Raw genomic sequence first — 66,434 nt, forward strand, 5'->3', positions numbered from 1 at the left:
GTTTCCCAGTCGAACGTTTACCGAACTACGCCATTTTCTTTCGCAACGTACCATTAGTAAGTTTTCTAACATTATATATATATATATATATATATATATATATATATATATATATATATATATATATATATATATATATATATATATATATATATATATATATATATATATATATATATATATATATATATATATATATATATATATATATATATATATATATATATATATATATATATATATATATATATATATATATATATATATATATATATATATATATATATATATATATATATATATATATATATATATATATATATATATATATATATATATATATATATATATATATATATATATATATATATATATATATATATATATATATATATATATATATATATATATATATATATATATATATATATATATATATATATATATATATATATATATATATATATATATATATATACAGTAACAAAAAATACTGTAACTCAAAGATGACTTTATTATGAAATCGATGTACTTGTTATATTATTATAACATCGAGCGGCTTTGAGGCCAACAGGTTCTTCCTTAAGACTATTTAATAATTAATAGTTTCCTTCTCAAAACTAAGAATTAATTTAGTCTTAGCGAAGTAGCCGTTGGCTTCGAGACCGGTCGATGTTATAATAAATTACAGTTAACCTCCCGATAACGTTAAGATGGTACCGCGTTATCGGAGGGAACGTTTTAGAGGTTTTTAATAAATCGTTTGTTAAAATCACAAAGTAAGCGCATTAAATAGTAATTATTTATAAATATTGAACCACATATCATCTAATTATCGAAATAAATCAATTAAAATATATTGTTTAAAATGGTTTCCAACAAGCATTAAGCGTTACAGTTTTTCTAAATTGAATGATTTAATCTTATAATATGTAAGAATACAGCAATTAAAATTACATTTACGAAATTTTGTATTAACACAATAATATTTTTAAGGCCACACTTAAGCTTTTTATTATCATATTGTCAGTTTAAACATATATTTTAAGAATTACATCACCTTATACTACAAATAATAAAAAAAAACTTATCCATTATTTTCTTTTAGACTTTTATTTACAAGAAAAGAAAACTTAACAATTAATCTAAAGTAACGAAATAAGTATGTATAAGTTTGCTATTTAAAAAAATATATATATGTAGACATTGTTAACTTAAAATGTTGTATGTGTGTGTAGATATGTGTAACTTCATAAATACTGAATCTAAAGTGAGTAAAACTTTTTTTTTAATATATGGTAAAGTTGAAGATAACATTGATAAAATTACTTTTAAATGCGTAATACGTATTTCTTGTCCTTTTTTACTACTTACGTCCTATGTTTTATTAGTAAATATATTTAATATTATTATTTTAAGTTAAATAATAATAAAAAATACATATTAATAATTATTGTAATTTATTATATTTTCTCAACTCACATAAAGTGTGCATATTAATTTTAAATTTAAGAGTTCATTTTTCGTAAAAATATATTTTTCGTCAATATTTGTATAAGCACAGCATTTCATAATATTTATATATTAAATTTTATAGAAAAAATGGTGCACGTATAAAAAACAATTTGTTTTTCTATGATATATATTTGTATTTTTTGTATATTTTGGATGGTATGTGACGCAGTCAAGCCAGCTTTTTGGTCGGTTTTACAAATTGAATAAATATGTAAAGATTTTCTTTGGGATTTGCTAGTTATGAAATTAGTTTTGTTGTGTTTGATATTTTTAATTTTTCTACTTTAAAATGTTACAAAAGCTTAAACGTTATACGTAACTATGTACGTACGTAAATATATCACTAAAATATTACATTATCTATACTAGCATTTGAAGCAAACATTGGCCGAGTCATCGACGAACGCACCACTTTGTGTTATATGTATATTATGATACTGGTATTAATTAGTGTTATTTGAATCACCCGTCTGAAACACGCGCTGATTGCAAACCTGCGTTCCCAGTGACTTCAGCCTTACACAGCCAATAGAAATTTTCACTATCATACATTATATATTTTATAATTATACAATGGAAATATATTTTTATATATTAATTATAGGCACGGCCCTGGTGATTTTTAGGTGCGTTTGATTATATAGGAATATAACGTTTTGGGTTCAAATGAGCTGATGATAGGGTATTATTAGATAAACAAATACTTACACCAATTAAAGAGAACACTTGTTTTTTTACCACTTGAGTTTATTTTATGACGACTAGTTTTGGAAGCTTCCATCTTCAAATGTAAACATTTAAACTATTTTTATTTAGACCTGAAGATGGAAGCTTAGCTTCCGAAACTAGCCGTCATAAAATAAACTCAGGTGGTAAAAAAACAAGTGTTTTCATCAATAATGTCATCATGTCTTACCGCAAAGTAAATGCCGAAACAATAAATAAAATACTTTCATCAAAACATCATGAGATTAAAAAAGTTGAATATAATTTATAATAAGTGAAATTGAAATTATTTACAAATGAAAGTTTTAACATGAAATATAATATATTTGATCGAAATTTTAAACATTTGCATACTTATTAATGATAAAATTATCATTGGAAGAATAAGGACTGTTTTTTTTTTCAAAACAGTTTCGATAAACTATAATTTTTTTGTCAACAATCACACTTTTTTTATTATTTACCGAGTGCACATGCTTTTGTGTATATAAAAACGTATGTACCTGTCTATTTTTTTTTAAATTTAAGAACCTACTAGTAAAATATCCACCTAATCTCTTGCTACTAAAATTAGAAGCGATTTATAAAATAAACTCTTTTATATTTTATTTTTTTGATTTTAACTCAAAAAAGTTAATTTTATTATTTCTACGTTTCTAACACAACCTATCTTCATTTTTTAATAAAATAGCAGCAAGCCAAGCGTAACATTATCCAATGGAATCATTTTATTAATTATCTAAAAACTTCGCTGATTTATATTATACTATCGTTAACAACACGAGATTTGAGAAGACTTCGAGAGAATTTAAGGTATCGGTAAGAAACACAGGATTCTGCAATCAAAATCACAATCTTGATGTCAAATAAACCCTACATACAATAAAGAAGCGATCAGGGGTTTTTTTAAACAAAAAAAGACCCGTGACTCTTTTAATGTCAAACTTTATACAAAAAAATAGTTCGTTACAATACCATATTTTATCATTTTGACGAATTATAATTGAAGATTGTAATTATGTAAGCGCAAACATTGTTTCGTCTAATTGAAAAATATATATCCGTGAAAAAAGTGCGGAAACGCCGTTCTACCGCGTTACATGGAAAAAGCCGTGGAAGCGATATGAAGGTAACATTTTTTGAAAATATTTTCCACTAAATTACGTTAGCGACAATCAACCAGCCGTGGCCAGACTATGTTTACCCAGAATACCACTTCATCTCACTTAAGTATTCTTGTGTTACAGGTGATTTCTCACCGTAAACTAATTTCCATGTTATGGAGATTTTTGTAGAATATTAATTCTACCATAGAACAACTGTATTTATTACCAATACCCACAATTGCAAAAGTTTGATGGAAAATTTATCCATCAGCAGATTGATGACATTAGATTTTGGTGATGATAGTAAATTAATCACCAATGAGATGAAATTAATCGCTGTTCCAGATCTGTAATCCCGTTCGTCTAATGCATTAACTTTTCAATTTTCATTAAAAAATATTAAGGTTCTTTGCATTAAATAGTATAGATATTTTACATATTTAAGCGAAATTTAATAAACTTAAAGTTTATATGGTATAAATGTGGTTATTGAGGAAGAAACACAGCAACTGAGTCATTTTCAAAAGATTCAAAAGAAAGTATTTGTTAATTCGTAACGTAATTTTCTCTAAATCCAGGTTGTATTTAACGTAATTGATTTTTTTCTTAAAGCACCGTTTTTGCATTGAAAAAATAAATTTTTACTAGATATAATTAAATGGTTTTAAAAGAAAAGAGTTATTGAAAGGAAAGAAGTTTAATTTTTTTTACATAAACATTATTTAAAAAAATCGTGTGACGTATCCGGTGGTCAGCCGGTGAATGAATTCTGTGTTTTTGTTTTATCCCCTTAAGGATGGAATCTGTCACTATATGTTTTAAGACAATTTATTTTTTTAAGTAAGGTTTTCTATTTTCAAATAAATGTAACTAAAAAATACAATTTTAATTTTTTACTTTTGATCTTATTTCTCATTTTTAAGATATCGTTGACGTACAGGGCATCAGATCTGCAACGCTAGCTTAATATTATTCAAATTGGTTGATGATTTTTAAGGTGGAAGTTCTTTGTAATATAGTATATATTGAATCAATATTAAATTAATTAACAGGATGACACATCAGTTCAAGTAGACTAAAAACCGGTTTCGTTACTCTATCGATATTCGTATTATTATTCATCAAAAATACTATTTATGAGACTACTGATTTTATAACCTTAAGTACTTTCGCTTTAAGAAGACATTATCAAACCACGTCGAAAAAAACAGAAAGACTTATTTGATATAGTTTCTAAATAAAAAGCACTGATAACTTTGTTGTATGATAATAAAACACTCTCTTTATCATCCATTGTTTACTTTGTGTAATATCACTTTTAAAAAAGAGGTATTACACAAAGTAATCAAAGAAGAGTTTTTTTAGACTTCAATTTAATTTCAAATTTGTCTATCTGCTATTAATTACACCATATTTTTCGAGGCAATTTGAAAATGTCCTCGCAAGGAAAACACCATCACTAAAAAATCTTCAAAATGTTTAATTAATTATAAGAATAATAGAGTTATGGGATTTTACTTTTAATTTGTAAACGCCAATCACGTAAATGAGCTCCTGCAATATATTGAAGATTTTAATTACAGTACTGGAATTATTGCAAAAATATTACGCGTTAACTACGTAGCTTGGATAACATTAACCTTATTCTCATGGAGAAAAACACGCCCTTTACTGTAGTGGTAGGCAGAGAAAATAGAACGCTACACTACTGAGCCTTTGCAAAATTATTCGTCTCTTCCACATGAATGCATCTCTTCATACATACCCGTATATATGTATGTACGTTTTCTTTTTTTTTGGTTTTATTAACTACCTAAAAATACTGGTCTAAAACCAGTTTCAAAATGCATTATGTTTTGAATATTGAAAGCATTAACTTTGTGGATCATATTGATATATTATTTCAAGAAAAAAATGCTTTGTGTTTTGATACAAAGTATTTTTATTTCTCGAAATAATATATCAAAATGCATTAATTGTTGGATATAATAATCAAGAAGTAATGTTAATTTTTTTTTGTAATAACCCCTTGAACTTAAGCATCAACCTGTAATTGTTTTAACAATTTAATATTATTTCAATGTTGAAACGTGTATTGTTATCCATCCAGAATTGAGCAGCTATTTCGCACTACTCATGATGTGATGTTACGCGACCATCTTGGTCTTGAGCAGGAGCACCGGCCAGTAGAGGATGACGAACAGCAGGAACACCGCCGGGAACACGACCCTGGAGAGCTTGTCTATCTCCCGCCAGAGCACCTTCTCCTGGCCCGTGTCCTGGTCCAGCCAAGCCACCTGCAGGATGCTCTGTCTCCTCTCCACCCCTCTTCCCGTGCTGCTGCCAGAGGGAGACACCACTTCCACCTTTCTGCATCGCACCCCTGCGTTGTCCCAAGCTGCCACGGTGTTGCAACCTCCTTTCTCGGTGGAATTGATTCTCTGAAACAGCCACAATAACATTTTACCGATGCGTCGTGGAATTAATTATATTGATTGATTGATTATTATATACCATGCGAGTTTAAGAGGCTTGCACACTTTACCTCAAGGTTTAGAATAAAGGTGTATGGTGTAATAAAAATGTAATAACACTCTTCTTATCATTCATCTCTAACTTTGTGTAATATCACTTAAAAACACTGCTGCACGACTATCCATAGTCATTGTTTTTAAGTGGTTTAAGTGATCACTTTTCATACGTGCAACATTCACCATTCCACCCATGATTGACAACCAATATTTTTACATACATGCTTGACAATACGTATTTACATGTGTAATACCACTTAAAAATACTGCTACACGACCATCCATAGTCATTGTTTTTAAGTAGTATTACACATGTAAATATGTATTGTCAAGCATGTGTATAAAATATTGGTTATCAATCATGGGTGGAATAGTGAATGTTGCACGTGTGTAAAATGATCACTTAAACAGCCTATGCCAGGTCATAAGCTCTGTAAATACCTATTCTTTCATATTATATTCTTCAAGTAAGTTAAGTTGTCAAAAAAAAATGTAAATCGTAGTCGTACAGGAGAAAAAGACCAACTAACAAAATGAAAAATGTTCAGGAGGGCCACTTAAGTCACTTTTGTTTGGCAAAAAAACGATATGTACAATCGTTATTTTGTTTTAGTTTAAAATTTTTGAATTTCAAAATTGTTTTCTAAAGGGGGGGAGGTATTTCATGATTTTATTTCGTCATACCAGTATAGTGATGCGGCCCGCGTAACTTTAAAAATATATGTATGCGGCCCGAAGAAAAAATGGTTGAGTACCACTGGTCATAGGCTTGGCACATATAAAAATGTAAAATTTAAAACTTTTCTGCTTAATAAAAGCTTTTCTGATACAACCATAGAAGGCTATTGCGAACTCACGCAAAAAATATTACTACGTGTACAGGTATATGTATGTATATATTCAAAAAAAATCATACCACTGGTATAATCCTGGGCATTCCTTCTTGGGACTTTTTCTTGTTGATTTGATACTGAACATCCAACACTTTCACAACTACGAACTCTCCAAGAGCAGCAAATACGAAAACCATGCAGCCTGCCATCCATAAATCCAAAGCCTATGAAGAAAATAGCATTAATTTGTTTGATTATTAAATAAAATAAAATTAAAATATCAATAGAATATTATTTTTACAATAATGATACCTTAACATAAGCCACGGGTGGAATATCAGCTCTGAGTCCAGTAAACATGGTCACAAGAGTCAACATGCAAGTTACCAGCAATGTAACTCGACCGGGTATAGCATCCAAGTCCAACCAAAAACTGAACCAAGAGAGCATCACAACCAAAGACGATGGAGCAAAAGTTTGTATCAAATGATGACCAATCTGCCTCTCGAACCGAAAATACACAACAAGACGAGAATAGTTTCCTGTAAAATAAGACACAAATAATAATTTGATGAAATATTTCGGTATTTTATTAAAATTAAACACTTGAATATACCACTTTAACGAGTTTTATTTATATTTACGACTAGTTTCGAAAACTTACAGATGTTTTCATCTTCTGGTACAAATTAAAACTAACGAACAAATAATATATTTAGGGGTATATAAAGGTTAATAAAATTGAAATTCAGATAAAACGTTAGTTAATAATATACTGTTTCAAAATTCGTCACCATCAATATCAATGTTTCCTTTTACAAAAAATCTTATTCCTTAACCCCCCCTCCCTTCCTTTTATTTATTAACCTGTATATACACCTAAATATATTTTTTTTTCGTTAGTTTTAATTTGTACCAGAAGATGAAAACATTTGTTAGTTTTCGAAACTAGTCGTATATATAAATAAAACTCATTAAAGGGGTATTTTCAAGTGTTTAATTTTAATAAAATAATCATGTCATTCCATAAAGTTAATGCCAAACCAATAAAAAATATTTCAGTTATAATTGATTAATAATTCAGATCGGAAAAGTTCTTGCCATCTTTTTCCACCATAAAAGCGTCAGTTTCTTCTAGTCGCAATGGTTCTCCCATGTGGTATTGAAGCAATTTTAACTCGGGATTTATCGTGACTCCGGCCACATTCCAACGAAGTCGTACTTTTTGATTATTATATGAAACTGAAAAAAAATTGAAAATACGTTTTGGTATCACGCACTGACATTATGCTTAGAAATTGGTTTACCATCGATTTCTATTATGTTGGACAGATTTATATCAACATGGTTTATTGAGTCTTGTCATATTATTACGAACGCCTTGTATTAAACTTTATGTACAGTAAATTGACGGTATATTTGTAATGTGGTTATTTAAGGGTGATTTTTGTACGGAATACTTACAGCTTTCTATGTAGATCGGACAGGATTGTATATCCATAGGATATAGTTGAAACTCCATCTGGCACGCAATAATAGCGTGCATTCGGGCGGCGTATTTCACAGTTTTATTTTTGTACAAAGTGACTGAAGAAAATTTATGGGTGAGCGTCGCAATCTCTAAAATAAAACATTTTCCGTCAATTATGCCTCACGTTGTAAGAAACACCACTGACATCGATAATCATTCGCACGCTACCTTTTATGATAATAAAACTAATGCATTTTGTACGTTAGCATTTTTTATTAAAAGCACGTAAACGGCAAACTGGTGAGGCTAATAACATGGTGGGAATGAATTGCGAATTTTTAATTAGGTAGCTCTTATCGGTGTGAAATATAGCTTTATGTTAATATTTGAAAATGTTTTTAGTTTGAAAATGCCATTACAAGGCGAAACAATTGTAATAAATTTTATTTTATGTGTTTTTAACAACAAAATACATTGTAGTAGACAATTGTCACAAATATGATTTTTATTTGTTTTAACAATAAAATACAACTAGTAGTCTGAATATCAGTCTTAGTTTTTAACATTTAATACATACACAAATTCAAATGGAGTTCTACAAATTAAATGCAAAATGTAAATATAAATAATGAAAAATTAAGATATTTACCTGTTATTTTAGAATTGAGAAAATATGGATCGGGATGCCATAGGTTATCGAAAAATTCTGAAGGAAGTGTTACGTAGTCATCGCCTTCTTCAAAAATATCATTTGGTAATTGGAGTCTGGATTCCACCCACGTCTGACGAATGAACATATCGACTCTGGAAAATATATTTTTTTTAATAACATGATAAAAATTAAGTAAAGTTTTTTTTTAAATTAAGTAAATCAACTATTTTAAACTTGCAAATTAAAAATATACATTCTCTAATTGAAGTTTGAAACATTTTGTTATGCATAAATATCAAATTTTTTTAACCTTTTTTAAAAAATCATCAAAATTCATTAAATTCTGTTTAATTCCCTGAAAAACAATTCAACGGATAGTAGGTACTGCTACATTTTTTCCCTCAAGAGAATCGTACGCAATTAATTGACAGTGTCATACACAAGTCATATACGAGTACAGGTATGACACCCCGGTTGCTTTAATCATAAGTTTTATTCTAACTAACTAACTAACTAACCATCACGCCGCTTCCCCGCAGGGGTAGGCAGAGAGAATAGAGCGCCACACCACTCTGTCCTTGCAAACATTCTTCGCCTCTTCCACGTTCATGCATCTCCTCATACATACCCGCCGATTGTTACGACTCCTAACCTGACCACTTTCAAGTATTTGGCATACCTGATCGTGCCATGTTTTTCTCGGTCTTCCTCTGCTTCTTTTCCCGCTAACATTCGCCTCATAAATTTGTTTTACCGTTCTTTCCTCACTCATTCGTTCTACATGTCCAAACCATCTCAACACACCTTTCTTAATTTTATCGATAATGCTTATCTCAGCTTTGCATTCCTTCCTTATTTCACTATTCGCACATCTATCATACATCGTTTTGTTACACATTCTTCTGAGAGATCGCATTTCGACTGCATTCAGTTTTATTCTCATTTTCGTATATAAGTATATACTGTTTATTCACCTTTTCCTTTTAAATTTTATATGTTTCTTTCAAAAATCAATGTACATACAATATATATTTAAAAAATTGTGCACCAACAACACGTCTGGCTTCTCTGATTTTTTACTTTTGAGATCTCACCCTTAATAGTCGCAATTTCATTTTTAAAACAACTTTATTTTAAATTGTTACAAGCTCGTTAAAAAATAACGGATTTATTACAACAAAGTATAAAGTACTTATAACAGAAAGGACTCGATATAACAGCTTATATCGTGTTCATAATAATAATAAAGTTGTTACCGGAAATCCATGTCCTCCACGTTAATGGAATTAACGTCAACTACGTATATACTGAACTCCACAGTCACGGGTTGGCCTTTTCTTGATGGCGGACGAACTTCTGCAATTATTGAAAAGACACCAATCCATTAGGTACATACAAGTGATATAAGTTTTGTACTGACATTTCTTGGTGGAACTGCATTTTATTTAATAAAATAACGACTTTGTAGTTTTTTCCACATGAATTTTATTTTACTAGCAACCAAGTCTCGTCGTAATCGACATCATCAGACTGGTGCGAGGCTACACAAATTTCTTTGTTAAAAACATATCGCGCACTCCTTTCAAGAACGTCATAAATCAAAAAACTTGATTTTTCAGGAGAACTTTTTAAAGTTTAAAAATATAATACAATGTATTAAAAATAAATATCAAGCCACTTATTGAACTTTTTTCTGAGCAACAGATATTTTTAGGTAAAACCTGAAGGTTTTTTGTCCATTTGAAAAATATTTAGTTTATTTAAAAAAATAATTAAACAATACCTTTTCTACAAAATTAAAAAACAACACTTTCTACCCTCTAGCGGGTAAATATTAAGTTAAAAATATGATTCTTTTTCTGGGGTATAGTACATTTTCTAGGCATTCTGAAAACATGCATAACTCAAAATTGACAATTTTTGATTTATGACGTTCTTGAAAGGAGTGAGCGATATAAGGTAGGAGTTAAAAACCATGATTTTATATAAGTTTTGTAACAAAATGAATTTAAATAGAATGAGTTTAAGTATTGTATTATAATAATAATTACATGTAATGGTTAAGGTTTTAGACAGGATTTGATGTAATTATGTGTTATAAATGGATTTTATATGTGAATTTAAATAATATATGTACACAATAAAATAACAACTACGTATTTTTTTCCACATGAATTTTATTTGACCAGCAACCGGGTTTCGACAAAACCCGGTTGCTGGTCAAATGAAATTAATGTGGAAAAAATTACATAGTTGTTATTTTATTCTACATACAAGTGAGAAAAATAAAATGGCAGAAATATATTCACTCGTATGCGACTCCACATATGGAAAATAATGTAACATTAGCACTCGCTGCACTATGTACATATAACACATGCCATATTCATATTTTAATATTCGTATTTTAATTCCCGTGGTTAAAGTCGCGGACTCTTGTGTCAGACTTCTGGGCTCGAACCCATTCTAAAAAAAAATGATACCTATTTTTAACAATGAGCCTGTCAGGCTCACAGAAATAGTTTGAGATTGAAGTATGTTGGTAAATAATAAAAACACAAATATTTCTCTTTTAATAAATAAAGTGTTTATTTATTCATTAGAGTCAAAAAATAATAAAACACTCATTCGAATGTTGGGTTTTTTGAAGAATTTCGAAGCAGAAATAATTGACTATGCAAAATTCCAAATGGATTCAAAGAAGAGAAATGGGTCAATAAAGTGATAGTTTTTTATCGATTTTATCTACGTTTTAAGGAAAGTAAGGACATATGAATCACCGCGCCCATTCAACATATCACTCACTCCTTTCAAGAACGTCATAAATAAAAAAATCGACATTTTTCAGTTGTGCATGTTTTCGGAATGCCCAGAAAATGTACTATATCCCAGCAAAAGAGGCATATTTTTAACATAATATTTACCTGCTACAGGGCAGAAAATGTTGTTTTTGCATTTTGAATAAAAGGTATTGTTATTTTTTTTTTATAAAAATACAAAATATTTTTCAAGTGTACAAAAAAGCTTCAGGCCTTACTTAAAAAGATCTGTTTCACAATAAAAAGTCCAATAAGTGGCTTGATATTTATTTTTAATACATTGTGTTATATTTTTAAACTTTAAAAACGTTCTCCTGAAAAATCAAGTTTTTTTGATTTATGACGTTCTTGAAAGGAGTGAGCGATATGTGTATTAACATTACTTCTCGCAATCGATTGTTGTTACTGACAATTTTCGAAACGAAATGGAAACTAGCATGTTAGTAGTTACTTATCCACTGGTCAATTATTTTTTTCCATTAAGTAAATTAAATGTAAAACGCTTGCCAAATATTAATATTTTAGTGAAAATTACTTCGTCTAGTCAATATTTTCAGCATTTAGACCATAGTTTCCCAAAAGGGTCGTTATAGACCCTCAAGGGTCCATTTTTAACGAGTGTGAGAAAATGGCGGTTAAAAAACATTGAATGGACTTATTTGATTCATCAATAATCAGCGCTGTGACAACTGTCAAAACACATTTGTGGAGGTCCTCACCAAAAAGTTACATTTGCAATATTGCACGAAAAATCCTTTTAATGCAAATCTGTTCTGTTTACTGTATTTTATCGAAATCTTAATTTTAGTTATGACAAAACGTGACCAATCCTGTGTTAAACCAATATGAAATCATGAAATCGCACCCAAACAACAATTTCATAAGCTAGGATTCCTGATTATTTCAAACTAGCTAACTAACTAACAATCACGCCGCTTCCCCGCAGGGGTAGGCAGAGAGAATAGAACGCCACACCACTCTGTCTTTGCAAACATTCTTCGCATCTCCATACATACCCGCCGATTGTTACGACTCCTAACCTGACCACTTTCAAGTATTTGGCATACCTGATCGTGCCATGTTTTTCCAATTACATTCCTCTGCTCCTTTTTTTCAATTACATTCGCCTCATAAAATTAAACCAATATGAAATCATTTAATCGCACCAAAACGTAACAATTTTACAAGCTAGAATTCCTGATTACTTAAAATCATTTATAATGGAAATGTAACGTTTTGGTAAGGACCTTCACAAATGTAGTTAAAAAGTAATAGAAAATTCAATATGAGGCAGCTAGGGAATTCAATATAACGTTTGCGAATACACAGAAAAATAGAGGCGGCAAATGTGTTGACATCCGTTTAAACCGTTTATATAGCGGTGCCAAATAATTGTATAGATATTAGCTATTTGGCATTAGAAGATGAGCTTTCGGTGCGCACTAGACAATTTAGACATCCTCCCAATTTATTATAATGCGAGCGGAGATGGTTGGTTCCTAATGTTTTGATTAATGTTCTGGAGAAGTAATCATTTTCAAGTAGTGTAGCGAAAGTCGCACTAATCGCCTACACTTAATCTATTAACTTACGCGATACGCGGATATATTTCCATTCTTCTCTGATGACAGAAGTGGAGCCATTAATCAATATCAAACATCACGTGGATGACTAACAAATTGATTTACGAGCCGCTTAACGCAAAGAGACAGAACGCATTGAGAGTGCTTCGTTCGCAGTTAAACCTCCTTAATCCCGATTCTTCGTCCGAATATAATGTTATAATTATTTTAAGCACCAGACTGCGAACGATTTACTTTGATAACTCGTTTTGACGATCTTCAACCCTTCAGAGTTCTAAAAATAGGAAATTCAAGTCATTAAAAATAGTAACTTAATATAAATAAGCCATTTCTAAATGAATAATAGACGTAGGGTCGTATCTGATATAGATCACTTCATTCGGCCATGTCGTATTTGATTACATGTCATCTTCTATTTTCTTTCATTATAATTTTATAAATAAATAATATAATACTGAAACTACATATGAATAAGCTATATATAAATGGGTAATAGACGTGGGTTGATCTGATATACTGTCCGTTCATATTTATTTTACTTTGTACATATTTATATTATACATTTTTATACATATTTATTTTATTTATGTTCATATTATTTTACCTCTGATTTATATTTAGTTAGCCAACATAACAACTAGAGGTAAAATAAGTGTAGATCGTTTCATTGGGCCATGTCATTTTTCATTGCAATTTCGTACAATTTTCTTAAAAAAATTAAAATAAATATTGTAAAATGTGCCCTCGGCACGGGAAAACTCAGTGAGCACATTATTGTTATTTGTGAATTGCAATTACGTATATGATGAAATATAAATATTAAAAAATATAAACACTAAAGAAGTCGTTATTTAATTCTATCGCCCATGTCTAGTTCACTCGACCCTCGAAATTAAATTCAAAATTGAATATAATTTAATGATTAATTTTTTGAACATCCAAGATATTCATTTAAAACTAAATCACCCAGAATTTAGTAATTTCATGAAATAATGTGTCTCATTTTTATAAACTTTGTAAAATTAAATAATACTCAAACTTCGTTTTTAAACACTTTTGTTGTGGTGCTATTTTTCCAATCGGTTTAGAGAAATGCCTTGTCTTCTTACTAACCTAACTACGTAAATTTATTTGTATTAACATTAGCGTCTTTCTACCCCCTAAAGAAGACAAGGTAATTGTCGAGGTCGGTTAACAAAGTAGTACTAAAATGAAAGTGGTTAAAAACAATAAATTATAATTGATTTTTTTAATAAATGTTAAATTAATTATATTGTTCTTGCGCCATTAACATTTATAGGAAGTAATACCAATACATTTGAATTTCATAAACTCCTTTTTTTATGAATCATGTACGTTATTTAATTTGATTATCATATATAATGAATGATCAGTTTGTAAAACAGCTTCCACACTCGACTTGGTAAAATCAGATAACAAAATATATACAGCTTGGGAAAAGGCATTAAACAATCAGTCTAGGTTTCGTGATAGATTTTTTTAAATAACCTTACAACCCCAATCCCTATACAGTATTATCTAATTGCAAAGATATAATTAAATTTGATGATTCCTTTTCCTTGAAAGGTTTGTTATTTTTAATAAGAATATACGAATTATTGATAGAAACCACTTTTGGCGATCGCCATAAAAAAAAACATTGTAGCATTATTTTTATTTTAAAAATTAATTTGAAAAACGTACATCGTTTGCCAAACGATTTTTTTACATTACTCTTATTTGAAATAAAAAATTATTTAAAGTACACAAAAATTGCGTTTAGCGAAAAACTGACGCGAATGAATTTTGTATAGTATTTTGTACTTTAACATACAAACATCCCTTTTAAAAATTTGTATAAAATAACATATTATAAATTATTGGGATTTTTTAAATTCATTGAACTAACAAAAATTAATGACTGCCATTTGTTAAAGATAATATGAGAATTTCTTTTTTCAAAAGCTCTTCCACAAAAAAATTACCTTACCTTATAAGAATAAAATAAAGCGTTCTCTAATTAGTGAATACTAGTATCTAAATCAGTCAGAAAACGCAGTGAACAATATTTACATTATAAAAATGACTCTGAATGACAAGATAAATCAAAATACCCTTTTTTAAAGTTATTTGAAGATTTTATTCACAAACGCTTTCAACGTTTTTAATTCAATTTCATTTTTAATAAACAATATTTATAGAATTGAAAAGGTTTTTTTTTGTCATTTTATTTAAAGCGGCATTTTAAATTGGATGTATGTTCTTCTTTTTCCTATATAAAATTTGAAGATCTGTTTTTTTTTTCAAGAAAGCGACTCCTCCTATGATCTTGTCGCCCAGCTATCCTTCCATCTCTTTGATGGTCTTCCGAGAAGGCGGTGACCCGGTGGTATCACAATTTGCAATTAAATATAAAAATAAAGTCAAAATTATTTTTTTTGTATTATCTTCTTCTTACCTTGTTTCCGAAAACTAGACGTTTCACTATTTGGCCCTATATTTTTATAATTATATTTTAATTAGTTTTTGACTGTCTGGCTGACTATCATCTTGATTCCTGGAGAAAAATCAGATTTTTTTGTATAATTATATTATGGGATGAACGATGCAAAACCCGTCAATGTGAGATGAGTGTAAGTCGAAAAAATGCAGTTCTTTAGAATTATCAGCCATCTGTCTTTATAACTTTATGACTAGAATATTAAATTATGTAAAATATTTCTTTCTTGTTCGTTTTAGATTTTTGCATGGTTAATATACAGTAAAATTATCAATTTTCATTTTAGTTTTACTTAGTAAATACCACTATTTCTTAAAATCTTCTGGGACACGTGTTTCGATCCATTCCGCATCATTTTCAAATACCGTATAAAATACCGTATATACGGTGTTTGAAAATGATGCGGAATGCATTGAAACACGTGTCACATTAGGTTTTAAGAAATAGTGGTATTCACCAAGTAAAACTTAAATTCAAAATGGATTGATTTTACCACAAAGTGACTGCCGAATCAATTTGTAAAATTTTCCGTTTTTGTATGCAACATCTAAATTGATTTGTTATTTTTTACATCATATTAAATTAAGATTTAGATTAAATTTAAATTAGATTAACGTTTTGAGATGTGAAGCGTCCGCGTATGGTTTGCGAAGCGCGTTTTCAGCAAATACATTAACAAAAGGTTAATAAAGTCTGCAATCGTCCAGTTCACGTGGTGAGATGCTCGTTTGTGATTGCATAAGAGGATCCACTCTTCCTACTCGGTCATTTAGTGACCGCACGGTCAGCATTCATGCCAGGCGGACCTTGAATGTAGCTCCAACTGACCACTGTCAACAGAATGCTCGGCGCTATGTTCGCATCAGCATAATAATGTTCCATCGACCGATTTCGTGTTTAACATTAATCGATAAACATTTGAAAGCTAGCTCTACTTAATAAATGTAATACTCAAGTCGATTTTCTATTCATTTATACACGCCCACGTGAAAACTGGGAGAATTTTCGATCGAGTAAATTTTTTAGTTATTATTGAATTTGATACATAGGTTTTTGAATAAATAATAATATGTAACTGAATAAAAATGAAGATGTTAGTTGCATGGCATTCTAATACGTGCGCGTTTCATATAATATTATATAAAAGGTATTTTTATTTATAACAGGGAACACATGTTTCCTTTAAACGGTGATTCTTTCTCCATAATGTCAGCGCCATCTGCTGAACGAGCAACATAAAAAGTCACAGTAATAAATCCATTACTGTACATTGCTCATGGTGGACAGCTTGCTTCTTGACAGGTGCTATCATATAGCGTTTTCAATGTTTTCAATTCCATTGTTGTTCCATACATTTTGTATATTTTCATTACTTCTAAAATATCTTGAAATAACTACATTTTTTTAAATTCATTACCTAAACATTTGATTGTGTAAGATAACAATTATACTAAATAAATAAATTTGGCGATATTTCTAGCCATAATAGATTTGGTTAGGGATTTGTACCGATATCAATGATGGTATTTGGCCAAAAAATAGTGTTTAAATTTCAAGTAAGATTTTCATTATTTCATTCGGCAGTCACATTGTGAAAATTTCTTTAAAATTTACTTGGTGAATACCACTTTTTCTTATGAAATACCAAGTTGTTGGAAAATTATGTGAAATGCATCAAAACACGTGTCAGAATAGATTTTTGGAAAAAGTAGATTTACCAAGTTAAGGAAAGTATTAAAAATATTTAAAATATTGAGGAAATTGCTTTTCAAAATTCGTTTTGCATTTTTTCTCAGGGTAGATAAGTAAATGGCAACCCTTAACTTGTATGAGTTGCGCCCTTTCCAAAAATGTTTTTCGCTGTTAAACTCATAATAATTAATCCAGTTGATGAATGATAAAGATTTTATCGCATTTTTACGTTTACGTAAAAATGATGCGATTAAATAAAGCTATAAATATAGAAGTCAGCCATTTCGCAATCAACCCTTATTAGGTACTTGAAGTATTCAAAGTCTCGTAAATTGTCTGGATTTTGCGTGTACCTAAACGATTCCTTTCCTTTTATCTTCTGCTCTAATCAAAGTTTAAATTTACGCGCAAAACCTTGCGCGTAAATTACACGCGAAGCGATTTTTTTACGTAAGAAATCAAGGCAATATTCTCTTGGAGATTATAAGGTGATTTTTTCACCATGCATTACAACCTTCCTTGCAAATTGCAGAATCGAAGTAAACGTTAATCGGATCAGATAGAAAACATTTTTCTTTTATTAAACTACCATAAACAAGTTTTGAAGATTGGAGATAAGTTTGGGTAAGGAACGGGAAATGATATATTTTATACAAATGTAATGTGTGAAGTCTTAAATTTAATATATTTACATATCTTTGCACGATATCACAACTCCGAGGCCAATGATCATGTATGTACTCGCTCTTTTAAAGGATAAATTATTGATAATTTATGATACTTGAAAAAGATAATTAAAAAACTGTATGATTATTGATATAAAAATATATGTACTCGTTTATACTATACATAAATCTTTATTTTCATAAAATTAACATCAAAAAGTTTTTTAAACCTAAGAGAATAATATTTTTTTCGTTAGAATAATAATTACATAATGTAGTTTCATACAGACAATATTTATGTCACATTTTATTATATGGCTATTTTTTATTCTGAGCTTTCGATGCTTTCACACTTTATAATTTGGGGTCGTTAATCCCTGATACTTTATAATTTGGGGTCGTTAATCGGCTGAGCCTGCATTCAAGATCACTCCACCCTGCCTAGGATTTGTACGGGTTGGGTTAGTAGGACGAAATCCATCTGCTCGAAAAGTCAACTGCCGAAAGCTTCCTATCTGAAAACCCAATAACCCGAAGAAAGTTTTATATTAATTAAAGAAAATTATCCATTACAAGAGCGTTTCTCATTTTTTATCATACGTTAACACAGATCTTACTTTGTATACCGTTGTTTTCATTAAAATTACTAATTGGAGTATTATGTATGTTATTTGCATTAATATTTCTTACGTGAAAAGGTATGTTCATTTAATTATTATTAAATGTTTATTTTAGTTTGAAAAAAAAGGTTAAAGAAATCAGTTTAATATATTTGTCTGCGTAAATATTTTTTTTACAGATACTAAAATAGCGACCTTAAGCCAGCTTTCTTTAAATTAGTTTTTCTTATGTCCGAGTCCCTTATATCGAGGTTCCACTGAATCCACTGAATGAGATAGACCTCTGAATTACTGTGTAACATTTTATGATCTGCAAAATGTTTCGCGATCACAATTTAAATATCCAATATCTTAGCGTTAGAAACCAACTTTCATAGTTTCACTAACTAACTTACAGTAATTATTAAACTTAATTTGCTCAGGATCGCGGATCAAGAATGGAAATTTCTTTAATTAGATGGTCCGTAATAACATTTTATTATTCCAATGACACTAATTCTGATGAAGAGGAGTTTAATATTGGAATGACAAAAAGAGATTTCCGTCGGACAAAATGAGCTAATATTCGTATTTTACCATATTTCACTAACGAATATAAACTTACTTTATCCTTTCTTGTCCACAAGGCCAAGGTAGTTTTAATAACTTCAAGAAAGCAGATTTTATCTACCAAGAAATTTGCGGTAAGAGTTTCTTTCTGCTTGATGGAACGATTACCTCGAAATGCCAAAGGTTGCGGAAAGAAAAGACTAAACACTACCGAGGTGTATTGCCCTTGTGACGAGGGTTGGTGAGATTTGACTATGCACGAACCTTTAACATAATGCTCTGGCAGTACGATTCTTGGCTTCAATGTATGGTTCCGCTTCGATGATACTTCGCTGCAAAACCTGAAAAAATAATAAAATATCAAAATTAATACACTCAGTTACGTCAGATTACGTCTTATTACACTCAGTCACACACAAAGGTCAAGTCATAAAAAATTTTGAAATATGTACATAATAATTTAAATTATGACTAAACTAACTAACTAACTAACTATCACGCCGCTTGGCCGCAGGGATAGGCAGAGAGAATAGAACGCCACACCACTCTGTCTTTGCAAACATTCTTCGCCTCTTCCACGTTCATGCATCTCTTCATACATACCCGCCGATTGTTACGACTCCTAACCTGACCACTTTCAAGTATTTGGCATTAAATTACAATGAAACATTAATTAATAATATATTTTTCCAAAATACATCACTATTACTGTCTATGTTTCCATTAAACATTGTTTTTAAGTGGTATTACACAAAGTGAACGATGAATGATAAAGAGATTGTTTTATTACCATACCATTTGTGGTATGGTAATAATATGTTAACAATGCTTTTAACATACAAGATATTTACAACATAATGAAGACACTTGGACAGTAAAATTGCCTTACATTTCAGAGTTTCGCTTCTTGAAATAATTTAGTGAAGGAAAATATAATTTTTTTGCATAGTATAAATATTAATTCTCCAGTTTTTTGGACACGTTGCACGTGGCAACGAGGATAGCCTGGAACGACTGGTTGTGATCGGTAGCCTGGAGGGAAAGAGAGGGAGAGAAAGATCCCCACACGATGGACCGATGAAATTAAGGCAGCAGCAGGCACCTCAGTGGTTGCGCTACGTGCAGCGCAGTCAAGGGATAACTGGAGAAGAGTCATTGCTTCTGCAAAAGTCACAACCCTCAGCAATGAGGAATAAGACGGAGAAGAGGAAATATTAATTCATGGTATTTACAAATGCAAAACAATTTCATCTAACAATTCATTTGGTGGTACAAAATAATTGTAGACATACTGCCTTTTACATGCCAACAAGTCAAGGTTAGATACATCAATACCTATCGTGATAAATATTGATCAATCTAGCACCCTTCGACTCGCATATATTCTGATATTACCAGCGGTGTTGCTCGTATGAGCTTTTAGCTGTTTCCTGTTTACACGCAACTTATTTCCACTGAAACTATTATTAGGTATGAATATTTTCGGATATTTATAAGCACTGTATTTGTCATCAAACAATGTCAAGATATGAGCCGGCCAGAACGAATGTGACTGAACTAGAATGTAATCATTTTTCCAGTAAAATGCTTTCTGGGGTTCGTTTTATTGATAATAAAGGATTTTTTTTTCACGTATATTTTATTTGATAATTATTTTATAATTTTCGAGAAATTATGTAATTTTAGGAAGGATTATATTGTTTTTTTTCTGGCAGCCTAAAATATGTTGGAATTTAATAAAAACCTTATAGTTTTTTCCACATAAATTTTATTTGACCAGTGACCAGGTTTCGTCGCAACCGAGATCATTAGACCGGCGTGAGGTTATACAATACTTAAACTCATTCAATATACATTTATATTGTCAGATCTTTTTTATTAAATCACGGTATTCAACCCCTGCCTTGTTGTGTATAAAACTTTGTCTGACCTTACACCAATCTTCAACCATGTGAAGATTCACCCATTTATTATTTGAATTTACATAAAAACCGTTTGTAAAATAAAATCATATAAAATCATCCTTAAAACCTCAACCACAATTTACATGTAATTATTATTATAATACAATGCTGAACTTATTAAATTAATTTTGTCAGGTAATATATATAATCATGGTTTTCAACCCCTCCCTTGTTGTGCATACAACATAGAATTAATACATTGAATTATAATACATAAATAATACAATACATAGAAAACAAAGTAAATAGTACATAAAATTCTACCTAACCTCTAACCAGTCGGTTTTAAAAAAACCCGGTCGCTGGTCAAATAAAATTTATGTGGACAAAACTATACAGTTGTTATTTTATTATATAAAATGCAGTTCCACCAAGAAATGTCAGTACAAAACTTAGATCTAATAAAATATAATGTTAAACAAATATCTTCCAACATACATACATGTACCATGTACATAGATCACATCCTCAATAATTCATAAAAGTACTATTTATAGGTCGTTGTGAATATAGGTCATGAAATTGCACGGTACACGAATCAGGGATGAGAAACTTATTTTTACCTTCGTGCGGAAAAGTGATAAAGGCGCTTTCTTTTCTGCATTACGTAGTCAATGAAATCTAATTTGAGATGCATTAAAATATTTTGTAGTTGTAATTTTCTTTGAGGTAAATAAAAGTAAAACTAACTGTTTATTCTATAGCACGACCGAGCAGTGATTGTAAAAATGAACTATATTTTATTTACAATAATATTATTGAAAAAAATAGCACAATATAAACGCACTTAATTTAGGTAGTGTGTAATGTGATCGCTTAAACCACCCTATGATAGGTCGCAAGCTCTGTAAAGATCCAAACTTTTATATGCCTCTTTATCTTACATTTTTTAATTGATTAGGCATTAACTTCATTTTACTTTTCACCAGTAGATGAAAATATCTGTAGTTTTCGAAACAAGTAGTGTGAAGTAAAATAAAACTCATTAAGTGTATAATACAAAAGTAAAACTCATTAAGTGGTGTTAATTTTTTTTAATTAATGCTTTTCATTATTATTTAGATGTGAATTCTTCTAACCCTTATCCGCACCCAATGGTGCATAGAGCACTGCATCGTGTTGACGCAGTGATATTTTGATTGTTACTTATATGAAATCAAGGTGATCACTCCTGCGCTTCAGGGACTAATCCAGGGTAATGTTAAATCAAGATTAGAGTGTATAATTACAAATATCAATTTCTCCCACCTGGGAATCGAATCCGGGACCCCCAGCACGGTAGCTAAACACGCTAACCATTACACATACTACGGAGGCGAAAAAAATAGTATGTAATTATTTTGAGTCTTATGTATCCAATATTATTAATCGTAGACTTATATTAGTGTTGTATTGTATTGACGCAGTGTTATCTTGTCGTTACTTATATTGTATTAGCTTTTATCATTGTTAATATAACTATTTTTTATGTTTTTTTTGTAAAAGCTGTATAATTTCCAAACAAATAGAATTAAATAAATTGTAGATGTGCCGATACTCTCAAAATAATAATATTTCTTATTTTTCTAATTGGAGGTTTTGCCAACCCTGTTGTACAATACAGAATGTATGGTTATATACCGTTATGTAAAAATTCGATTTAAATATTGAAATGTAAACGTCGTGATTATTGGGAAATTCTTTGTATATGAAGTCCTTGGTCATAATGGCAGCTAGTTATATTGATTTTCTAGTAGCAGGTTATTGAATCTGGTATTGATCACTTAGTGATGTCGTGGATTATAAATCAGAAGTCCATGGTTCGATCTCCCACTCAATGAAAAATTATTTCCCATTCATATTATTTTTTGATATCTCATCAAAGATGAAGAAGAATATAGAAGTCTGGGCATTTACGGGGCTTACGACCGTCATAGGCTGGTTTAAGTGATCACTTTACACACGTGTAACATTCACCAATTCTACCCATTATTGACAACCACACTACTCAAATTCTTGGAAGTTCTATATATATGAACCAATTTAGAAACCTTGTTCATGAATCACTAGAACTTCACTAGAGACATCTATTGGTGAGATGTAAAGAAGCTTTTTATTAAGCAGAAACTCTTATATTAGTATGTGAGATCCGAATCCTGTATTATAATCACACACATGAGAAACGCTAGAAAATACCATTTTCATTTTTATTATTAAGCTTATAATTTGACCAGATAATTGACACACTCAAAATGTTGTAAATTTCCCATTCAAGCCTACATCCTGATTAGGTTAAGAGTAACAGGGGAGATTAGAAGTCCGAGAATAACGAATGTCTCTATAAAATAAGAACTCCATTCGAAATGCTTAAAATTTGAGCAAAGGGAGTCCTGGGCTTCCATTAGCTTTACTATCCATTATCAGAACCATCGTAATAGGAGGGATTGGAAGTCTGAAAATAACGACGGTCCCTACAAAATAAGTTCTGCATTTCGAAATATTTAAAATTTGAGCAATAAGGGTCCTAGGCTTCCATAAGCTTTACTATCTATGATTAAAACCAGCGTATGGGATTAGAAGTCTGAGAATAATAAAAATCCCTTCAAAATAAGTATGTACTCCATTCAAAATGGTTAAAATTTGAGCGATGGGAGTCCTAGGCTTCCAAGGCCTTTATTATCCATTACCAAAACCAACATTTTGAAAATACTTAAAAGACTGATTCGATAACTAACCTGCTAATACATATTAGGGACCCTTATAATAGATAATTATTCATGGTATTATGAGTTCAAGATTTTTTTTAAATAAAGCACTTTTATCAATTACCAAAAAAATACACATTTTACTGCTACCATCACTCCATTGTATCCTCTCTGCCTGCAGACGTAGGCAAAGAGGATAGAACGCCATACTCATAGGTCTTAACGTACATTCTAAGCCTCCTTCGTGAGCCCTTCTTAGCCTCGTTTAGCCCTCCGTTTACGTAGACTTTCGATACGAAAATGCTCATTTTTAAATGTATGTTTTGATTTAATTTAAACTCATTTAAAGTGACCGGGAGATACTAATAATAGCATAATTTTTACGCAAGCTTATATGAGTAGAGATATGGAACTCTCCATGTCTCTACTCAAGTATATATTATTTTTTTTACAAGGTAAAAAAATTATTTATTCATTTTATCATTTCCATACTTATAAATGACAATAATGTAATCCTACTGAGTTTTCTCATGCCGATGGGACATTTTACAATATTTATTCATAAAATTATGATGAAAGAAAATTGTTTACTCAATCAAATACGACATGGCCGATGATACAATCCGTTTCAGATCTACATTTCCATTATCCATTTATGAAAAGCTCTTTTATTTTTAGCTTCTATTTTTAACGATTTTATAGATAATGGAAACAGGTCGTACAACTTTATTGTACGAGTACAATAACCAAAGTTTTTTTGTCCGAATGAGCTGTTTGGTAGATTTTATTTATATGTACGTCACCATAAAGCGTTTAAATGATACATTATATAAAATGATGCATTTTTTTGACATCTCAACATAGGTAAAAAAGAATGTGAAAATCTGCGTATTTATAGGATTTACGACCTGTCTTAACCTGGTTAAGTGATATTGATGATGATTTAACACAGATGTAACATTTACCATTCTACCCATGATTGACAATCACACTCCTCAAATTTTTGAAGCCATACATATGTATATGATGATACATATGTATGTATATGATGATGATCACATGACGTTCCATGATTGAGTTCGCAACAGCTATCTGTGATTGGATTTAGAAATCTTTTATTTAGAACAGATCCTTTTATTTATATGCAAGATCTAATTCCAGATTAGATCTTGCATACATTGTATGCATCTCTCAATTGTATAATAATACATATTGAGAGATGCCTGAATACCTGATTTTTTAATTTTTAATGCGGCTTATACTTTGATCAGTTATTTTATTACTACATTTTGAGTGTGCTCATATTGTAGTTAATAAAATAACTAAAGATGATAAAAAATGTGGCAGTCTGGGCATTTACGGGGCTGACGACCTATACTACTGTCATAGGCTGGTTTGAGTGATCACTTTACGTACGTGTAACATTCACCAATTCTATCCATTATTGAAACCAAACTACTCAAATTCTTGAAAGTTCTATATTTATAAATATTTATAAACCAATTTCGAAACGTTGTTCTTTAATCACTAGAACTTCACTTGAGACGTCTATTGATGAGATGAAAAATAATATGAAAAATAACTCAAAAATTTGAGATAATCGAGATCTGTGAACTAGTATTTGAACACAGTCGAAATATTGTTAATCGATAAAGCTCATGCCATCTTTATTTTTTTGAATTTTAATTGCTTTTTTTCAGCCAGTTAGTCCCCTTGAGACTTGACATTAATGACAATCGAACGTACTCGAAATGCTTAGTGTATTTTGCCTTTCTAGTTTTGTAACTTAATTAAACCATCTGTAATCCACCTCCGTTCTTCATTACATTCCGTCCTTACTGTATTGCCTACTAATGTACCTAAGAAGGGTCAATTATTGTTTTCTTAATCTGTTATTAATTATCCTCCAAGTCAGTGGCTCTAAACCTTTTTGAAGTCAGTCAGTCGAAAAAAATGCGGTTAACCAAAACTAAAGATCCGAAGAAACTTATAAAGAAAACTTTTATTAAAAATAATTAAACTGATTATTTTATTACAAACCCTTTAAAAACTTAATGATTTTTTTTAAATACATAAAAATATAAATGCTAGAGAGTGAAACTTTTTGCGGTGAAAATTATTCAATGTGACAATTCAAATTCAAATCAATACACATCTCAGCGATATTAGGTTGAATATTTGATTTAGCTACTCTCATTTCTTCATCGAAATTGCAAAGCCAAGGTTCACAAACCAAGGGTAACAAGTCCTTCCAATGAATCTACCTTTGATAGAGCACTATCTGTATAAATTGCTAGACGTAACTCCCATGATATTTTCAATATGATGATATAGAATCAAAAATATCTTGGCCGTTATTGTGAGGTGAGCGCAAACAACTTCACTTTGCAAGGGTGCTGCCATGTAGCCATTATGTATTTTTTCTCTTTCGCTTTTTTGCACCCTGCTTATAAATTCAAGGTCATGCTACGGGTAAGGGATTAGTACACTTTTACTATAGTGCTTTCCAGTGTGCATTATGTGGGAGAAAAAAAAGAGGTTAGAGCAGCATTCAGCCACTTCACTCCATTACATTTAGCTCCGTAAATATTTGTCGTAGTTGTTCTACAATTCCCGGCTCCGACGTTTATTCTCCTTCATTGTAGTTTTTCACCTCCACAACTATGCTTTCCAGGTAACCCATGTACAACTTGGTGACGTCTCCGCTTCTTAGCATCTCCAGCGGGTTCAGGGAGTCGTGTTGTGAGCAACACACTCCAGTTGGAGAATCCATCTGTTTCATGGGCAAGATCTCAGTACGTGTTCCACAGACTGAGCAGTGATGCCATCACACGGGCAGCATAGATCAGGACGAAGGCCGAAACGGTTTAGATAGAGGCATTTTATTTGCAACTCAAATCGCACAGTAAATGAGTCAACATTAAATTTTGGTTTTAATCATTTCGCAGAGAAATTGCAACAAGCTCGCGGAGCACCAGTGTTCCGCGGAGCACCGGCTAAGAACCACTGCTCCAGGTACATCGATTGCATAATTCATTGAATACCCGAATAGAATACGTCCCTGAGCAAAGCTGTTTATTTCATTAAAAAAATATATTATGGTATGATTGTGATTCGTAGTATGTGACACACAAATTTACGCTACATTAGATTTCCTTTTACCAACTGCTATTGTTTGTCTCGTATATGGTGCAAATAATTACAATTAGTGACGTAGAACACTGAAATCGTAAGTGATAGACAATGCTCTCGTGAAAAAATATTGCAGCAAATATACGAAAATTTTACTAATACAAGTATAATGAATATAATTTTTTTCAAATCCTGCGTTTCACATTTGGGAAGGGAGTATACCATGTATTTTATGAGATATAAATGACGTAAGTTATAAATGAGATCAGGTTTAAGGACAGTAGAGTTAAATGGGAAAGTAATGAAGGAGGGAAAATAGGAACTATTAATACACAAAAGAAAATGAGAATCAGCAGTGATTTTTAAGACTCGGAGTTATATAAACACATTAATTATGCACAGCACTTACAATTTTTTTAATTTTAATGTAACTAGCACAATCTGATTTTAACATTTTCTTTATGATTCATCGTTTATTTTGATTGTGTAATACCACTTTTATAAAGTGGTTTTGATAAGGAATGAAAAGGAGAGTGTTATATTACCATACCACAAATTAAACACACAACAATGCTTTTAATTTACAAATACAATCTGATTTTGTTTAGATGGAAAAACTGCATTACATTTACCTCGTCAGTACATATAAATATATCATTTTATTCTATTAATACTCGTATGATATGAAACATCTATCTTTATTTTTTTATGGCAGATTAAAGACATGCCAGGGCTTACCATCATAAATAAGTGGCTTTACGCACTTGTAACACTCACCTTTTTAAAAATCTTTCATTAAAAAAATTGATGTTTTATCTCAAGTTAAGACACCTATAAAACTGATGTCATCCGTTGGGTAAATAATCCAGTGTTTGATAGAACAAATATGTGTTTGTGTGTGTGTGTGTGTGTGTGTGTGTGTGTGTGTGTGTGTATGTGTGTGTGTGTGCATGGATGAGTAAGATATGAGTATAAATGTGGAAGTACTCGAGATTTTATGCTTAAAATTTACATACATATACAAGTGAAACTCACGAAATTCTCGGTCGATTCATAAAAATAAACTTTAATGATATCAATTACCTAAAAATAAAAACTTGCGAGTTACACGTTATAGTATAGTTCTGTGGATTATGGATTTATATTTGAAATGGCCATCGTATAGTCGAATACTTTTACAACCTATACTGTAACCTGTGTGTAGCGTGCTGAGTAAAATTTAAGATATTTTAGAAATACATATTGTTACTCGTTTTTTAAATATGTGGGTTGGAAAATTGAAAAAATTCCTATTGATAGTTATTTCTTCTTCCTGGCTCCATCCTAACTTACCGTCTTTGTAGGCTGTTAAGGTCAGCTCTCCTCGTCCTAAGGTTGTAGGTCTTTCTATCATGGACAACGTGGCCATGCCAATTCGAGACCCTTACCTTGGATGAGCTTGCTTCCTCTGCTTCACTTTTCTTGTTTCTGAGAGAAGAATAGGAGACAGGATAGTGAATCTTAGCGTTATCTTTTGTCTATTTGCTTTGGAGTCAGTTCTCCTCGTTATCATATTATTGACAACGTCACCTAGGCCATGCCTTCGAATTAAGTTATCTTTAAGTAGCATCGATAAATTATTTGGTCTTCGTTTAGATGTTTTTCGAGGAAGATCCATGGCGACTACGTCGTTCACAATATGATCACAATATTAGCTTTATCCACCGGATCGACTACTGACGGTTATTTAGTTAGTAATAATAAAGGTTTGGAAGTTAATAGTCATTAGTCTTCTAATTGAGCCGCTCCATACTAACAATTAGCTATTATCGTTTTGTGTACAGCTACGAATATAGTTCTACAATGAAACCACTCTTTCAAGTTTTTTAGTCAAAACATACGTCTTGTTCCTATACTGCGATTAAATTCCATTTTGTTTTCTGCGTAGTTTCTATATTTCATATTCTTTAACCCTTTCCGGTCCATAAAAAAATATTAAAATTCCACCAGGTCCACAATAAATTTACAGTATTACAGGGTTAAACAATACATCCAAGTTTTTTTTAAATAAAACTACACTTGTGTTAAAATTTTATTTTTAATTTGAATGTATACAATCTTGTCTCTTATTATTATATTTTCACTAAATACGAGTGAGAAAAAATATGTTTGCTTGTATTTTAACACTAAACTGATGAAGAAAAAAATGTCGAATGACATTCGACATAAATAAAGTCAATGTCAAATGACATTCGACATAGGACTGGAATGGGTTAATTATTAAATACAATACTAACACCGTTATTACATTACAATGGAGCCATGATTCCAACCCTAATGTATGGAAAGAATTTGGCAAGAAATGGATGAAAATAGACTGAACACAGTCACAATGCGATGTCTCAGATTAGTGTGTGCCAAAACGATGTGTGATGGATGTTTGTATGGTGATATTAAGAAAGAATTTAAGGCTGAGCATTATGAATGAAATTTAGAAAGGTGTGTTGAGATGGTTTAGGCTTGTGGAAGGAAAGTATAGGATTGTAAGGGAAAAAAACCAATATCTTAACATAAATACTTATTTGTGTCGAGTAAGCACTCACAAATTATCTCATATCTATTCGTTCATGTCAATACTTACTTTATATTAATCAACGTTGTACAGCACACAAAAAAAGTAATGTGATGTATGAAATTATAAGGTTTACGAATTTCACTTATTACTACTCAAAAATGCTACATGATTTTAATTTTATATATTGTATAATATACACATATGTATCTACAGTTAGTGATATCCTAATGGCTTTAATATGCAGAGCTTTTTTCTATAAGCATATGATAATAATATAATGTGTTTATGTTTTTTTTTATATGCGGTTTTGAAATGTCTGAATTGATAAGCATTATCGAAGTTATTTTGGTTAAGGTAGATCAATAAGTAATATATTCAGGGAGGTGCGTTTGATATGACATTATAATACTTTAACTGAGTTCCGAAACATTATTTATTATTCTGTTTTTAATGATCCGATATTCATTACATCTGAAAGATGACGTCCATTAAAAAGTAAACATTGTTTGGTTTGGTCAAACAATGCAAAGACGTCTCGACGGACCTTTTTTTTATTAATTTTTATCTAAAATACTTGCATTCCTTCTTTTTATCACTGTTCAAATATCAATGATTAAAGAAAACACTTCGTTTTTTACCACTTGAGTTTTATTATGGACTACAGGTCTGTATAATAACTAAAATATAAAATATAAAATTGTTCTATAAATAAGGAGAGGGGAAAGTAAGGGGAAGGGGTTAGTCAAGGGACGGAGTTTGAAAACAAAGGAAAAATGGAAAGCAATGGTGAAGAATTTTAAAACAATATATTATTTAATAAATTATTATTAGAATCCAGGTTTTTTTGGATTTCTAAATTTTCAAGATAATTCATAATTTGGCCTTTATATGGAACAAGGTGTCATAATTTTAATTTATGAGAGTGAAATGAGTGATTAGTATCTATTATATGATTTGTAAAAAACGAAGTATTTTCTTTAATCATTGTAACATGTCTTACCACAAAGTTAATGGCGAAACAATAAATAAAATGTTCAAATATCATACATCGTTTTCCTAAACATTCGTCTAAACGATCTAATTATTCGTTAGTTGAATTTACTATTGAATTATGAATAATAATTCTTTGAATACAAAAATATCATAATGATTTTGGATAATTCATGGCGCTCTTTTTTCATAAAATACTCCCTTAAGAGCGTTGATGATAAACTTTACTCTTCAAATAATCCGACGTTCTAGTCGTACTAATTACGCTACGTATTGAAAAATATTTATTTTGTTTTAAAGAAATAACCCGCAGTCTTTATATTGAAAGGTTAGACTACAGATAGAAAAGTAAGGATATTGAAGGTAGATATGGATAATACAACACAAATACCCAGACCAATTCAAAATAAATATTTATCGACAATCAAACCCGTGTCGCCAGTTTTGTAGTCGAATATCTACCCAACTACGCCACGACGTCTGTCAACAATAAATATTTTGGACAACTTTTGTGTTTGTTTCTTATCATTTATTTTTAACAATTTATGTGTAGTTTATAACAATTTACTTATTTTTTATGTTTTTATTATTACCAATATAGATCATACATTTTGTAAAGAGTCACCGAGGGCGTATAAACAAATAAATAAAAAAACAATAAACTCGTCAGTGTACTTAATTATTGCACAAGAATTAAAATAATTTATAAAGTAGTAACAGGACTGATAGAATAGTTTGAATGGATCTACAACATTTTGAGTGTGTTCAAATACTTGTTCACAAAATCTGGATTATCTCCAATTACAGGAGTTATGGATCTGTTTATTTTAAATAATAAATAACTATTGTAGTTAAAATAAAATTTTAAATATTCGATACTTTTTTCAACCCGTTATAAAGCTCTCCGTCTGTACATTTTTGTATAAATTTCTGTGCTATAAAATAAGCAAATATTGTGTCCGTGATTTCTGTGATCCTAATACAGTTTTACGAGCCTGTATAACATTTGAGAAATGTTTTTGGCGTGGTCACATACATAAAATTAGGTTTTTCATGAATATGAAGAAATCCACAATGTATTTTGGCAACCTTTACCCTATATTTCATTTTCTTATGTTGATGTTATGTTGTTTTTGAAAAAAAAAACAAATTTCATCTTCGAAATCTCTTTTTTAAGAATTTTACAAATAAAGTGATTGATTTCATGATATACCTACTACCATCTTTAATGTTTTTTCTAAGAAATTCGTGTAGATACTAAAAACTGATCTATGGGGTAGATTTTCGGAAAATGTATGTGTGTATTTTTTTTTATTTTTCTCAACTAAACTAATAACTATAAAGATTTTTTTAATGTAGTTTAAACATTAAGATTACAATACACATATATAAATATATATATATATATATATATATATATATATATATATATATATATATATATATATATATATATATATATATATATATATATATATATATATATATATATATATATATATATATATATATATATATATATATATATATATATATATATATATATATATATAAATATATATTTATATATATATATATATTTATATACATATATATATATATATATATATATATATATATATATATATATATATATATATATATATATATATATATATATATATATATATATATATATATATATATATATATATATATATATATATATATATATATATATATATATATATATATATATATAACGTGGTAATATTTTCCTTTTGAAAATTAAGTGTAAATAATATGTAAAGTGGGTGTATAATAATAAAATAAACAATGTGTTGCTTTGTAATTAAAGTTTATTCTTAATTTATCTTTATAATAATTTTATATCTATCTATCTATCTATCTATCTATTTGATTCTGACAGTTAATAATATTATCGGAAGTCTTTTGTTTTATTCTGAGCGACGCATGCGGCATCTGGTGGTAGAACTGTTTTATGTAGGTACTTTTTGTAAGTACTCAATAAAATGTATAGGTAGGTACCTAGTTATTTTATTACATCTCCCCCCTTGGGGATGAAAATTCATAGTAAAATTTTCACTCGTCCTCCGGATCATCTTCTTGTAGTGAAGGGACTGGTATAAGTTTAGTGATATGATAAAGTTTTTTTTTTTTTTTCTTTCTTTCTTTTTTTTCCTTTTTTTTTTTCTTTTTTTTTTTCTTGTTTTTTTTTTTTCTTTCTTTCTTTTTTTTCCGTTCTTTTTTTTTTCTTTCTTTTTTTTGTATTTTTTTTTCTTGACCCTTTTAAAGTAGACACAGTTTTTTTCAATCCATTTGTTTTTTTCTTTTGAATTCCTTCATTTTTATTCAGATCTCTTAAAGTATCTTCTAATATAACCAAATGTACAACTTTTAATTGTTCATCTGCATTTTCATTCGATTCTAAAACTGGATTCCTGCTTAGACAATCTACTATATATAAATATATATTTATATATATATATATATATATATTTATATACATATATATATATATATATATATATATATATATATATATATATATATATATATATATATATATATATATATATATATATATATAACGTGGTAATATTTTCCTTTTGAAAATTAAGTGTAAATAATATGTAAAGTGGGTGTATAATAATAAAATAAACAATGTGTTGCTTTGTAATTAAAGTTTATTCTTAATTTATCTTTATAATAATTTTATATCTATCTATCTATCTATCTATCTATTTGATTCTGACAGTTAATAATATTATCGGAAGTCTTTTGTTTTATTCTGAGCGACGCATGCGGCATCTGGTGGTCGAACTGTTTTATGTAGGTACTTTTTGTAAGTACTCAATAAAATGTATAGGTAGGTACCTAGTTATTTTATTACATCTCCCCCCTTGGGGATGAAAATTCATAGTAAAATTTTCACTCGTCCTCCGGATCATCTTCTTGTAGTGAAGGGACTGGTATAAGTTTAGTGATATGATAAAGTTTTTTTTTTTTTTCTTTCTTTCTTTTTTTTCCTTTTTTTTTTTTTCTTTTTTTTTTCTTGTTTTTTTTTTTCTTTCTTTCTTTTTTTTCCGTTCTTTTTTTTTTCTTTCTTTTTTTTGTATTTTTTTTTCTTGACCCTTTTAAAGTAGACACAGTTTTTTTCAATCCATTTGTTTTTTTCTTTTGAATTCCTTCATTTTTATTCAGATCTCTTAAAGTATCTTCTAATATAACCAAATGTACAACTTTTAATTGTTCATCTGCATTTTCATTCGATTCTAAAACTGGATTCCTGCTTAGACAATCTACTTCTAAATTCTTCTTTCCTGGAGTATATTTTGTTTTATATTTTGTAGTATTTTTTTCTACTTTATTTTTATTTTCATTCTTCAAGCACTGTTTCTGTGTTATTTGTATGTCTTCATTTTTATTCTGATCTTTTAAAATATCTTCTAATTTAACCAAATTAACAACTTTTAATTGTTCATCTGCATTTTCATTCGATTTTAATACTGGATTCCTGCTTAGACAATCTACTTCTAAATTCTTCTTTCCTGGAGTATATTTTATTTTATCTTTCGTAGAAGTTTTTTCTACTTTATTTTTATTTTCATTTTTCAAGCACTGTTTCTGTGTTATTTGTATGTCTTCATTTTTATTCTGATCTTTTAAAATATCTTCTAATTTAACCAAATTTACAACTTTTAATTGTTCATTTGCATTTTCCTTCGATTCTAATACTGGATTCCTGCTCACACAATCTGCTTCGAAATTCTTCTTTTCTGGAGTATATTTTATTTTATATTTTGTAGAAATTTTTTTCACATGATTTTTATTTTTATTATTTATCTTATCATCCTCCTTTGTTTTAAACCAGCACGTTGCTTCAGGGTGATATCGAGTTCCCTTATTTAAATTTTCACAAATCTTACATGGACTTTTATCTTTAATTTTATCACTAGTTCTTAGATTTCCACGTCTTCTTTGATTATCTTCTATTCGTTTTCTTTGATCATCTTCTAATTTTTCTCTCTCACTCCGAACATATTGTAGTAATTGTTTTAATACATCTAATGTTTCATAATCCATTTCCAATTAACAAAATTGTCGTTTTATAACGTGGTAATATTTTCCTTTTGAAAATTAAGTGTAAATAATATGTAAAGTGGGTGTATAATAATAAAATAAACAATGTGTTGCTTTGTAATTAAAGTTTATTCTTAATTTATCTTTATAATAATTTTATATCTATCTATCTATCTATCTATCTATTTGATTCTGACAGTTAATAATATTATCGGAAGTCTTTTGTTTTATTCTGAGCGACGCATGCGGCATCTGGTGGTAGAACTGTTTTATGTAGGTACTTTTTGTAAGTACTCAATAAAATGTATAGGTAGGTACCTAGTTATTTTATTACATATATTATATATATATATATATATATATATATATATATATATATATATATATATATATATATATATATTAATATTAGATTAAAACCAATATTTTTAGCTTTTCCACTTTTTTATTTGACCAGCGACCGGGTTTCATCGTTACCGACATCATCAGACTGGTGAGAGGCTATACAAATTGTTATGTTATATATAAAAGAAGGCAGGAGTTCATAACCATGATTTGATATAATTTTATATATACATATATATACATATATTTATATATATAGGTATACGTAAGTATATACACTAAAATGACTGATAAAACTGTTTATATAGAGGTTTAAAAGCACTGACTTAAAATTTAATATTATGTAAGTGAAGAAATGAAAAGTATAAAAATTCTAACGAATTTCTTTACATCCAACGTGGAAAGGGCTAGGTATTTCTTATTCCAGCAGCAAATTGTCCATTACGAAAGGGGCCTCGAATTTGCATGGGCAGGTCGCGCTGCATTGAGCGCATGTGGCGGTATCTCAATTGGCAATCACGCCACTTGCAAGTCCGCTGAAGGTCAAGACGAACATTCATCAGCCATTCAGATAAGCATCCGTCCGTTGCGGCGGCAGCGGCCGCGAGGGGCGGCCTGCCATTGGCCATGAACGGGAACTCGGGAAACCCATGGCACCACATAACGTGGGCACACTCGTATCGGTGCGATTACATCCGCTACCCTCTAATCGGGCCTTTTCACCTTCGGGCAGGGCCGGCGCGAGGCGCTTTGCACCTGCCGCCAAATATGAAGGACGCCTAAGTAAAATTGAATACAACACTCTCTTTATCTTTCATCGTTTAATTTGTGTAATACCACTCTTATAAACAGAAAATCATTCCATCTTCAGATCATTAAAATAAAATAGAGTGTCATATTACCATACCACAGAGTAATCAATGCTTTTAATATACAAATTAAAAATAATAATAAACCCACCCTTATTCAGAAATCTCATATATATTTGACCTTGTAACGAATAGTCAATGTAACACGACTCTATAACCGCTGCGGATGGATGATGGGTTTAGAAATAAGAAAAAAAGTCAATGTAACAAAATAATTCATGCAGATCCTCACCCCCTTACCCTTATCTTTCTCAAAATGTAATTTATGTTGTAATAGGCGAAATAACAATACTATTAAACTTAATAAAATTGCTTATCTGGTCAACATTAGATGAAAATATATTATTTGACTCCCTGAAAATGTCAATCACACCTGAAAATGTCAACCACAACTTAAAGTTCATTCAAAACCCTTATCTGCACCCTAATGGTACATAGGGCACTGCACTATATAAATTCGATGTTATCTTGATCGTTAACACATGAAGGAAAAGTGATCAGCCCTCCGCTTCAGGTACCAGCCCAGGGTAATATTAAATAATCATTAGAGTAAAAGAATCACTTAAATTTATTTGACTCTCCCCTGGGAATCGAACCCGGGACCTCCAGAACGGTAGCCGAGTGTGCTGACCATTACACTATGGAAGCGGACGAAACAAGTACTTTTGGTTACTAAAATTAAATTTGAATTTAAATTGAATACAAGTAACATAGCAGTTCTGCATTTATTTACTGTCATGTTTAAAATAACCGTTAAGTTTTATAGAATCTACCTGCTAATGACGTACGTTTAAAGTTACCTATGTAATTTGTAAAGGAGAACTGATTTTTGAAATGTCCATCTTATGTGTCGAAACACTTCGTTCCGGCTCTGATTCCAAGAACGAAGAATATCGCGTTTCTAAAATTTCATTTCAAACTTTCTCATTAACCTTTAGTGCTAACAGAGATCCAAATTATGTATCTTTTCGTGTCTCTACGCTCGCGAAATATTGTTTTAAATTTGTTCAAGATTGTAAGAAATTATCGGTTTTGCGAATTCTTTGGATCAAACGACTCTAAACACGCCATTTTAAAACGGCTTTATAACACTAAATCTTTCCAGGAATGAGCTTAAAAGGAAACACAATATAATAAAGAAAATAGTGAGGAAATACTTCTTGATTTATGGCGTTTCGCGTCAAAGTAACTGACACAATAAATACTTGTCATTCATGAAAAGTATTAATGAAGAGTATTTCAATGAAAATATTTCTTGGCTTGAGTGAGTAATTTTTCATTTTGATAACATACACGAGTACGTGTTAGCGTTTAAATGAGATTAATTAATTATTTTAATGGATACAAATTTTTAAACGTATTTTAACAGTTTTTTTAGCTCACGTAAAACGTTGACGATCACATAATAGATATTCACCATTGTTCAATATTTACTCGTATTTTTATGAATTTTTTAACATTTTTTTTATATACTCAGATAAGGTTTTATAAATTGCTTTTTGTTTATTAATTCTGATTTTTTTAAATAAAATTATAATCATTTTCGAATTAATGTTGCTTCTTTTTACATCCCATCCAACAGAAAATATTAACATTTTTGACATCTTAACTTAGATAAAGAAGAATATGGAAGTCTGAGTACTTACAGGGCATACAACTTGTCATAGGCTGGTTAAGAGATCACACATGTATATTCACGTAATAACATGTAACCACCCTATGACATAGGTAATAAACCCTGTAAATACTTATAATTCAATATTATTCTTTGTCTATCTTGATATGTCAAAAATGTGATTTACACGTATTTGGAACACTCAAAATACTGTGAAAAAATATTAAGTACTTTTCTTAAATTATGTCAGTACTACTTACTATCATTTAGACTTACATATTTTAAACATTAAAATCTCTTGAACATGTAAAATGGTATATTACATTTTTTAACAATGCATGTATTGAAGATTTTTCCTTCTTTTAATATAACATCAATCACAACAATGTTAAAAATTAAAACATATTTTCATCTAGAAATTTTTACGTATCAAATTCCTTCATATCGTGATAGAAGCTTACAGAAAATGCTAGAACTTGGAATGTATGGGTACTCGTACGTTATACATGTTCATTGCATTACTGGAAATTGCGCAAAAAGCGGACACTGGCTCTTATCTACTTAAGCTATCGACCGCTCAATTTGTGACATTAAAAATTTACGCTGAATTTATTATCACGAGGTAAAAAGAATCAAGTATGAGTCAAGTCACGGAGAATCTAACAATTTGAAGATATACTAATATAAGTTCCTACGAATGCATAACGTTTACAGTAAAATAAAAACAATGTTTACAGAATTGAATATGAATTCGGAACATTTTTGGGTGTCTAAATCGTTGTTCACAAATCTTTTCTCCACTTAGGAGTTTTGAAATCTCAGCATACAAAGATGAAGATGAATGTGGAAGTCTAGATATTAACAGGGCTTATGACCTGTCAAGGGCTAGTTAAGAGAACACTTTACACACGTGTACTAAAATTTTTGGAACTCATACATATGTATCATAATTCTGGTGACGCTGTTACATTTTGCTGAAAAATGGAAAGCAAAGGTAAGAATTTTGAAACAATATATTATTTAATAAATTATTATTAGAATTTAGGTATATTAATAATTTTTCAATAGTTAAACAGAATTTTGATAATGCAATAATTTAATAAAAAAATCGACCAAAGAATGAATGAAATAAGATTACTTATTATTCATTTTTTTAAAGTGTTGCCATATTAGTATCAAATAGTAATGTGTTATAGGTACTAATGATTTTGCCATAAAGTTGTTTTTCGAAATAATATTATACATTGTATATTTTATTTATAATATTCAGTGGCTAGCTGAGGCACTTAGATAAATTGTAATGATAGTACTCGTAAAGCCTATCTTTATTGATTTCCAATTATTGAACTGAAAAGTAATTACCGATGAAGCTAATGTTAACACTTGAAAGACGTGCACCGATTAAGAACGTACACCCGTGACGTCATACGCCATACCTTGGCCTTTTCCGTGGTGAAGCTCAACCTTATCGTGATGAAGAGTCAGGAAATTGTAGTTAGTTCCATGGTCGTAAATTCACCGGAAGAACTATGCCGCAGTAGACCTAGGCCAACTTCACAACGACCCGCCGCAAGCGAACCTTAGTTCGTTACGCTTTCAGTCCCTGAAAACCTCTGATATGAAAGTTTCTCAACCTTCTTTATTCGCTCCTTTTCCATCTAAATGTTTGCATTATTTCCTCTTACCAATTCTTTTAATATTATTGTAGTTAAATATTACATATCATTAAGAGTAACCTATTCCATCCGAGTTTACTTTATTTAAGAAAGTCAATTGTACAATAGTAATTTAATAATCAAGAGCAATTTACTAACTCAAAAATGCGAATTAGCGTATCTCACAATACAAACGTAATTAGAAACATTATAAAGACGAATGTAGGATTGGTAAATTTCTCAAAACGGTTCTAAAATAAATACATTTTTACTTTCTCCTTTAAGGCTCAATGGATTTGGTCACATGAATGACCAAATTCATTGAAATATGAATTAAGCCAAATAAAGTCTCATTTTATTTTATTTTATTTTATTTTATTTATTTTATATATTTTACATATTACATATTTACATATTTCTCATTTTACATATTTTTTTAAAAGCACATTGTCTTCTGTATCGTATAGTTTTTCATCCTTTAAATACATCAACGTCCAATTGTTTGGAGTAACTGACTGATAAAAACATAGTATTAAAACGTATTATCAACTAAGTATTTTTAAATATAACTAATCAAGAAAGAGTAATGTAATTTTTGGAAGTCATGGTTGAAAAAAAAATATTTACTGTGAATATTTTTCGATGTTAATGATGTAACGGTACGCGTTACCGTTTTTTTAGAACGAATTTATAAAATGTACACCATGTTCATTTATTTATAATTAGGACATTACTTTGATTCCCACTTCGCGCCCTTAGAGGTCACGCACGACCTATAGGTTGAGAGCCACTAAACCATATGAAAATGTGAATCGGGCCTAACTCATTTCTGATATACATACTACGTATATGAAGTTTTTGCGAATGGGTGCCAAAATTATTTAATGGCAAGCCGCGGGAACAACTATTGAAGTAATTTGATTTTATAGACCTGCCGAGGCTAAGGCAATAACGCTATAAAGCCGTTTTTCTCTCCGTATTGGAACGAAATGGACACGAAACATGTTATTTTGTCAAATTTTAATAGCCTGCCTACCAACCTTTAGGGCTTTGATTAAAAGTTCTTCTTCGACTTTCGTGTTCTGCAGCCAATCAAAATAACATTTTACAAATTTTATGTAACGTACACTAGTTTAGAAACTTACCCGCATCATCGATTATTATCCATAGACGTGCATATATGTGCATAAAGAATTATAATTGGTAGTTCAATGATTTTCAATGGTTTTCGTCCGCCTCCGTAGTGTAATGGTCAGCACGCTCGGCTACCGTTCTGGAGGTCCCGGGTTCGATTCCCAAGGGGGGTAAAATAAATATAAGTGATTTTTTCACTGTAATATTTATTCAATATTACCATGGACTGGTACCTGAAGCGGAGGGCTGATCACCTGTCCTTCATGTGTAAACGATCAAGATAACACTGCGTTTATATGACACAGCGCCCTATGCACCATTGGGGTGCGGATAAGGGTTCAAAAAAAAAAGTTCAATGATTATAATAATGGAAACGCTATTTGACAAAGGTACCAAATTCAATACTGTAACAAATTAGTATTTATTGTTGACATTAATTATTTATTATTTATTATTTATTTATTGTTTATTAATTATTCTTTTTATTTTTTATTTATTATTTATTGTGTATTATTTTTTACTTTTAATTTTTTTATTTATTATTTATTATGTATTTTTTGTTATTTATTATTTAATATTTAATATTAATTATTTATTACTAAGTATTTATTTTTATTATTTGTTATATTATTTATTCTTAATTACTTATTATTTATTATTTGAACGAACCTTACGATCCCAATACATTCGTTCACAATAAACTAAACCTTTAATTGCGAACATTTAAATATTAACCGAACTTAAAATTATTATTATTTGTGTTTTTTAAAAATCGCTTTAGACAGATATAATAAAATAAATATCCACTTTTATTAACTTTATTGATATACTATCATAAAGTAATTATTAACATGGGAATAAAGAAGTCGGCTTTGTTTTAAGATGGCTGGTTTAAGTGATCACTTAATACATAGGGTATCATTCACTATTCAACCTTTTATTCATAAATATATATATTATAATATTTCAATTTCGAAACTTGTATATATTACAGTTGTTCAACAACGAGTTTTCACATTTTCGGTGCAAATTTCTATTTCGATTTTTTTACTGTAAGTTCATTATCAATTTTTAAATATTTTAAAATGATTAATATTCTACTAACTCATTTCGTAAAAAAAAACGATTGTCAAATAGTTTTACTTCTTGTTAATTCATAAGGTAGATGAAAAAAAAAGTAATCAAGTACACTCCGAGCATATTGAATTTAGTCATAATAATTTCCCTCTATTTTTTGCTCATCCGGTCGCGGAAAATATAATCTGTTGATTTATGTGTTGAGAGCATCGTACTCGTACGCTAAAAGCTCATGTAGTACCACACCCTCAGTATTTAAAATTCAACATATGTAAATGTGAATTTTCTATTTCAAATGTAAATAAAGTACGTAGATACTTATGATACGTATGTAATCTATTTTGAAATATGCTGTCATATAAATTTTCATTAAATTACCATTGCAATTTCTTTTGATGGACATACTAAAAATTATCACCAAAAAATCAAACACTTGATTATTTACCTTACGGATGATATATCAATACATATTTTGGGCGTTTGTCCACTACACGGGATTTCACCGTCCGGCAGTCTAGTTTTGAAAAATGAAAACGACTGCGACAAATTAGCGTGATCGAATTTATAACGCGCAACGTATTCACGCACCGATCCAGAGCACCGATCCGAAGAAATATGGACAAAAGCACAAGCCAATCCAAGCCAATCATCGTTTTAAAACGCTAACTGACATGGCGGACGGTAAAATTCCGTGCGATTCCGGGTAGTGGACAAGCGCCCTATATGGTAGGTGTCTGAACTGAGACAAAGCATAATCGTTTATATACGATGAAAGATGGAAGTCTGAGCATTCCAAAGCATACGACCTAGCATTAAGTGATCACTTGTTCACCATTTTTCGTACTTTTAAATATTCATAAAGTATTTTTTAAAGTATGTATATATGTACTCTTGCTGGATTTCTTACTTATGTAAGTTGAAGTTATGATAGATTTGTAATTTTGGCTAACGGTGATGCCATCAGGCTTAAATAATAATAAGAAAATATAAATAATCAACTGAAAGAAATAAATGTATCTTAAGATTTTAATTTTACTTTCAGACTCTCTTCTGAAAAATATATATGAACTGATTCTGAATAAATCTCACCTAGGCAAAAGCCATATACATAATAAATTATCAAAATAAATCGAAAAATTTAATTTTTCACATTTTGAGTGTGTCCAAATACTTGTCCACACATCTAGGTTTTATCCACTCGGGAGTTATTCATCATATCCAATTTAAATAGCTGCTGTAAACTCATATGTGATGTCGTGTCATTAGATTAATCAATTTATCTAGGAGTTCCAATTAGTATGGTTGTCTATCATGCGTAGAATGGTGAAGGTTGCAGATGTGTAAAGTGATAGACCATAACTCTTATTCTTCTACATCTATTATTTTTTGACATCTCATCAAAGATGAAGAAGAATATGGAAGTTTGGGCATTTACGGGGCTGACGACCGTCATAGGCTGGTTTAAGTGATCACTTTACACACGTGTAACATTCACCAATTCTACCCATTATTGACAATCACACTACTCAAATTCTTCTACATCTATATTGAGATGTCAAAAAAATGTTAAAATAAAATTTAGTCTCCCAATATTTCGAATATTGGCAAAAATTATAACTCATCAGATAGTGTCAAATAAAAGGACAAGGATGTGTTTAAAAAAAATTGTTATTGATTTAAGAATTGACCTAAATATCAACCAAAAACGAGAGATATGGACGTATCCACTCAACAAAGATTTCAAATGCAATGGAAGCTAAAATTTTGTCCTTATGCGAAAATTATTGCAGATGAACCATCAAAATTAATATCTAAACATAACTTTTACATACATACATGATTTATTTCATGAAGTAAAACCGTTTTATGAAACACGTGAACCAGCAATACCCATAAATTTTCCAGTATATTGTATAGGTCACTCGTTAGTAAATCTATTACGGCGTTATAACTACGGATATGAGTTAATACTAGAAATTTCTAATAACAAAAGTCGGTAATGTAATGAATAAATGACTTCCTTATACACCGTACGAAAGTCACGATTCATATTTTTGCTTTTGTTGGGGTAAATTGATTTACTTGGATAACAATATAACCGCTCCACGAATTCAATCAATATGTTGAAGTTATAATGATTGGTTTCTTGTTGGTCGTCCCTACATTTGGGAAATGCCAATTTAAGTTAGTTAATTACGGCTATTTTGATTTTCCGAACGGAATTTCAATCGCTTATGCTTATTGGATTTACCAACCATACATCTTTTAACTCTTAAACTTGTATAATAAAATAACAACAATGTAATTTTTTCCACATGAATTTTATTTCGACCTAAAAATTATATTGTTATTACTTTAATATTTAAAATGCAGTACCACCAAGAAATGTCAGTACAAAACTTAAACCTTAAACTTGGTAAGTACCATTTAAATGATTATTTTGAAAATAACAATTAATTTTACATTTTTGACATCTTAAGATAGATGAAGAAGAATATGAATGTCCGGGCATTTACAGGGCTTACGACCGTCATAGTGTTGGTTAAGTGATCAGTTTACACACGTGTAACCAAGGCTTTTTTATGTAACGCGGTGAAACGGTGTTCTGGCACCGTTTTTCACGGATAATTTAATTTGTTTTAAATTTTCAAAATCAATAAGACGAAACAACGTTTGCGCTTACGTAATTACAATCTATATTCATAAAATTCGTCAAAATTATTACATATATTATCGTAATGAATATATAAATAATATTTAAAAAAAATTTCAAATATAAAGCTTGACATGGAGTGAGTTTTTTTGAGTTAATTTTTTTTAAAGTAGGGATTTTGCCTTGCATGTAACATTCACCAATTCTACTCATGATTGACAACCACAATACTCAAATTTTGGAACTCCTATGATCAAACTCGTGACACAGTACACGTTAATTCACAATAGCCATCTATGCTGGAATAGAGAAAGTTTTCATTAACCAAAAACTATTTTTATTTGTTATGCAAGGTCCGAATCTTGGATTAAATTCACATACCTGAGATCCGCCAGAAAACATGATTTATTTATTTTTATGTAGCTTATAATTTGACCAGTAATTATATTTACAACATTTTGAGATATAAGGAGCACCTCCGATTAAGAGTTTTTTTTTTACAGTAAACGTGTAAAAGAAAATAATCCAGATTTGTGAACAGTTATCTGGACACACTCAAAATGTTGTAATTAATTTTATTGTTACTTTATTAAAATAAATGCCGAATCAATAAATAATATAATTTAATTGCTGTTATTTGTTCAATAACATAAATTATTTTAATAGATTCAGTTAAATAACATTGTTATAGATAAGCAATTAAAACATTGATGAACTGAAAAAAGAATATGAATATTGTTCGAGGGTTTAAAAGTATTTTAAAGAAATAATTTCAGGTACACTGAAATATCCATGTTCTGCCTAGCTTTATTCATAAAGTTAATATTTTTATGCAATCTCTTCACGGTATGACATCATGACATTTAGATAATGAATATTTTTTTCGAGGGGTTTACGTTTTCAATATTATATTAAAACACATACTAATGAATATATTTATCAAAATGTCGTGACCTTTGAAAATGTTTCTTTAAACATATATTAAAATATATACGTTTATAGGGTATAGATCCCAGGCTTTAACAGATTGATTCGGTCAATATTGATTTACCATTTAATTTTTTTTTGTGTAAATAAAAATAAAAGTTAAAAATATTTAGTGAGTAGTTTTACACGATGTGAAAGATAAATGATAAGAAGAGTGTTTATATTGCCATACCACAAAGTAAACAATGCTTTTAATATACAAATAATATTTCGTTCTCTTACGAAGATTTTTTTTTATAATATGTTTATATATATATATATATATATATATATATATATATATATATATATATATATATATATATATATATATATATATATATATATATATATATATATATATATATATATATATATATATATATATATATATATATATATATATATATATATATATATATATATATATATATATATATATATATATATTTAATAATAATAAATTTCTTACCGCACTCCAATGGTGCATAGGGCACTGCTTCATATAAACGCAGTGTTATCTCGATCGTTTACACATGAAGGAAAGGTGATCAGCCCTCCACTTCAGGTACCAGTCCAGTGTAGTATTGAATAAATATTAGAGTGAAAAAATCACTTATATTTATTAAACCCCCCTGGGAATCGAACCCGGGACCTCCAGAACGGTAGCCGAGCATGCTGACCATTACACTACGGAGGCGGACATTTACATATATATATATATATATATATATATATATATATATATATATATATATATATATATATATATATATATATATATATATATATATATATATATATATATATATATATATATATATATATATACACATCCACATATTTATATATGTGTGTGTATATATTATGCATAAAATGTCCAAGGAAAATCGTACTCATTTTGACTCAACTAGCAGATATTCTTTGACCAAATCATCATTACTTATGTAGGCGGTATATTCATGAAATAGAATAATACAACTCAATATTTCAATATCCAATATCAAATATTCACACATGAAATCAGTAATGTCAATAACTGGCGTATGTCAACAATACCCCTGTTAATCCTAAATAAATATGTACATATAGTTTTTGACAAGCAATGCTATACGTATATAACTTACTATATGCGGAGAAAGTAAATTCATACAGAACTCAAGCAAATGTTCGAAATGTTCGTATTATTTTTTATTATGTTTTATTCAAATAAATTGAAAAAAAATCTTCCAAATTCTTTTTCATCTTTGATGAGATGTAAAAAAAATATTTCTATGTATTTGCTATTTTTAAAAAACCTTTTTAGCATGATTTAATTAACTTTTGAATAAGCAATTTATTTTCATTTTTTTATTTATTTCCTACAGGAAAATTAGCCTTAAGCCTAAAAGAGTTAAACAGCGCTGCGCATTGAATAAAATAAAACATTTTAATAATAGTAGTACATTCGGTACAAAAACAAATCAAGGAAACGAGTACGTTTTATAATCACCACGCTAATGAGGTTGTACCGTATTAAAATCGCTACAGTGCGTGCAAATAGTTACGCATATAATTCGCCAAAAACAATTTGGAGCTTTTCGATTCAATTTTGAAAGTAATAATTTATAAGGCAAACCGTTCACCATAAGTTCACAATAAGTCTCGAGTGCCAACAGCCTTTGGACTTTGGCGTGACGGTTTAATCATTTAGAAATGTTTGCCAGTAAAAAGTTGACGCTTTTTTTCACTTAATTATTTTATATGCCATGCGATCGCTTGACAATTATTTTTTATTCGATGTCCCTAAATAAAGTTCGGATGATAAAACCCGAAACAAAGTATATTGTTTTTTTTTATTTCTCGCTTGATATAATTAGAATACGTTTTCATAATTATGAAATATTAAAGAGGCACTTTAAAACTTTAGTTGTGTGATAATACCCTAAGTATAAATCAGTGTTTGATATATATGTATAAATATATATATATATATATATATATATATATATATATATATATATATATATATATATATATATATATATATATATATATATATATATATATATAAATATATATTCTGCAATCTCCGATGTTTTTTGACAACATCGAAGATTGCAGAAAAGCCTAATTTAGCTAAGCAAAATCATTTCGGACCACATACGGGGAATTGGATTAATATGAAAATATTTGAGATGGGTGCCACATGAGCTAAGTGATAAAAAATTGAATGATTGAGTTATTATATGCACATCTCATCTTGCTCGGAACAATATCGAACCCTTCTTGGACTGTGAGATCACTGGGGATTTATTGATTTTAATTTAACATTTTAATTTATGTATTAATTTTAAATCAAACACAGATTTTTTGAGTCTACCAAGTTGTATTTTATTAACAAAAACACATAAAAAATTGTAACAATTGCTTCGCCTAGTTATGGCATTTTCTAACGAATGACATTCGTTTGAAAATGTCATAACTAGGCGAAACATTTATCAAAATATTAATTTTTATCTGTTTTTGTTAATAAAATATAACTTAGTAGACTCAAAAAATCTGTGTTTGATTTAAAATTAATATATAAATCACTGGGGATGTAAAGTGAATTACTTACGAAAAAACGTTAGAAAAAGCGCATACTGTGAACCTGGACAACCTGCCCTTTCCACATCTAAACCGAGCTTAAGCCTGAATAATAATGTTGTGTATTTTGTGGGACTATTCATAAAGAGATTATTTACAAATCGAATGAAAATGCATTTTTCTTTCTAAACCATATCGTCACCCAACGGTGTATAGAGCAGAGTATATAAAGAAGCAGTGTTATCTTGATGCTTTAAAAATGCATGAAAGAAAGGTGATCCTGCGCTTCAGATACCAGTGTAGGGTAATGTGAAATAAACAATAGAATAAAAAATCACATACATTTTTTGACCCCCTGGAAATCGATCAATACGATAGTCAAGCGTGCTGACCACTACAGTGTAGCGACTAAACTACGGAGTTAAACATTTAATTCTCGTTATTTTTTAACCCTCCCACTCATTTGAATTATTATTTCATTTAAATTAAGTAAAAACAAATTATTCTGATTTCTTAATCTAAGAAAATATTATTTGAGTTTAAAAAATTTGTTGGGCATCTAACTTTTTTTAAAGCCTTGACAGAGAATTCTTCAGGCCATATTTATGGCCGTTTTTACGATTAGTAAACTTGGAGCTTTGCGACCGGTTCCAAATTTAGCATTTCTCGTAACCCAAAAACGATAAAATAATAAATAAGAAAAATTGTTCCCAAAACTGATTATATTATAACTAAACCTATGTGTTATATGTAGTTACAGTCGTAAAATTATTTTGGAACTCTGCCTAGTTGTAACGTTGAATTTGTGCAGTCATAAAACGTTTCTTAATTATTTAATTCCTTCGTGTATTCGTTTTACTCCTTATCATTTTTTTAAAATATTAACCCGAAAAGCCCTTAATTTAACAGGCTTGTCTGCAGTTAGGATAGTAAAGATAGGAAAGGTAAATATTAAAAATACATCACAAATACCCATACCAATTGAAAATAAATCATTCTTGAACTCATTTGCAATTGGCGGGAATCGAGCTCGCGACGCGAGTTTCGCAGTCGAGCGTTTACCCAACAACGCCACGGCATCTACCTTTTGATAAAAATACAGGGTGTATCCAAAGATGCACGCATTCCAAAATTTATTGATAGAAATATCTGAGATTAACAATGGTACAAGACTTCATGAGTAATGAAATACTGCATTTTTTAAATTCAAATAAATAAACGCTGCTCTGCAGCAGTGAACTGAAATTTCGGTTATTTTTTTATACAATATGCCTGGCATTTCAACTGTTCATATATAGCGTCTGACGTTTACATCTACAACGCGTGCATGCGCGATACTATCTTAATCTATCGCTTCGTATCGTTGTGTATTCGTCGGTCTCTTTTGATCCACTCCCGTGACGTCGAAATGTTAAGCTCTCTTTCTCTTCTCGACATTGTATCTTTCTTCTCTCTCATGTAAAGAAATATGTATAATAAACGTGACGCGTCCTTGAAATGTCACATTCAATTCTTGTCCAATTATCGATTATAAAATCGCCGCCTAAGAAGTGTGATTTGAAATTGTATTGAGTCAAGTTAATAACTTTATGAATAAATTACATCATTTCATTCAGCATGACACATCTACCCCTTTTACGTATACATAAGTACTACCGTAAGCTCAAAATCGACAATATCGAATTTCGTTTGCGTTTCATAATACTGTTAATGCCAACAAACAAATAAATATATTTCCATTTTTTTTCTTGGATGCTATCCGCCTCTGTAGTGTAATGGTCAGCACGCTCGGCTACCGTTCTGGAGGTCCCGGGTTCGATTCCCAGGGGGGGTCAAATAAATATTTGTGATTTTTTCACTATAATATTTATTCAATATTACCCTGGACTGGTGCCTGAAGCGGCAGGCTGATCACCTTTCCTTCGTGTGTAAACGATAAAGATAACACTGTGTTCATATGAAGCAGTGCCCTATGCACCATTGGGGTGCGGATAAGGGTTTAAAAAAAATAATAAAAAATAAAAATAAAAAAAATAATAAAAATAAATAAAAATAAAAAAATACTCGGACAACTCAATTCATGCTTCAAATGCAGATAAAATATGTTTAATGCAGTCCATGGAGATTGAATTCAAAAATCAAATTAAATAACGACTTGATCACGAAAAGCTTACGATAATTTTTTTTTCATTTGATCCCAAAAAATACGTTATTAGTCGGTGATTGTTTAATGTATTTTGTTATTCTTTTTGTGTATATGAAAAGCATTGTTAACTTTGTGGTATGGTAATATAACACCTTCCTTATCATTCATCATTTTATTTGTGTAATACCACTTTAATATAATTAAAGTTGTATTACACAAAGTGAACTATGAATGATAAGGAGAGTGTTATTTTGTAATTATTTGCTTTTAAAGCCCAACATACGATAAATCTCAACTTAACTTTCATTAATTCCTGGTTATATTTGATGTAATTGAATTTTTCTTTAATTGGAAAAATAAGTTTTTCATCGATATAAATATATGGTGTTAAAAAGAAGAGAGTTATCGAAGGGTAAGGAGTTGAAAAAAATATATTAAAATATTTTGTCCATGCGCATTCTATAAAACAAAACAAAAAATCCAATATGCTGTATTTTTAACACTGTCCGTATCAAATACCGACAAAACCAATAAAAATAAAACAGTTAAACATGTTGAAATACAAAATAAATATTTCATATTGAAAATTTAAAAAAAATTAATAAAAATATTTTCAATGAGAAAAAGTTAATGTAAAAGCATAAGTTACAAAATTAAAGTAAGACTAGTTTCTTAGTTATAATTATTTTATTTTATATAAATAAGAGACCGTAGCAATTTCGCTTTAGTCTGCATTTGACCTGATGATGGGATGGTTATTCCGAAGCCGTTAGTCATGGAGTAGTGTTTTAAAGCGGTATTACACAAAGTGAACGACTAATGATAAGGGAGTGTTATATTACCATACCACAAAGTTAACAATGCTTTTAAATGCATTTTTTTTTCAAATCGGGCGTGTACTGACGTCCAGCTCTCATTGCAGCCGGACGCCTAACGAATTATATTATTTTGAGTTAGGCCTTAAAGCTTACCATAAGAGCAGCAGAGCTACCTGGCGAGCGAAGCGGGCGCGCGGGGGACGCCACATGTCCGCAGCCGCGCGCCGCGGAGTGCCCCCTTGCCCTGGAATCCAAATCACGTAATGTAAATTATTTATTTATTTAAACATCATGTACAGAAAATAAATAAGTACATTGCCAAGCTTATTGCTAAAAAGCAATATTTTCCAACCAAACAAATGCAGACTAGTGATATTGGTCGAAACGTTTGATACCATACTCGTATATCGTAGTTATACAGGAGAAAGTGACCAAGTGCATTTTTTACAAAAACGTGATTATTGGCTATTTGATGCCTTACTAGCTTAATATTGCCCTGAAAAATCCCAAAGCGATATTAAACTTGGAAGTATAATATATTGACTTGTTAGAAATGACTAACTGGATTGATGTTTATTTTGTTGCCAAGCAAAAGTGACTTAAATGGCCCTCCTGAACATTTTACGTGTTGTTAGTTGGTCACTTTCTCCTGTACGACTACGATATAGCTGTTTGCAATCAGGGTAGATAGTGCTTGAACATTAAAAAAAACATAAATTGCAAATTGATAATAATGAGGAAGGCAAAGGAAAGAGGGAGTTTTGGGAATGAGGTAGAGGGAAAAACTAAGGGAGGAGGTTTGATGAACAGTTAGGAATCTAATCATAGATAGTAATGTCTCAGACGTTTCTTTAATCTTATTAGAGAAGGTGCATTTTTTTACAAAGAGAGGTAATTCATTCCATAGCCTGGCCGCTTGCACAGAGAAGGAATTACTAAGGAATGATGTGATAAATAGAATGTGTTCTTTCTTGGGAAAAACGAAGTGATGGACCATGATCTGAGAGGTAAATAAAGTTTTCAGCACGTTGTATAGGTGCATTGGGGTTGTGAAAAATATATTGAAGTACTGTGTTTAAAAAATAATTTTTTGGCTTGTTTCGGTTTTTGTAACTTATATGTTTATGTTTATACTTTTACCTCAAGCTTTTATGTTACTTTAGTTTTAAGTCATTATCTCAAATCATAAGTTTTATGCATACTGTTTTTTTTTTATGCATTCTTCTTTTTAAAAGGCACAAGGATCCTGAGGGGTGGATCGAAGTGTCGGCCTCTGTCCATACATCCTCCTCCCCCTCATTAATCTGCATGTTTTTATTCCTTAAGAATGAATAAAAAAAATTCCTCTATGCGCAGCTGACAAAGAGTCCCCCAGGACTCTATAACCGCTACGGGTGGATGGTGGGTTTTATATATTTTTTTAATGTATGATATAATGTGTATTTTTCCACCAAGACATCAACCCCGGCGGATCCCCTTTCACTGTGTGCTAGTAACCCTACCAGTAATATCTGAAAAATAATCGATAACCACATTGCGACCTTTCGAACGCGACCTGAAAGAATTCGACAACTACAATAAATTGTAAATGTCTTTAAATTCAAGCCCTGGTATGTGGTCCTTATTTAAAAAAATACCATTGTAATTAATTCCCACAATTAAACAGTTTTTCTTGAAGTTTTACAATTGAATAATATATTCGATTTATTTTTTTAAAAATTGAGCACGTAGATGTTTGTTTACAAATTTTAAATTTGATCCACTTAGGTGTTTTTTTTTTTAAATATTTATAATATTTAATTGATATCTCATGGCAAAAGTTTTCTTTAAACGATTAATGTGAACGTGTTCCATTTATTTACAATATATTCAGCGAGTCTAAATTTTTGTTCAAAATTTCTAAATTTAGTCTACTTTTTTGAAGCAAAGATTTTTTTATTTAGTTTTAAAAATTATTTTGATTCATGGATGGATCGAATTTACCTTAAAAATGGTTTCTTCTTTAGTGACCCTTAATTGATCGATAAATAATTTGACTTCTCAATAAAAACATAAATTCCTCTTTATTTCCAAATCATTTCATTCCAATCTTATGGCAATTATTATAAATTCATCCTCGAGATTTATTGATGCTAAATTATCAATTATTAATTGAACTTCAAGGAACAAACTGCATGCTTTAAAACAGGTCGACATTATAATTAAATTATGATCAGATTTATATTTTATACATATATATATATATATATATATATATATATATATATATATATATATATATATATATATATATATATATACATATATATATATTATATATTATTGGCAAAAAAAATTGTACCTTACATGATAAACATGTATGTACTGAGCAACTTAACTTAATATAAATACTGTAATATTTGAATGAAACAGGGAATAATTTTCTAACACGAATGCAAATGCGCAATATTTTAATTCGCCTACCCCTTTGCTTAATTTAATTTATGGTCGTATCCTGCAGTATCATATTCACGTGTGTTGATTTTTTATTGTAACAAAAATAATGATAGGTGTATAAAAAAATTATAATTTATTTTTATTAATTTTTCGTTTTCTGAAACGTAGACCTACTATTTACTTAATCTAAATACTGAAACGCGATATACCCTTTTCGTTTTGTGGTTTTTCAAATTTCGTTAAAACAACCCTTTGTTTGACATATTACAAAGGAAAAATGTTGAATCACACGTATAAGTCATAATGTTATTAATGCAAAATGGTTATTTCGTAAGAATTGTAAACTCACATCCGAAGTAGGAAGTATGGTGAATCATTTCCCTTGTAAAAGAAATTAATTAATCGATCCAAGGACACGTTTATACTAAAAAAACTCTTTTAAAGTGAAAAACCTGTCAAAATGGATTTAAAGAGAGAAAATTGGTTGGTTAATTAATTCCGCATGACTAAATATAAAAAAGTAGAACATTAATTATAACGGTGCATACAAGTAGCTCATTTTCGCCGCTGTCAATGAAAATATTGTAATTTATTCACAAGTTTTTTGGATGTGTCCAAATCCTTGTTCACAAATCTGGGTTTCTCTTATTATTTCCACTTATTATTGTATTTTAACGTTTCAACATAGATGAAAAAGAATATTGAAATCTGGGCATTTACAGAGCTTATGACTTGCAATAGGCTGGTTCAGTGATCCATTTCCACACGTGTAACATTCACCAATCTACCCATTATTGACTACTACAAATACTGTAATTATTTTATACTGCTTAAATTTTGGAAGTGATATATTTTAACATATCATTTAATCATAGACTACAATTTATATTTCACTCAAAAAACAGTTACCTTTAAAGAGATATTTCAAATTAATATAAATACATATAAATCTTGAAAAAAAAATTTAAAAAAAGACTATTATACTATTAATTATATAAAACATTAAACCTTGAGTGTAAGTCCCTCTACAAGCACAATAGCTCAGTCTCTTTTTAGGAGAGGCACAGCGATTCTAAAACTACAAGTTTGCCATTTGTATAAATGATCAGAAATTGTATTATATTGTTCTTAAAAATGTAACTTTATTAAATAAATAAAAAATAATAAAAAAAATAAAAAAGGAATATACATGAAGAAATCTTTATTCAAATATTTCTACATATTCGTTGTCGATTAAAACCACCCAAAATATTTAATAAAAAACGTCGATATACATTTAGTAAGTCGAGAAGATGACTCTTAATCATTAACATAATACTTGAATAGAAACTGCACAAAGTAGAAGTAGAAGAGATATCTTTAACAAATTCAGTGAAAAAAGCCATCCAATGAAAGAAAAACCCAAATAAAATGCATAATTTTGGACATATGACGTAAATTCAGTCATACGTTAACAATTTTGAAAATTAATAAGAGGGCAGTAAAAATAATCGTTATTAAGTTGAGTAGACTACACGAACTTTCTTACAAAACTGCTAAATTCAAAAGAACCCTTACTCGTTGTCATTTGCATTTTCCAAGTATTAAAACATATTCATGAAATTCGGAAAAAAATTGTCAAATATTTTTCCCCAAAGTATGGCGTGTCATTACGGAATATTCAAATGACAATTTGGCAACGTTCCTTTCTAGCTTGATTCAGACTGTATGAAAGTTCAAACTTGTGAGCTTTGAGCTTTAATGTCGGCCAAGTACGAAATACAAAATCCATGTCATTTGTTCATAATTCATCACGCAATGATCTCATTGCGAAATTTTGGTGGTCGCGTGCTAAGCCTTTATAAAACAAATAATTATTTTCCTTACATTGTTTATTTAGGTATTAACTTATCCGGATGCAGGTTCAAAACCCTCTGAGAAAAGCTTTTAATGTGAGGCTCTAAGCCTATAAGCTTTACATTAGCCTAAACCAGTATACTTGTGCATGAATATGAATGTAGAAGAAAACATGCCAAACTCTAAATAAAAAAAGATTGAATGCATTTAGTGGGATTGAAAAAAGTTTAACATACAAACTTCTAATTTATTTTTAACGTAACATTAATAGAATCTTTCAACATTTAAAGTGTGTCCAAATATTTGTTAACAAATCTGGGTTTTCGCTACTTACGAGTTTTTTAAAATATTTTTGTGTTTTTTTACTTTATTTTTTATTTTATTTTTATTTTATTTTATTTTTGTGTCAACTTTGGAAAGAATTGTGAATTTCGCAGGTGTTTAAAGTGATCACTTGGTCAGCCTATACAGGTCATAAGTCCTGTAAATGTCCAGACTTTCAAATTCTTTATGTTTATTGAGATGTTAAAACATTGTAATAGAATCTTTATTATCTAATGCAAACGTTAATTCATCAAAATAAGCGTATAAAGCTTTTCATTTGAGTTCCTAAACTTATTACTTTTAGCAAAAAAATTGATGTTGATATATATATATATATATATATATATATATATATATATATATATATATATATATATATATATATATATATATATATATATATATATATATATATATATATATATATATATATATATATATATATATATATATATATATATATATATATATATATATATATATATATATATATATATATATATATACATATATACATATATATATATATATATATATACATATAAATATATATATATATATATATATATAAATATATATATATATATATATATATATATATATACATATATACATATATATATATATATTGTATATATATATATATATATATTTATATATAAATATATATACACGTATATATACGTAAATATAATCATGTTGTGATAAAGTTGAACATAAATTTCATTTTATTTTCAAGCCTCCTGTAAGGGAGACATATGTACACAATAACTCTGATTTACGAATAAACTAACTTTTTTTTAAATGTGTACGCATATTAGTCGTTGAAAATTATTTTAAGACCGCAATATAACAATAATTAAAAAATACTTTCTCTCAAATTACAAAAACGTGAGCTTCACGTTTTTATAATATTACCCAAAATTAGAATTTATAGTCAATGTGTATTTATTTTTTATTCTGATACTCGTAACTCTCACATCTCTTAGGGAGTGAAATAATGTTTTTGTTTCGTGTTTATACCTGGTCGTAAAAAAAACACCTCCATAATATGGAATTACGAATAATGGTTAACGTTCTTTTCAAAAGTTCTTACATACTTACATATGTAACCTTTTCCTTGCCAACTTTAACTCTAAAAAATACATTTCTCAAAAGTACAGTACAAAAAAAACATTGCTAACAAAATGGAGCAATTGAAGCGAATTCAATGTATAATTTAATAATATCATATCATTGCATAAACATAGGTCTTCTAACTCTGAGCTATCAATATTTTTAGACATAAAATGCGTAGGTGCGTTAAAGATATGACCGATTTTAATCAAAATCATTGATAATATATTTTACTTTCATAGGGTTATCCCTTTTCTAGGTACAAAAAACATGTGAAAAACTATTACCAAAATAGATATTATTCAAATATTGATTTAAAGATACAGGGTTCAGAAAATTCGTCAAAAAAAGGCCAATCAAAAATGCTTTTAAAAATCTGTTGACGGTTTTATAAATTTAAAAAGAATATCAGTGACGATTTCTTTTTTTGTGTTTATAAAATAACAAACAAGAATATTTAGTCCTGTCACTGTTATAAAAAAAAGGAAAATAAAAACCCATGAATCCGGATTATTTTCTATCAATGAACAATTAACTGCTGAAAATCGAGAATTTTAATGGTGAATACAAGTTTTTTTTACCTAATGTACACATTATTTTAAAACCCTTTTTTATAGTAATCAGTTAATGAGATCGCAGGATCCGGCGCCATTTGCCGCCAGCAATGCAAACATTTCCATTTTTTATCAATGTTCAAACACTTTTACTTTTAAACTTAATGATGGTGTATATTGGTTTTCCATTCAGTGTGTGATTTAGTGCAATACACATATTCTATTATTTGTAACTGACATATGACCGGTGTATGTAAAATATGCAGTATGATTATTTAATGATAATGCTTATACTGCCTGACAATTTGGAATATTTAGTCGATTTGTTTGCCATTTTCCCTTGAGATGTACCCGTCTCTTCATCAGAACAGAGTTATGGCATGTAATGATTTTACTGACGAAGAGATGAATACGTCTTGACACCAGTAGACTTATTTACTAACATAAATAAAATATGTCTGAAAAGAAAGTAAATGACTAAACTTCTTTATTTTTTTGCTGAAAAGATTTATAGTTATTGGTAATATTGTGGTGTGTGTATATACAATATGTGTAAATTCGTAGCTGATGTTTATTCTAACATTTATCTAACTGTTTAAACTGACATGCCAAAATACGAAATCATGCTTTGTACGTATTAAAGTGATAAGTTAAGTTGAGGAAAAAAGATTTTAAATCTGCAAAATTTTAAATATACATTTTTTTTTCAAAATACAAAGATTAACGTAGTCAGTTTGCTTACAATGCATGGTTGAATTTTTCAACGTAACGGAAATTTCGCCTTTTGATTTTAAGACAAATAATTTAAATTTTGTCCTGATTTTACATATTTTATTCATTAATAAATTCGTATGGAATGTGCCTATAATATTTTTATATTTACAAGCGCGTACTAACAATTTTCAAAATATTTAATGAAACTCAACGTCCAATCTTATATGGATAAATAAATAATTGCATTATTTTAACAATGACGCCATTGTAGCAGTATTCTTAGTTAACATCATAAATTATGTATCTAGAAATTTATAATAAAATTATTTGTTTCTTAAAAGCATATAATATTTATTTATTTTACCAACCGTAAATCAAAAGGCTGACACTTCACTATCACCCTTGATGCACTCTCCAGATCTTGTTTTTAGGGAACAAATAAATACAGAAACATCAAACAAATTTGTTCACAAAACTCACTAAGTTCCTAATACTTTGGAGAACTAACTTCTACGAATACTTGAAAAATAAGTGCTCGCATTTAGAGGCTTCGGCGTTCAAGTCCGCTCACAGTAAATGAACCTAATAATCCTAGCCGCGGGTAATTTAAATTGTATTATTTCTTGCGAGTTTTCCCGCCGAGCAAAAGTGCGGTGACGTCGGAGCGGGCAGTTTGTACGCCGACGCCCCACCGACTGAGTCGCGAACTACAGCAATACTACGCCAAGAGGCCTCAAATAATGTTCGACTTCAGACTGCATCGTATGAAATAGAGTCACTTAGTAACAGGACACGTTCTCTTGGATTCCTTCTGTTGAATACTCAAATTTTGTTGCGATGCCTTATTATTAATATTAAATACTCGAAAAAGTACATGATCGTGGATGTTTCTAGACTTGGAAACTGCTGCAGTTGAACAATGCAGCAAACAGACTTGAAACAGGACGTGACCCCTAATATTTTATATACGATTTTACAATACACAAACCAATATGAACTTGAATGTGAGGAAATTTAATTTTCACAGAAATACATAATGCTTGTACATAACATAATATGTATAAGCATACGGAAATCAATTTCATTTAAGTATACACGATGAAAGCATTACATTATTTTTATTAGCTTAAAGGGATTTCAAGAGTTGCGCAATGAAGTAATAATCTATTTCATTTGTCCATTCATAATATAACAAAACTTTTTTATTAAACTTACAATAAATGCATATTCTTATCTCATGTGTGTGTGTGTGTATTATTGTGTGTGTGTGTGTGTGTGTGTGTGTGTATAACATATAACATATACACACACTCATGTGTGTGTGTGTATAATATCGTGTGTGTATTAACCATAGATGGTTACATGACTTATAACAAATCTTTTTGATGTTTTTTCAAAACAATATTTCTAAAATACGCTCTCAGCATGATAAATCCCAGTGAGGATACGTGATTGCAATTTTAAATCTTCTATATGCGTAATATAAAAATAAATCAATCATAAGAAATACTGTTTATATTTTTTTACTTAATATTTAAACTGTTATATTACTGTGCTACAGAAAAACGAGCATCTTCATTTGATAAAAATTTATAAGACTTTTAAAAATATGTTTTGAATAATTAAATTAACGGTTATTAATAAAATTATAATTTAATTAAATTGGTTTAACTCTGATATTAAAACCAAGTAATATTACAATTGCACCTCAATGGTGCATAGGGCACTGCGACGCAGTGCCCTATGCACCATTGAGGTGCGGATAAGGGTTTTATTATTATTAATATTACAATTATTTCTTTGATTTTCAAAACGCATTTTTGTATATAAACCAACGCACTTAACTTTATATAATTTAATCCAAAAAAATAATTACGTGTGAATTAATCGATTCGGTAGTCACTTTGCGGTGATACCCATCCATTTTAAATAATTTTGCTGACCATCCCAAATTAATTGAAATAACGTCATTTTAAGAAAGTGATATTTACCCGACAAAATAAAATATAAAATTAATAGAGGTGTGCTGAGATGGTTTGGGCATGTGAATCTAACGAGTGAAGAAAAAATAGTATTAAAAAAGGCACATGTAATTGGAAATAGAAGAAGAAGAAAACCAAGAAAATTGATATGATCAAGTATTACCAATACTTGAAAGTGGTCAGATCATAATTTAGAATAATCGACAGGTATGTATGAGGAAAAGCATGAATGTAGAAGAAACAAAGATTGTTGAAAAGGTATATCGATGCGGCGTTCTATTTCTCTCTACCTAAACCTGCAGAAAAGTGGCGTCTTAGTTAGTTAGTTCATTAGTTACATTGGAAAACCCTTGCATGATCATATTTTATGAATATTATTTTTTGACATCTCATAAAAGATGAAGAAGAATATGAAAGTCTGGGCATTTACGGGGCTGACGACCGTCATAGGCTGGTTTAAGAGATCACTTTACACACGTGTAACATTCACCAATTCATGGAAGTCTGGGCATTTATGGGGCTGACGACCGTCATAGGCTGGTTTAAGTGATCACTTTACACACGTGTAACATTCACCAATTCACTTAAACCAGCCTATGACGGTCGTCAGCCCCGTAAATGCCCAGACTTTCATATTCTTCTTCATGTTTGATGAGATGTCAACAAATAATATGAAAATGATTCCTGTAATTAGAGATAATCCAGATTTTGTGAACAAGTGTTTGGACACACTCAAAATGTTATATTTTATGAATGTTTTTGTTCTTATTCTTCTTCAAACCCTTATCCGCACCCCAATGGTGCATAGGGCACTGCATCATATAAACGCAGTATTATCTTGATCGTTAACCCATGAAGGAAAGGTGATCAGCCCTCCGCTTCAAGTACCAGTCCAGGGTAATATTGAATAAATATTCGAGTGAAGAAAGTTTTGTTGTACTTCATCGTATTTGTTTTTATTACGAAATCAAATAATTACAATTTAGGAATGATAAGTCTCGAGTGAGTTTAGCGTTAACGTAGATATTTGTACCATAGCACGTGCCACTCGTTTTGGGAGGTACTTCCTAAAATTCACTTTAAAAAAGTTGTCCGGGAAACGGCCAAAACCCATTTAACCAATCAAGAAAACATAACGAACTAAATATTTATGGCACTTTGTGTCAAGTATTCCTTCAATTGCTAATATCAAAATAATTGGCATGGAAGTTGACATGATTTAGGTGTTGTTTCTCCTGAATAATCGGAGACGTTTTGGGCAACTAGTCGTTAGTGGTTTTTGGCCAAATCACATGATTTTGACCCCTTAACACGTGATTTCTGCAAACTTGATAACTCTCAACAATGGCTGGATCAGTTATATTGCGCCCTTGACTTAGCATTTTATGAAAATGGTGCTATACTAATTATCCAAATTCATTTTTACTTATCTGTTCACCCTATTTGTCCGCCTCCGTGGTGTAATGGTCAGCACGCTCGGCTACCGTTCTGGAGGTCCCGGGTTCAATTCTCAGGGGGTGCAAATAAATATAAGTGATTTATTCACTGTAATATTTCTTCTTGGCTGATCACCTTTCCTTCATGTGTAAACGATCAAGATAACACTGCGTTTATATAAAGCAGTGACCTGTGCACCATAGGGGTGCGGATACTGGTTTTATTATTATTTATTATTGTTGAAATAGATTTTGGAAATCTGAGGTCTTACTACCTGGCATGGTCTGACTTGTATAATATTCACCATTCTGAAATGAATACATGATGAAAGTATTACTCAAATTTTTAAAAGATGTTTCAAATGATTTTTAAAAAAATAACACAAACTTCATGGGCGACATATTTGGTTAAAAGTTGTAAGTTAGCAGAGACATTTTTATTTATGCAAGTCAAATTTATTTTAAATAACAAGAAACTCCTAAATAGTAATTATTAATTGCATTATAATAAGAACAAATTATTTGGCAATAAAAAGTAATAATAATGTATAATATTTATACTTATACATATTGTTTGATGATTTGTCAGAACTAAAAATGCTTACTATAGTTTTAAATATATTTACGTTGTCGTTGTTATGGAACTGAACTCATTTCGATCACTCCTTTCAAGAACGTTATAAATAAAAAAACTTGATATTTCAGGAGAACGTTTTTAAGGTTTAAAAATATAACACAATGTTTTAAAAATAAATATCAAGCCACTTACTGAACTTTTTACTGTGCAACAGATTTATTTAGGTAAAACCTGAAGGTTTTTTCTCCATTTGAAAAATATTAAGTACATTTAAAAAAATAATTAAACAATACCATTTCTTCAAAATGCAAAAACAACACTTTCTGCCCTGTAGCGGGTAAATATTAAGTTTAAATTATGTCTCTTTTGCTGGGATATAGTACATTTTTTGGGCATTCCGAAAACATGCACAAGTGAAAATTAACGATTTTTGATTTATGACGTTCTTGAAAGGAGTGAGCGATTTGTCAATCAATATACACGATTTTAATCATTTCACATTTATGTCACTTTATTTTCCAAATTACTATGATTCAGATATATTTTTTTTGTGCTCACAATTCTCGAAATATTTCATGTATTTGAATAAAATCAATAATAAATTTGAACATACAATGTACTTATAGAGTCATTCGTCATATTTCAGTAACACCAACAATGCCTCACCTGAAAACAAGGTTTAGTTTAGTATTTATTTATTTTTTTATTTGCTCACATAAAACATTTCAACGATTCCTTTGTTTTACATAGTATAGGGTTTTCCAATAAGAGGTTTCATTTTTAATAGCCCGCTATCTGGGCAGCTGCCACTTTTGAAGCTGTCATCTTTTGACATTTGACAAGTAAAAACTACGCGATTAATAAAAATGCAACGATACACGCTTCAACAACGCATTGAAATTGTTAAAATTCACTACAGAAATGGTGAAAATTTTGCAATCACAGTTCGCGAAACTAAAGCACTTTTTGGCCGTCGTGAAGCGCCTTCTCGGCCAGCAATAGTGAAACTTGTTAAAAAATTTGAGCTGTTGGGACAACTTGGTGATGTGAAGAATTGAAACCCTCAACGTGTCAATGTTTGGTGGGGTTTTTGGGCTGGCGGTGTGATTGGACCTTATTGGAGGCTGGTGCAACTGTTACGGTGAATGGATTGCGCTATCGAGCCATGATTAATGATTTTTATGACCGGAATTGGAAGATATTGATGTGGACGACGTTTATTTTCAACAAGACGGCGCTACGTGCCACACAAGCAACGAAACAATCGCAATTTTGCAACAAAAACTTCCTGGTCGTGTTATTTCTCGAAGAGGTGATCACAGTTGGCCCCCGAGATCTTGTGATTAAAACCTTGAGACTTTTTTCCTTGGGGCCACGTGAAAGATAAGGTCTATGCCAATGCTCTACAATCGATTGAAGACCTTAAAGATGGAATTCGTGAAGTTATCCAGGACATACAGCCGCAAATGTGCGAATTGGTCATGGAAAATTTCATGAAAAGGATATGGTGCTGCAGCCGTAGCCGTGGCGACCATTTGGCTGATATCGTTTTCCATCGTTTATCGCATACTTTTCTGTTAACAATGCAATAAATATTCATTGATTTATCTTAAAATAAACCAGTTTTTTTCAAATATCAAAATGAAACCTCTTATTGGATAACCCTATAAATAACAAGAACTAGGGTTCTCAAAACTTTATAGGGTTTTAATACTGTGATGACTCGCATAACGAACACTGCGCATGACGAACTTTTTGCTCCTTCATTACGCGACTCACACAACAAACCTCGCTTCACACGGCGAACTGTATCGTAGTAAAGAGCTGATAACCGAAGACCTCCAAGCACTTCTTGTCCAGAAATATTTAATAGCTCAAAGGAAAGGTTCATCTGACAACGAAAAGGAGCAATCTCAACTGCTGCCATCAAAACATCCTGGTCAAATGCGGGTTCAGGAGTTTACCAACATTTACTAACCAAACTTACCTGAGGCTGATGTTACAGTACCATATTTTATGCTACGGAACGAATTATTTTTTTGAACATGTTCAGGAGCTTCCAACATTCACTAACCAAACTTACCTGAAGCTGATGTTACAGTACCATATTTTATGCTGCAGAACGAATATTTTTTTGACATGTATCGTAATGAGAAAACGCGCTTCATATAACGAACTAACTCCTGGAACGAATTGAGTACGTTATACGAGGCACTACGCTACATTGTTCTTAATACTTTGGTTTCAGAGAAATTTAGTATAAATAAATTATGCTACTAGTACTAATTCTACCATCACGCCGTTCCTCCACAGGGGTAGGCAGAGAGAATGGAACGCCAAACTCTCCTGTCCCGACATATACTCCTAGCTTTTTTGACATCCATACATCAAGTCTACGAAGACTTTTGACACTACAGATTTTAGGTACTGATTGATCTGATCGTGCCATGTCTTTTTCGGATGTCCTCGTTCTGTTCTTCCGCTCACATTCGCCACAAATATTTTCTTACTCATTTTCTTATTATCCATCCGCTAGGCCAATTGTTATGTCAATCGTGTATAATTCATGTTTTATTTATTATTATGAATATTTTAGAACAGAAAAATATTTCATCGTAAGACTTGATTTATTCCTAAATTGCATGTTACTCTAAATCCACCCTTTAATGGTAGGTACCTACTCATTCAATCAATCAATCTACATCGCATATTTGCATGCAGATTTTTAAATGCATGCACCTTTTGTAGTATGACGTCCATTGCTTGTACTCTATCGACCTTGATACAATTACAAACCACCGACCCTCAGTGACCGACTCAACTCGACGCTTCGCGACGTCGATGCTACAATAATGTTTTTTGGTATTAACCTTTCCAGGAGTACAATAATTAATGACCGACTTTCTCTGGGGAGTGGGTTTGTATTTTTTAAATAAAATCTTTGTATTGTGAAGATAGAAATTAATTTTAAATAATTTAAATAAAAAATAAAGCTCACCATCTCTAGGTTTTATTTTATGACAAAGTTAAATACAAACATCCGCAGATGTCATTACTTTGCAAATTACATTATACCAAATGACAGATAGACTTCGACGTTCATTAACATCGATACACCTTTGAGGAAAATTTGCACCGACGCCGACGTTCGTTTACGTCCATACTCCCGGAAAGGTTAAAAATATTAAGGGGTTACAACACAACACTCAATCAATCCAATAATGACAAATCATTCTCATGATTTGTTATTATTGGCTAATAAATTAATATGAAAAATCACAAAACTCTCGGTAACATTCTTATTGAAATCTGTAGATATGTAAGGGACATATGATGGTTTCAACTTTAGACATTTTAATAAAACGAAAAACGGACACCGCTATACGTCATCAAAGTTGTCAGCCCCGTAAATGCCCAGACTTCCATATTCTTCTTCATCTTTGATGAGATGTCAAAAAATAATATGAAAATAATTCCTGTAATTGGAGACAATCCAGATTTTGTGAACAAGTATTTGGACACACTCAAAATGTTGTAATTATTTGGATCACTCAAAATATTGTGAAAAAATATTAAGTGTTTTTCTTTAATTATGTCAGTACTGACTATCTTTATATTAATTATATTTAATTATTTTTAACTCTAATATTTATTCAATATTACCCTGAACTGGTACCCGAAGTGGAGGGCTGATCACCTTTCCTTCATGTGTTAACGATCAAGATAACACTGCGTTTATATAATGCAGTTTCGTATGCACCATTGGTATTTATTAAAGATGGATTATCGAGAGAGAATTGAAAATCTATCCCTTTTTTTCTGAAATACATTTATGCCCAAGTCAACCCAATCAATCGATACTAATGAACTTAAAGCCACGGTACAGCGCCCTTGCAATAATTCATTCGGAAAAATGTGAAACACATATTCCCCAATCTGTATACCTACATGTTTATATATTATACAAAAAACGTATTTCTTTATATTTATGATTTGTGTTACATTTATACAATTCTGATAAGTTTTTTTTTACATGAACTCTTTATTTCTTTTTGGTAATATTGCGTGTTGGTTATTTTAAGATGCTAAGATTTTTTGCCATGTAAGTCACTTATCTGAGTAGGTACTTATTAGTGTAATAAATTCGTTAGTGAAATAATTCACGAGCATTTAATACGTTTAATAAATTTGTGCTCTTCAGATATTTTAAAACGGAAAGTAGATGTGCTTTAAAAGTTTAATGCAAGTTGTTATAATATGTATCCACATTTCTAAAGTTCATGGTATTTACTTAAAGGTTCCATGTTTCGATACCATCGAGTACAATTTATCGACCATATGTTACAATTATTATCGACATATATATTTTTATTGTTTTCCAACCAATATTATCATTTCAAAATTTTAATGTACATATGAACCATACATACGCAGTATTTGATTTTGAAATACATAGATTTACAAATTTTCACGAATAATGGAAGGTGTTAACAAATACATACATTTTCATATTGTGAAAACCCTGATTTAAATATATATATATATATATATATATATATATATATATATATATATATATATATATATATATATATATATATATATATATATATATATATATATATATATATATATATATATATATATATATATATATATATATATATATATATATATATATATATATATATATATATATATATATATATATATATATATATATATATATATATATATGTGTGTATATCTCACAGCCTCTATACTGAGACTGAGGTTTGTCTGGTGGTAGAAATTATATAATGGGGAAGAAAGACAAAGACAATTGGGGTTTTATCCAATTGTTTCGCAGCACAATAAAAATAGAAAAAACCTTAAAAAGTTTATAAAATTGTTAATGATAACACATTGTTTGGTTTTTGTTGTTATTTAAATTGTTTTATAATA

At 29.9% G+C, this 66,434-nt stretch overlaps 1 protein-coding gene across 1 annotated transcript; it reads right to left on the bottom strand.

The window, feature by feature from the left end:
- Nucleotides 1–5,339: 5,339 nt before the first annotated feature.
- LOC148308375 (glycine receptor subunit alpha-4-like) lies at nucleotides 5,340–58,172 on the bottom strand. Its single transcript, XM_088261834.1, has 10 exons — nucleotides 57,864–58,172; nucleotides 50,669–50,759; nucleotides 19,527–19,603; nucleotides 10,091–10,190; nucleotides 8,832–8,986; nucleotides 8,176–8,331; nucleotides 7,813–7,953; nucleotides 7,024–7,253; nucleotides 6,795–6,935; nucleotides 5,340–5,788 (listed from the first exon to the last, which is right to left on the bottom strand). Exons 2-10 carry the CDS (start codon nucleotides 50,722–50,724, stop codon nucleotides 5,495–5,497), a joined length of 1,350 nt encoding a protein of 449 aa, XP_088117960.1. The 5' UTR covers nucleotides 50,725–50,759; nucleotides 57,864–58,172; the 3' UTR covers nucleotides 5,340–5,494.
- Nucleotides 58,173–66,434: the final 8,262 nt, after the last annotated feature.

The sequence above is a fragment of the Brachycentrus maculatus genome, unplaced genomic scaffold (genome assembly GCF_059751285.1).
Source record: "Brachycentrus maculatus isolate JH-2025_06_01 unplaced genomic scaffold, ASM5975128v1 h1tg000167l, whole genome shotgun sequence".
NCBI lineage: Eukaryota > Metazoa > Arthropoda > Insecta > Trichoptera > Brachycentridae > Brachycentrus > Brachycentrus maculatus.

Bases quoted from the DNA above. Each gene is read 5' to 3' on its own strand.
- LOC148308375 (XM_088261834.1), bottom strand. From the start codon at position 50,724: ATGTGGCGTCCCCCGCGCGCCCGCTTCGCTCGCCAGGTAGCTCTGCTG. The intron at 7,254-7,812 runs GCAAGAACTTTT...CTTATTTTACAG, and splicing joins TTTTATGGTGGAAAAAGATG to GAAACTATTCTCGTCTTGTT. The intron at 5,789-6,794 runs GTATGATTTTTT...TGGCTGTTTCAG, and splicing joins TGCCCAGGATTATACCAGTG to AGAATCAATTCCACCGAGAA.